Source organism: Pinus tabuliformis, chromosome 2_1 (assembly GCF_031772625.1).
Source record: "Pinus tabuliformis cultivar Carrire ecotype Pingquan chromosome 2_1, CPIR1, whole genome shotgun sequence".
In the NCBI taxonomy this organism is placed as follows: Eukaryota; Viridiplantae; Streptophyta; class Pinopsida; order Pinales; family Pinaceae; genus Pinus; species Pinus tabuliformis.
The window spans coordinates 22,614,804-22,686,892 of record NC_142299.1 but is presented as its reverse complement, the minus strand read 5'-3'; positions in this window follow the sequence as shown (position 1 = coordinate 22,686,892).

The window sequence follows — 72,089 nt, the reverse complement described above, 5'->3', positions numbered from 1 at the left end:
AGCATATCTAAAGAATCTGGTGTGGTTGAGAATCAGTTGTCTAGAGATGTAGAATGTTATGATGATCATAGACATAACCATGTATTCTTTGACCCTATAAGTGAATATATGGACAAGCTTTGTACTCCGGTCTTTCATTTTCATTTGCATTATGAAGATCAAGTATATTATGAGTTGATGTGGTCATCTCACTACCATGGTTATTTTGAGGTTGAATGCAGTCAAGAGCCTCCAATATCAGAGAAAACAATTGATTGGATTTATTGGAAATATCATGTTGCTTGAGCTACAAGTGGAGCTTGCAGCTGATAGGGTAGGTAGGTAGGAAAGTGCAAATAAGCTCAAGTTGACTGAGCATCTGTTTCAGTAGGTGCAGTTGGAATTCTTCATTCAGAAATAATTAAAGGCTTGAGGAGCAAATTGGGCAAATTTTTCTTCTAAAGGATGGATAGCGGCACTGGAGCTACAAGTTCTTAATGTACCACAAGGGCACACTATCCCTAGTGGAGCCACTGTTATCACTGTAAAAATTCCTTAAAAAGTTTGGACAACTTACATGGTTTCTCAATTCTTGTAACAGTCATGGTCAAGTCTTGGTCAAGTCATTTTTATGTTTTAAAGTCTAATTCATAGGGTTAGAGTCTCATGTCCATCTTCAAATAAAGTTTGATAGCCTCATTCCATGTCCTAGAAGCCTCACCATGTGTTTAGAAGACATATCTCACATAATTTCGGAGAAATTTTGAAACTAGCTACGAATCCACGTTTTCGTAGCGCAGACAGTGTAAAAATCCTGTTTTGCGCTACGAAATCAGTGTTTTCGCAGCGCGCTGCGAAACCCCTGTAGCAGCCTGTTTCAGCAGAAAAAAATGTTTTACTAGGTAACTTCCGGAAGCTTTCCAGAGCAGCTGAGAACTCAATTTTGCAAACTGAAAGAGGATTTTCTTCCTAACATGTTGAATTACAAAAACCTCTTTCAGTTTCTTCAATTCCATTCTGAGGTGGGAGAAATGTGTGGTCAAAGTTGCGCTACGAAACTGCTGTAGGTGCAGTTTTTCATCTCCTGTTTTACACCTGTTTTTCAAAGACTTATTCTGGGCAGCTGGAGAAGTGTTTCAAAAAACCAAAAGATTTTTTTTTTCAGCATGGATTGTTTCACAAAAACCTCCTTCATTTTTTCCAAATACAGTTTGTACGAGAAGTTATGACCTCTGTCCCAAGACCTATTTTTCAGCCAGAACAGAGCAAGGGACAGTTTCCTGTTTGACACGTGTTTTTCAAGGACAGATTATGAACAGCTGGAGGAATTTAAAAAAAAAACAGGAGAGGATTTTGTTCTAGACAACATGGGCTACAAAAACCTCCTTCAGTTTCGTAAAATGTGTCATGGATGAAGAGATAAAGGCTCTGCAATTTTCAAGGATCTAAACCTAAAAACAGGGAAACATGTTCCCTAATTTCTAGGGTTTGTCATCAGCAGTTGGGTGACCACGTGGGAGGCTTCATCAAATTCGACTTCATGGAGTCTTAGGTGTCAAATAATTCTTTAAATGTTTAGATAATATTGTTGAATCATGATAAGGAGTTACACTCCTAGTTGTATTAGGTCTCTAGGACTGCTAGTTAGGTGTCATTTGCATTTAATAGTTAGTTTTGAGTGTCATTAGGTGTCACTGATGGCAAATTCGAATTCTCTTGATGAGGGATGATGGAATCCTAATTGTAAATGCTTTATATAGAGCAAGAGGTCGAACTAGCAAAGGGGTTGGAGACTTTTTGGCTCAACTGCTGCTCTATGTGCAGACTGTGTATATTTTCAACCTAATGCAGAATTTCTACTTAGACAACTCAAGATTCATGAAGAGTTCTTGTATGTTCTTGTTTTGATTGCATCTTCCAATACTTACATTGCAGTGAGGTTTACTTATGATACTCAGAATTCATCAATGATGCTCTGACTTCCTTCATAGATAAACTAACTGTGTTTCACTGTTTTATATTTGCATTTCTGCACTTGAACTCTATAATGCCTTGACTTCCATGCTAGGTAGAATGTTTTGGCTTCACTACTCAGGATTCAAAGAGGGTTTTTAATGTACTATTGTCTCATGGCTTTCCTCTTTCACTTACTTGCAGTGGTATGAATACATGTTACTTAGAACTCATCAATGATGCTCTAACTTCCTTCATGTATTTATAAACTGTGTTTCCTTGCATTGTATCTTTGTTTTGTTGATGTATAAAACTCTCTATGCCCTGACTTCATGTTAAGCTGATCTTGCTGTGGTACTGAACATACTTTGACTCCATAGCCCAATGGTAGCCAACCTTCATCTTTCAACCTATAAACATATACAACCACAAACCATAGAGTTAGCCATCTATCTTATTCTTTAATCAAAATCTTTAACCCTTTGAGAGAGCCTTCTCAGGCTGAGGAGGCTAAGCCTCAGCCAAAAGTTTGGTTTGAAATAGTTACTCAAAGTCTTCCTGATCAGCAGCCTATCAGGGGCATGATTTTGTGATAACACCCCCATTGCAATGTCTCGTGCTATTGGAGGAACGAACGAATGTTGGAAATAATACTGAGAGGGGGGGGGGTGAATCAGTATTATCAGATCAATAAAATTTTTTCTCTTTCCATATTAAGATTCATATGTGATGCAACAAGTATATATCCATTAAACATATGATTCAATTAGTTGATCTATAATGAGTGCATCAGAACATTATTAACCATATGAGCAGTAAACCAGAGCAGTAAAATAGAACAGATCATCACACACAAGAAGCACACATGAACACCATGATGTAAGGTGGAAACCCAATGTGGGTGAAAACCACCTGCTGCAAGTCGTCTCAATCTTCTTTAATAAGAAATACCTTTTACAATAGTTCTGTATTGGTGCAGACTTATACCAGTACAGAGGATTCTACCTGCAGAAGGCTACAACCTTCTGTTTTTCTCCAGACTCTCCTGGAAGGGAGCTACAACCCCCTTTACGCAGGCTGCTACCTGCTGAGATGCTCCAACCTTTACTTGTTTTCCAGCTGCTACTAGAAGGGAGCTGCCACCCCCTTGGCTCTTGTACTAGCTGATGTACTAGTACGTAGGTGCGGACCTACCGAAGGCTACAACCTTCTCTTTCTTCCTCCAGGTACCACGTTTCATCAATTTTCAGACTGAATACACTGAAGCACAACATCATAATCTGAAAGGCCACGTTTCATCCAATTTTCATACTGGAACCATAAATATCATTGAAGCACATAATCAATCAATCTTCTGATTCACCCAATCACGAGATCAATACATATACAAGGATAATATGAGTGTTAGCAACCCGATCTAGTCCATTAGATCCATTACTAGATCTCATCCATCAACACAATCAATCAAACTGAATATGTAGAATACTGACACCATTAAACAATCATCAGAACACATCAACAACCTGAACCACCTGTAACTTTAAACATCATAGCTCAAATGGTATACGCTACTACAATGAACCAAACCTGTGTACATACGTGCTTTCACCAAAGCCAACCCGCGTACAGTTCTATAAATATTCAATCATGACTTGCAGCGATTTCAAACTTAAGTTATACCCAGTTCAGATCATTACAAGCATCAGTATATAGATCTAGAATAAGCATAATCAACTATATAGAGATAGTTCATTTCAAACCATTTGATCCCGATCTATCCTTAGATCTTGTTCTCCATCAACCAGTGAGATCCCTCTTTAGCTCAGATCCAGATCTGCACCATAAGCCAATCACAGTATTCCAGATCTAGCACTTTATGAGATATTCAATAATTCAGATGATCCTTTGCCAAATGATCTCCTTCCTCTTTTATAGCCTTAGTCCTTTCTCAATACCACGGTCCAAAACCATAGGATCAAAAAATTGTTGGATTAATACCATGAACCAACCATGAAAGTGCGTGAGATCAACACTTCTGGATGCAATACCATGGGCCAAAACCATAGGATAAAAAACTGTCGAACTAATACCATGAACCAACCATGAAAGTGCGTGAGATCAACACTTTTGGATGCAATACCACGGGCCAAAACCATAGGATCAAAAACTGTCGAACTAATAACATGAACCAATACTTGGGATCAACACTTCTGACGAGGTACCATGGTCCAAAACCATAGGTTCAAATACCAAGGACTAACTACCATGGACCAAAGGTAAGTTCTCCAACATATACATGCTTTTCCTTGCATGAAAGTGCGTGAACTTTACCCAATACTTGGGATCAACACTTCTGACGAGGTACCATGGTCCAAAACCATAGGTTCAAATACCAAGGACTAACTACCATGGACCAAAGGTAAGTTCTCCAACATATACGCGCTTTTCCTTGCATGAAAGTGCGTGAAATTTTTCTCTACATGAAATAAACTTTTCTCTGCATAAAAGTGCGTGAACTTTTCTCTACATGAAATAAACTTTTCTCTGCGTGAACTTTTCTCTACATGAAATAAACTTTTCTCTGCATAAAAGTGCGTGAACGTTTCTCTACATGAAATAAACTTTTCTCTGCATATAAGTGCGTGAACGTTTCTCTACATGGAGGAAACTTTGTTGCACTATAATTTATCAAATAAATTTGCTGCACTATAATTTATCATTTGTGTGATTTTCCATCAAGGACAACACTTGTCTCATAATGCCAACAATCTCCCCCTTTGGACTTGTCATACTGAGAATTTTCATCTGATATCTCTTCCGTAGATTCATCTAGATATATATAAGTGAGTTGATCTTCTATGAGTTGTTTTCCATCAAGTACAACACATGCATCATAATGCCAACAACGAAGTCGTAAACCAGTCGGTAAGAAGTTGGTCGGGAATCCAAAAATTGATTATACGTAGACACCGTCTCCATTCATGGATATGATCAGAGATATGCGTAGCCGTTGTCTGTCTTAAGGATGTCAGGAGGTGTGTACCCATTTCATATCGAATGGGCAACTGAAAATGAGTTAAAATGCCATAGCCAACGAGTTAAAATCCTGAAAGGATCCGCGAGTGAGCTCAATATACCACTTAGTAGTAGAGCCAGTGAGAGTCCTTTGAAAAAGGTGAAGCCGAATCGAGTCATCAAGCCACGAATTCGATGAACACCACAGGTGATAGGTCATGACATGAGCTTGAGGATCTTCATTAGCTTTACCATCAAATTTGGGACAATCACCGGGAATCTTCGTTGGAACCAAAGGCCAATACGGATTATGGAGAATGGGATCATTGGTCAGTTTGGACACATCTGGTAATTCTAAGGTTGCTAAGAAGGGTAATTGAGGGTTGAAGGACATCTATGGCTGCGGGTAGGATGGAGCACCAGGGTTCCAACCAATTGGCGGCTGCCCCCATGGGCTTTGTCCGGACGGACTGGGCCCCATAGGGTTTTGCTGTAGGGAATTTGTCCGTAGGGATTTTGGTTCTGCCCCCCAGCGTTCCATTGATTACCAAACTGTCCTGCAGGAGCACCATACGGTTGCGGATAATTCTGATAAGAATTTTCTTGCAGTTGTTGATAATTTTGATATGGGGCAAACGAAGGTTGCCCTCGGGGTTGCTGGTAACCATAAGGTGGCTAGACTCCAAACCGAGTTTGAGAAACAGGCTGAGTTTGATAGACTGGTTGAGATTGAATTCCAACTTGCATTTGAAGACCGGATGGGGCCTGGGGTCCAGCCTGGGGCATAAAACCGAGTTGAGCTTGTGAGACAACAACCATTTGAGTGCCCGGTTGAGCAGCGCTGGCAAGATGTCCTGTAGGTTGGGCTATCTGGCCGGAAGGGTGACTTAGTTGATATTGAGGTTGGCCCACCTGCCCAGAAGGTTGTACTTGCTGGGGGTGGAGTTGTTGTTGCACAACTGAGGGTTGTCCTGACGGACCAGATGGCCCAGTGGGCTGGGCAGTTGGTTGGCCTGATTGGATTTGAGGCTGGCCGACTTGCCCAGGTGCTTGACTATGCTGGACGGTGGGTTGACCATATAGTTGACCAACTTGTCTAGATGTTGGACCATACTGGACATTAGGTTGGTTTGGGTGAACATACGATTGACCAATTTGTCTAGTAGGGTAACCTTGTTGGATACCAGGCTGGCCTTGTTGAACAAAAGATTGACCTGGGTTACCAAAAGATTGATCATAAGAGGTGAAAGACGGACCACCAGAGGCCAAAGGTTGTCCCTGGAAGGGTTGTCCTTGTTGGCTCCCAGGTTGCCCTGTGTAAGACTGTTGGTCTTGATTAGGTGGCCCTTGGGGTTGCCCAGACGATACTTGGCCACCATGATAATAGGTGGGGCCCCAATCAATTGACAACAGGACCAAAATCCCAACAGTCGGTTGAGACAATGAAGGCCTACCAAGATGTCGTAAATACTGGTCGTATGGTCGTATGGTCAACGACTCCGAATATAGAGGCCGAAGGACCACTGAAAATGGGGGTCGAAGAAGCTACACATACCGTTGGAATAGTTGGGATTGAGGTAACAGACGTACTGCGACTTTGTGGAGTAAAAGGCTCCGTGGTGGGAAAGGCGAGTTGTGACCAAATAGAACTCGTGGAGGGAGTCCTAGAAGACATGACATCGTTTAATGCTTTGTAGCCTGGAGGTAGTCTCCCAGTAGTAGGGGTGCTACTAGAAGGTATAGGTTCCGTTGCGGTGGGAATTTCACTGCTCGTCGCAACAAATTCTTCAGTCGAGGTAGGAGATACTTCCTCCATATCGGAAGAAAATAGTGGGGCCAAAACACGTGGGGAAGTGTATTCCCAAAAAGGGATATCGTCTTCAGAAGGTTCCCAAACAGGGTTGCAATGAAATTCATAAGTTTCGTCGCCTGGAGCACGAGAATTAATGGGTTGGATACTCGGAATAACAGGAAGAGTATCACTCACAACCGGTATCTCGGGAGCAGCAAAGGATGAAGACCCTTGGTCACTTGGAATAGGGGATGAAATTGGTAATTCCGCCAGGATGAAAACTTCACAAAATCCTAGGGAAGCTAATGAGAAAGGACCCTACTCAAACTAACGCAAACAAGATCTAACCGGGTAAATTTGAATCGCAGCCGAATAAATTTTAAGACAAAGGAACTGAACTTGACCTTTTCATGTTTTAAGAGTCAAGAAAAGGACAAAAATATGACTCTAGTCTCCTTCGAATGTTTAGTGAGCCCGAAGTGACAAATGCTCAGGTGAGCCTTTTCTTTTAGGGAGTCCGAAAAGGATCAAAAGCGACTACTCTAGAGAAACTAGGCAAAGGGTTTACCAAATAATTCGTAAAACTGCATATACACCTTGGCAATCATATGAAAACCAAGGACTTCCCGTACGACAGTCAATCTTCCCGAATGCTGTGTTCAGTGCATTATGGCTTGTAAGGCGGCAAACATGGCTTCCTGTGGATAAAGGATGATAACCTAGTGGGGTCTCCACATATACTCGACGGTACGTGGGAGCACAAATCTGTGCTAGAACACTATCAAGTCACAAAAGGAGGAATCACCCAACCATGATGTGAAACAATAGTGACTAGGTTTAACGACGCTGGAACACGTCTCTAGCCTAGACCTCTAGATGTATGCATTAAGTTCCAATGCGTTTTTAGATTCATTCGGTTCATTTTACAGTTGATCTTTGATTAGGTTTCAGTATCCAGGTCCTACTGTATGTAATCTCTCACAATTTCCTAAATGCAAGCTATATGCAAAAATATATCATTTCATTCGATGAATGCTAACTACGGGAGAGTTGAGATCTTTCAATCAAACAAAATGATCATAAAACAATCAACAATGACTCTAATGCAGCTAATGGCAATAAACGATTTTTTTTTTTAAAGTCACTAATCGTTTAATAACAATGAAAAGCTCTAATTTCCATTAACTAATGCATTGCAAAAGAGATTGTTCGTTTTCTTTTCGTTGACAAAATGCACTAAACAAATTTTGAGAGATAATAACAAAGAGTAAAAAGACAAATTTCACTCAATGAAAACACAATCAAGTCTGAAACATCAAGACAATCTTTCAAACCAAGAAAATCACAAAGACCTCAATGAGCTATGTAATCTAAGCCCAAACGAAGCCAAGCGAAATCCAAACGAAAAAGAGGTAAATTGCTAAAAAGTTTTGACAACCACTAGTCAAGTGCAAAAGTAGCCAAGAAGTCGACTGGACAATCAAAGAACCAAAAACTCCTACGGAAGGCTCGATGCACAAAGCCACTAGATGCCCTAGGGTTGGAATGTGAAATCGATGGAAAGAGGCAAACACCCGAAGGATGAAGGTCAAAAACCAGTCAAACAAAGCTCTGACACACTCCAGTAGTTGAAAAAGATGTGACAAGACAGAAATCTAAGCTCAGAAGGCTTCCAAACAAGCAAACTAGAAAAGCTCACAGGCCTGGCACGACTGTCAGGCTGTAACTCGCGCTTTTAAGGGATTAGCGCGAGTTGCTTTTGTGCAACATGCACCCACTCGCGCGACTGTCATGGGAAAAATCGCGCTAATCAAGTTTGCTAGCTTAAAAATAAAAACAAGTAGTTCATGACTTGATCAACAGTATCCAGACAGACCAGGTAGCAAGAGACAACTTAAAAATTTAACCGAGAAAGCTTATCTAAGCAAGCAAAACAAGAGAAAACCAAAGTGCAAGACAAACTCCAAGATGTTCGGTTCGTAAACCAAACCGGAGATTGACTGAAGTGGCGTTGATCTACTTCGCTATTGCAAAGCAATAGCATTTCTAAGGCTACCTGGCCGTTGGTGGGCTCCAGTATTGTAGCAATAATGCTACAACTCCTGGGGTTTCCTATCTCTAATTTTATCAACCCGGTAGTTCGTACAAACTTGGAAGCGACGGTGCTGTATGCACAAGTACTAGCTCTTGTCGCAGCTGTCACTTGGTCAGCTGGCACAAGTCCGCTAGGGCTCAAGCCAACTTCTATATGCTCTCAGAAGAAGCTTTCTAAATGATGGACGAAGGCTATCTCAAGGAAATTAATCTATTTTGCAAAAATGAACTGAAAGCCAACCAAAGCATGGAAACCCTAGTAATCCCTAATCTGACTAGTTTAACCTCTATGATGCAATAGTGAGAGTGCAAATGTCTAAAAATGATGCCATTACTCCTAGTGATGTGAAATGCATGAACTCAAACTACTTCTATTGAAAAGAACATTGTTTTTGTATTTTTGCTTAAGTGGATGGAGTGATTATGATTTTGTTTCTTATTAGGGTTTGGCTGTGCAGAGGTGGTGTGAAGGGAGAGAAAGCTTGGGAAAGGCCAGGAGGGCTAGGAGAGGTCCCAGAGGGTCCCTAGCATTAGTCCACAAAAGTCTACAATGTTCAGGTGCTCGGCAACCAAGTTTGAAGGCTTCTACAGGATGTCTGCAGGGGATCCTACAGGAAACTAAGGAATTCTACAGGAAGTCTGCTACCTTCTACAGGATGTTCTAGCGTGGGAGTTTTGGGTGATGGTGAAGTGATAGAGTGGTATGGGTGGATGGGTAAGGTGGAGATGGAGCTTGTGATGGCTCAGGGATAGAGGAATAAGATGAAGAGAGAGTGCACGGAGTTGGTTGGTGAATAGAGGGATGGAAACAACGAAAGGTCAAGAAAATGAAGCTACGTGGCAATGGAAGAGTTGGAAGGTGAACGAGATGAACAAAGGTCGAGTAGGTGGCTTGAGGCGAGGTTAAGAAGAAGAAGAAGGAAGTGGAATGATACTGAGCAGTGTAAACAAAAAAAATTGCTTATGTCTTGCACCAAAAACGAGAATCCATTAACCTGTGCTACCTGTGCGATTAAACCAATGAACAACAATGTAAATCATGAAGAAAAGTCGTGCATGGAGGTAGAATGAAGAAGTATGGCTCTAGAGTAAAGTGCATGGAAGGATCCACGATTAAAACGACTGTGTTGCAGCTTGCATAAAAGTAGAAAAAGACTGCGTTTTTTGGTGGTTGGTATAGACTGCACCCCAATCTCTAAACAGAGATGGCAGTGAAGGCACTAACAACCTTTTCTTGGAGCTCCAGTGGATTACAAACCTCCTATTCTGATCTAAGCAACTGAAAGTGATTTAACCATAAGCTAATCCTACTCAATCTCATTAAAGAAATCAAATCAGCAGACTATGTTCTTGAAATGCACATCAAAACAAGGAAACAAAGTGCTGGAAAGAAAGGCAAATAACACTACAAGAAGAGGAGGTCTATTGCTCTCAGGTTGGGCCCTAACCTGAGAGCTATAGCTCCCTTAAGAACTTAGAATTGAATCCAAAGCTGCCTGCCTTTATTAAAAGATCATAATCATGAGTCTAGCATCATGCCAAAACTGGCTTACACTTGCTAACCCAAATTGACTAACTGAAATGAGGTCTTAAGCCCTCTTATTTATACAATTTGAGGACCCAACAGTCCTCCTAGAATTTAGGGACTCGGCTGCCCAAAACTTGGAGTTAACAGCAGTCCTACTTGACTTGCTTGGCTGCCCTTGTGTTGATTGATTCGGTGGCCCTTGAACTCCGAGCTGATGGTGGATAATTCGAGGTAAGGGCCCATAAATGAAGGGGACACCTTCCTAGAAATCCTCTAGCTTGTTCTCCCACGAATTTGGCTGCCAAGTTCTCATTAAGACCTTCAATTTTGTCTCCAAGTTGACCAAAAAGGCTACACAAAGCACCCATTAGACTTGTTGGCATAATGACTAACCAAATTCACTCTATTAACATAAATATAATCAAAAACATGCAATAAACTAATGAGAATGGTGGATTAAGTCAAATTAGGAGGTTTAATGAGCCCAAATAATTGTCCATTTTTGGGGCTCATCATCACCCCCCTACTGAAAATGTTGCTCATCCTCTGAGCAACCAATCTCTCTCCTCATCTTTGATGGCCCTGGTGGCTTCTTTGGCTAACATCTCAGCTGTTTTCTCCTTTGGCTTCCCTCTTTTCAAACTTCCTGTAGAAACAGTTCGCTGTCTTCCTGTAGAAACAGTCTGCTAACAGTTCTCTGTCTTCCTGTAGAAACAGTCTGCTAACAGTTCTCTGTCTTCCTGTAGAAACAGTCGGCACTGTCTTAGCCTGCTTGGCTGAGGGTGCTTTTCCTTTCAGCTTGGCTGTGGCATCCTTCGTCTTCTCGCCCTTCTGCTCTTCTTCCTCACTGTCTGCTGCTTTTCTTAGTGAATCCTTAGCCTTGTTATGAGTGCACAAGTATATGCGATCATATGGAAGAAATGGTGCCCTCTTCTCTGTCAAAGAAAATTCACCAGCATTTTGTGTGAAACCAAATATACCATCAAACTATCACCTCTCAGCTCCAAAGTAAGATTTTCACAGAAATCATCAAAGATGAACATCTTGCCAACAATTCCTCAAATGCTAAGTTGGACCAGTTAGCAGAATGAAGCCATCACCAAATCACCCCACTTTTCAAAGGCTTTGGTAAGCAGGTTATTGTGCTTAAGCATATTAGTAAATGGAATAAGTAGCAATATATGAACACACCCAAGTCCCAAGTTGAAAACACCTTCCTCTTTTATAAATTTCACAAACATTAGTGAAACAAGGAGACACAAGACAATCAATCAGAACCAAGCCAAAATAGTGTTTTCAGGACTTCCTATAGAAAGTCCTGTAGCTGATTTTTGGCTTCCTGTAGAAGTCATTTTTACACTTCCTGATTTGTCTTGCATGGCTGGGGGTGTCTTCTTCTTCAATTTTGCTGTGGTTGCCTTGGTTTTGTCTTCACTTGTTTGGACTTTTTCAGTCCTCTCTGCCCTGCTTTGCAATTGTTTCTTCCGGGGTGTTTGTGTCTTTATTTCTCCCGCAGCTTTGGTCTCAACAGCTGGTCCTTTTTCTTGCTTTTTCTGTGGCTTCTCCTGTGATTTTTCATGTGATGGTCTGCCCTGGGTTTTCTTACCCTTAATTTCCTTACCCTTAGTTATCTTCTCTGCCTCAATATGCTCCTTTTCCTTACTACTGGATGAAGTGTAAGTTCACATGACAACCATGGATAATGCTGAATCATGAATCCCCCTGGCATGGTAAGAGTGCTCCCTTTTTCTTATTCTTTTTTCAGAAATAGAAATGTTGTTTATAGTTTCCCCCTGGACTCAAGGAAGAATTCCTCAGCTGTTTGATATCAATGAACAACAATTCCCTCGTTTCAAGACTTTTGCTGCCCAAATACTCGACTGTTAGAAGGGAATTAGGCTCCCACAGACAAAGTGTAGGGCTTAATTTTCATCCCCAGCATGCATACAACCACATAAATTTCACATTCTTCATGCACATGTTAGTCCTCACAGTGCTTTAACTTTTGTACAGGAGAAATTTTTTAATAGGAACCATGGAGGGGAATGTGATGCAGAACCAACTGAAAAATTTCGTGTATCACACAGGAAAACTACCATTCTTGACCCACAGGCAGATTTGTTTCATACTTTCTTATTCAAAAACAGTTTTAATTTGCCACCTTTCAGATGTATCATGCATGGAAGAGTGTTTTTTCATGCCTACCGCTTTCGGGACTCCCAATTTGTCGAAGAAAAATCCAGGCTTTTCTGCTCTGGAAGGCTCTGTTGTACTTTCCTGTAGAAGACCCCACCCGTTTCCTGTAGAGTGTGATTCTGCCTTTGAGTGAGCCCGATGCACGAATGAAATTCGAGAACAGGTAGGAAACTCAGCGGAGGACGATAGGTTAAGCCGATTGTGGAAGCAGAGGATGTATACTTCGAGTTGAACAGGATGCCAGTGCGAGTTAACAACAGTCTATGAGTTTCAGCTGAGCGCTCAGATTTCTGCGTGATTCACGTGAGAGAGTGAAGTGGCCAAGTGTACGTGGCCACATGCAACTGGAAGTGTTGTTCCCGAACTGCATGTTTTACCCCTGTAATCACTGCCGTGAATTGAACTGAAGTTTAAATGGCCAACGCTCCTTGTTGCTTTAATTTTCACGTAAGTCAGCTGTCCATGCGTACTGCGTGACTTCCAACTGAGTGCTAGAGAAGGAAATTGAATTAACCTTGCTATATTCGTGGCTTAATTCCACCATTCCATCAATTCATGCAGTTTTCAAATTAAATCTATGCAATAGAAGAATGAGATCAGTCACATACCTCGAAATTGAATGGCTGCTGTGAGCTGCTGTGGCCTGTCATTGCTGCATGCATTGGTTTTTCTGATTGCATGTGGCTTAGCTGCTAATCTTTGATTGCTTTTCCTTGTGCAGGTGTCCTCTGGCTGGATCTGAGCTGCATGCCATTGTTTCCACGTTCAGATCTGCACCTTCAAGCTGCTGCTGCTGCATGGTCACAAAACCAGAACTTGTTTTCGCCATTTCTCCCAAACGGAAAAGCGGATCGATCTGAAACTTGCTGAGCATGTTTCTATCATCATTATGCATCTCCCATAGCAAAATCGTGATCAATGGATGCACGGATTTCGAGAAAAATGGAAAATGGCTGAAGATTTCAGAGCTCGATTTCTCGGAAACCGTGCATCGGAATCGGCTGAAACTTCTTGGGTAGGTTACCATTACTCACATGCATATCCCCATGAAACAGGTTTTGAAATGGATGCACGGATATGGAGAAAATGCAAAAATGGTTGATGGTGATGGAGGCTGATTTCTTGGAAACCGTGCACTGGAATTAGCTGAAACTGCTCAAGCATGTTGCCATCACCCTTGTACAATTCCCCATAAAACGGTTTGTCAAATGGATGCATGGTTTTCAAGTTATGGCAAAAACAAATTTTGCTCCATGTGTTTTTGCTTCAAGGCACTTTGCATGTGTTTGCATGGAAGGGAAAATTGAGCTTGGGCTGTGATGCAGGTATGGAGATGATGGAGGAGGAGTTGGAAGATTGCATGAGGGCTTCTGAACCCTTGAGGAAGCTACAATGTTCGCCAAACCACTTTTTGGAATCCATGTCTAGTTTCCCACAATTTCTACATGAAGTTCCTGTAGAAGCACAATGAGGTGGAAAAAATGATGGAGAAAGGCAAGGGATGGACACACAAATGCTTGCAGGTCTAATCAATAGATTCCCACCATTAGATTCACTTTTGAAATTGGATTTGGCTCGTCCAAAGGTTCAATAGGATGTTTCCTGTAGAAATACAGAGCTTCTTGTAGAAGGCACAAAAAAAGATTCCTTTAACCTTGATTTGAGTGCTCCTCCTGTCATGAAACGTCCTTCTTGCAACCTGAAATGTCATTTCTGCAACATGAAATTATTCAATGGAGATTAGCTTTATTTTTCTTTTTCTTTTTCTCTTTTTTTTTTTTTGAAAAACAACTAGGGCGCCTCATGGAGGTTTTCACCCTAATTGCCTGCCTTGGGCGCCTCCAAGGGAGGTTTTCACCCAAAGATCTTATTCTCTTTTCTCTTTTTTCCCAACCCATTGACCACCTCATGGAGGTTTTCAATCAATGAGCCAATCTAAGGCGCCTCCGAGGAGGTTTTCACCTTAGATTTCTATTTTCCTTTTTTTCATTTTTTTTTCTTTTTTTTTTTCTCTTTTTTTTTTTCTACCCTACCCTACTTGAAAAACAAAATCATTTTCAAGTATAAGAATACTTCCAATGGAGCCATGTGCACATCGAGATTAGAGAAAAAATGATGTGAAGGCTCGCAATGCATGCTTTGATAGGTATCCAGATATCAGAGACCAAACAATTTGACTTTGAAGGGATCAAACATAGCTGAGGAAGAGAGTACCGCTGCAACTTAGTGACGATCTGAAACCATATCTCAATATAGCTCTGATATCCTTGGTCCGTTTGCTGATCTGGATCATTCTTCATGTCACCTTCTATCATGACTTTCTCATCTTCCTCTTTTTGCTGATATTTCTCTTGAATACATGGAGGATTTGATGGTGACCATGAAGGAACTCTCTCGATCTCTGATTCTGATCTCTTCCCTTCATCAAGTGCAGCCCATGGTTCTTTGATCTCCTCTTTGGAATCTTCTTTTTCCTTTGGTCCTTCAAGGTTGTCAATATAATCTCTGTTTTGTAACACTCTTCCTGAGCTTTGGTGAACATCATTGAGCTCAACAGGAGTCATTTGCACATGTTGTGCCTCAGCTTTGCAATTGGGTTGAGCTACTCCATGGTATGGCTTTGGAAATGGTACGGGTAGTTGAGTGGAGGTGTGAAATTGAGATGGAGATGGATGGCATTATGGTTGGGTAGGCATTTGGGGTTGCCTTGGTGGAGGAGGAGGCAATGGTTGTGGATGAGCAGGTGGTGGAGGACAATGAGAGGGATGAGAGTTGTACTGGGGCCTCCACTCCTGATAAGGTGCATTCCACTGAGGTTGTGGCTGAGCATAAGAGTGAAATGAATGAGCAACTGGTTGGGCATAATATGGATCTGTGAAGAAACAAGGAGAATATTACCAAGGAGGAGGTGTAGACCAGGAAGGATGAGCAAGGGGACCCCAAGAAGGCATGAAAGTGGCTTGATAGGGGTCATAATAGGTCTCAGATGTCCCTTGCAGTTCCTGCTGGTAAGATCTAGGTCCATGCGGCCTCCTTTGGTTCATATAATGGAGTGGTTCAGTGGCTCCTTTGGCTCTCTGATATGCAACTTTAAGTCCAGGCAAGGAAGGGCACTGATTTGTAGGATGGTATTCTTCACAGATGAAACACACTTCTAGGGAGTGCATTGGACATTCGTTCCTAGGATGCTTTCTAGTGCACCTAGGACAAAATATTACCAAAGCGCTCTTGGCTCCCTCTTGCTTCTTTTGGATCCACAGGGTATCCAATTGCATGGCAAGAAACTGCCTCATATCACTCTTGAAATCTTCTATCTGATCTTCAAATTCGTCTTTGGACAAGGGACTGCTCCCAACATTTCTGCTTGTAGCCATTTGCTCCAAAGGAATGGTTTCTTCTTCTTCTCCCCTAGAGGTTCTTTAAATATGTCTTGATGTCCACCCAGGGGTTCTTCAATCACAGCCATCGAAGAAGAGAGAACGTTGGCTGTGTGAAGCAGTGGGGGTGTTGTGCAATCATTTTTTTTAACTTATCTCTACTCCTACAAGACATGAAATGAAATCTTTTTGGTTGATTTTTTTCTTTTTTCTACTTCTACATGCAAAACTGAAATAGATTGAACTACAACTAACTATCTTGCTAAAATGAAAATGCGGAATTGAAATGAAAGCATGAAATGACTAATCTATTTTGCTCAAATGAAATTGCAGGAATGAAATGAAATAAACTACTTAGAAGAAGATTGTAGTGGAAAATAGAAGAAAAGCGGCAATCACCAATACTCTGACGCTTCCCCGTCAACGGCACCAAAAAGATGGTGGGCTCCAGTATTGTAGCAATAATGCTACAACTCCTGGGGCTTCCTATCTCTAATTTTATCAACCCGGTAGTTCGTACAAACTTGGAAGCGACGGTGCTGTATGCACAAGTACTAGCTCTTGTCGCAGCTGTCACTTGGTCAGCTGGCACAAGTCCGCTAGGGCTCAAGCCAACTTCTATATGCTCTCAGAAGAAGCTTTCTAAATGATGGACGAAGGCTATCTCAAGGAAATTAATCTATTTTGCAAAAATGAACTGAAAGCCAACCAAAGCATGGAAACCCTAGTAAACCCTAATCTGACTAGTTTAACCTCTATGATGCAATAGTGAGAGTGCAAATGTCTAAAAATGATGCCATTACTTCTAGTGATGTGAAATGCATGAACTCAAACTACTTTCATTGAAAAGAACATTGTTTTTGTATTTTTGCTTAAGTGGATGGAGTGATTATGATTTTGTTTCTTATTAGGGTTTGGCTGTGCAGAGGTGGTGTGAAGGGAGAGAAAGCTTGGGAAAGGTCAGGAGGGCTAGGAGAGGTCCCAGAGGGTCCCTAGCATCAATCCACAGAAGTCTACAACGTTCAGGTGCTCGGAAACCAAGTTTGCAGGCTTCTACAGGATGTCTGCAGGGGATCCTACAGGAAACTAAGGAATTCTACAGGAAGTCTGCTACCTTCTACAGGATGTTCTAGCGTGGGATTTTTGGGTGATGGTGAAGTGATAGAGCGGTATGGGTGGATGGGTAAGGTGGAGATGGAGCTTGTGATGGCTCAAGGACAGAGGAATAAGATGAAGAGAGAGTGCACGGAGTTGGTTGGTGAATAGAGGGATGGAAACAACGAAATGTCAAGAAAATGAAGCTACGTGGCAATGGAAGAGTTGGAAGGTGAACGAGATGAACAGAGGTCGAGTAGGTGGCTTGAGGCGAGGTTAAGAAGAAGAAGAAGGAAGTGGAATGATACTGAGCAGTGTAAATAAAACAAATTGCTTATGTCTTGCACCAAAAACGAGAATCCATTAACCTGTGCTACCTGTGCGATTAAACCAATGAACAGCAATGTAAATCATGAAGAAAAGTCGTGCATGGAGGTAGAATGAAGAAGTATGGATCTAGAGTAAAGTGCATGGAAGGATCCATGATTAAAACGACTGTGTTGCAGCTTGCATAAAAGTAGAAAAAGACTGCGTTTTTTGGTGGTTGGTATAGACTGCACCCCAATCTCTAAACAGAGATGGCAGTGAAGGCACTAACAACCTTTTCTTGGAGCTCCAGTGGATTACAAACCTCCTATTCTGATCTAAGCAACTGAAAGTGATTTAACCATAAGCTAATCCTACTCAATCTCATTAAAGAAATCAAATCAGCAGACTATGTTCTTGAAATGCACATCAAAACAAGGAAACAAAGTGCTGGAAAGAAAGGCAAATAACACTACAAGAAGAGGAGGTCTATTGCTCTCAGGTTGGGCCCTAACCTGAGATCTATATCTCCCTTAAGAACTCAGAATTGAATCCAAAGCTGCCTGCCTTTATTAAAAGATCATAATCATGAGTCTAACATCATGCCAAAACTGGCTTACACTTGCTAACCCAAATTGACTAACTGAAATGAGGTCTTAAGCCCTCTTATTTATACAATTTGAGGACCCAACAGTCCTCCTAGAATTTAGGGACTCGGCTGCCCAAAACTTGGAGTTAACAGCAGTCCTACTTGACTTGCTTGGCTGCCCTTGTGTTGATTGATTCGGTGGCCCTTGAACTCCGAGCTGATGGTGGAGAATTCGAGGTAAGGGCCCATAAATGAAGGGGACACCTTCCTACAAATCCTCTAGCTTGTTCTCCCACGAATTTGGCTGCCAAGTGCTCATTAAGACCTTCAATTTTGTCTCCAAGTTGACCAAAAAGGCTACACAAAGCACCCATTAGACTTGTTGGCATAATGACTAACCAAATTCACTCTATTAACATAAATATAATAAAAAACATGCAATAAAATAATGAGAATGGTGGATTAAGTCAAATTAGGAGGTTGAATGAGCCCAAATAATTGTCCATTTTTGGGGCTCATCAGCCGTACTTTAGGCTCCATCTAAAGTTTACGAATCAAACAACAAATAGCTTCCCTAGTGGAGTCACCAAATTGTTGGAGAGGTAAATCCCCTCTGCGGACAGAGGCAATCCCCACTAGCCCAAAATGGGTCTAGCAACAATCAAACAATGCTATCACGCAAGTTCCTAATTGCAAATTAAAGGTGGATTATGAGAGCCTACTTGGATTCCAACACTAATGTTGTAGAAGAGTTGACACTCCCGTTCCTTTGCTCCGACCGGTCACGATCCTCACGATCTCCGTGAATGGACACTTGCACATGCAAAGAACGACACGAATACAAGAATAAAATCCAATAGATGCAATTATATATCGGTCAGAAAAGATATAACTCAAACATCATCACAATGAACAACAAGAATGGAACCATAATGATAGTCATCTATTATTGATAATCAACAAAGGAGAATACAACCATAGTTATGACATCAAATCCTCCTTTGGCTGGGTGATCAGCTACATATGTCTTGTAAATCTTTTCGGGATTGGGAACAAGCCTCTCTCTCTTTGATTATGAATGCAAAGAAGACTCTTACAACAATCTCTCAGACTTCTGACAGTATAATTCTCCCTATGCTCAAAAACTAGCTTGTCAAATGCAACAGAACAAGCTTTTATAGATGGAGGAGGAGGAAGAGATACAATGAATCAAGACATCCATGGGATTGGCATTATCCTCAAAAAGCTATTATGGATAGAGGAAAGGGAGATACGATGAATCTCGACATCCATGAGATTGGCATTATCCTTAAAAAGCTTCATGAGTCGAAAGGAAAAAACCTTCGGGCGTGCGTTTGTTAAAAAGCTTTCCAAAACTCGGTTGGCGTGGGTATAACTCTGAGACAGAGCGCCAACTGGCGCGCCCTCTTTGGAGGATTTCCCCCATTGGCACGGGTAATACAATGTGAATCTATGCTAATGGAAAAAGGGGACTTTTTAAGGATATTCTGCAGGAAATTTATTCAGGGCATATGAAGTCCATACTTAGGGGAACATAATGCAAGTGTTTTCAAGTTATGTCACTTCTCACAGGTCCCGAAATTAGTCCTCAAAAGTGCAGGAAAGGGGTAACAGGGACGGTGACAAATTACTGTGTAACACTCCTGAAGAAGTATGACCACCGGGGCAGAAAGAGAGGTGAGGAATACTGTGTCAACTCCATAAACAAGCTCAAACGGTGACATACCAATAGACTTTTTCTGACTGATCCGATCTGCCCAAAGCGCATGGACCAACCTCTTGTTCCGACTCTTCTTATTTATTTCCAACAGCTTCTTGATGATGTTGACCAAAGATTTATTCGAAGATTTTGCCAATCCATTGCCTTGCGGATGATAGGCAGTTGAATGACCCAAAATTATGTGATATTTATGACAAAATTCTATTATCCTTTTCAATTTGAAAGCTGCTACATTATCAGTGATTAGTTTGTTTGGACAACCAAAGCGAGACAAGATGTTATTTTCGAGAAATGAAATGATTACTGTGTTCGTCGCTTGTCTGGTAGGGGCTGCCTCAATCCATCTTGTGAAATAGTCCGTCGCTATAAGGATCCACCTATGTTGTCCAGAAGAGGCGGGATGAATTTCTCCAATGAAATCCAACCCCCACTGCTGGAAGGGAGCGCTCACTTCGCTTAAGTGGCAAAGGCTGTAATTTCTGTTTTCCTTCAAAAATCTGACACTTATGACAACGCTTGACCATCTTATGCACATCAACAAACAAAGTAGGCCAGTAGTACCCTGCTCTCAAAATTTTGTTCGCTGTTGATTTCCAAAAAAGATGACCACCACACTCTCCTCCATGGAAATCCTCCATGACTTTCTTTGCCTCCTCTTCCACCAGACAATTTAACAAAATTCCACCGGGATCTTTCCAATACAGTGCAGAATTCAAAATACAAAACTTGGCAGCCTTCAATTTGAGTGTTCTCGCTTTGTTTGTAGTCATGCCGAGCGATGGTGATAGATTTTTCAGCACATATATTATATCAAAATACCATGGGGACAAAGCAAACATTTTGGATACCTGAATTGACATTCCTTCCTCATTCTCATCGGGCATGGCAGCGATCAAATTTATGTCCAATGCATGCAAGGTCGATTCAGCCATCAGCTTCGCCAACCCCTGCCTTTTGACCAGCTTTGTAGGCTTTATCTTCACATCATATTACAGCAAGGCTGCAATCCATTTGCCTCTTATCCCTTCCGGATCGGTCTGCACTAAAACATCTTTTACAACAGTATTAGGAACATAGGCCAGAATGTGAGAATGTAGGATATACACCCGGAAATCCTTCAATCCCTTCACCAATGACAGGGCTTGCTTTTCAATGATGTTATACTTTAAAGCTGCATCCCTTATAGCCCTGCTGAAGAATGCAATGGGTCTTTCATGATCATCTCTCTTCTGCAACAATACCGCTGCCATAGTGTGCTCCGAAGCAAATGAAAACAATATGAAATCTTGAGTGTAGTCCGGGCTCACTAGAACTGGAGCTGAAGAAAGGGCCAATTTGACCAAGTTGAAAGATTTTACAGCCTCCTCTATCCATCTCACCTGGTTGTCCTTCTTAAGCATGTTGGTCATTTCTTTCAAGTATTCTGCAAGATTAGGCACAAAACGACGCAAAAAATTCATCTTACCATTGAATGATTGTATTTCCTTTTTGTTCCTGGGCAGATCGATTTGCTGAATTGCTTGCACACGTGCTGGGTCTATACGAATGCCATCCTTTGAAATGATGTGCCCAAGTAATTTGCCTTCCTCCATGGCGAACAAGCTCTTCTTAGGATTCAGCGATAGACCATATTTCCTGCATTTTTGAAAGACAATTTTTAGGTGATGCATGTGCTCTTCATCAGATTTGGAAAATACCGTCAAATCATCCAAGTACACCACCAAAAACACATCCTTCTCATTTGCAAACGCCAAGTCCATTGCCCACTGAAATGTGGCACCTGCATTCTTTAAACCGAATGGCATTTTGGCATAGTGAAAGGTTCCCCATGGAGTGGTGAATGCTGTCTTGTCTCTATCATCTTCATGGATGGAAATTTGGTTATATCCGGAATAACCATCAAGCAGTGACATACGAGATGCCCCCACTACTCGCTGAAGTATATGGTCCATCTTGGGTAGTGGATATTTGTCCTTCAATGAGACCTTATTTAGATTTCTGAAATCGATGCATAGGTGGATCTCACCGGTCTTCTTGCGTATAGGCACTAAGTTAGATATCCAATCTGAAAATCTGATGGGCACAATGATACCTGACTTGTACAACCTATTTACCTCTTTTTTGATAGATGGTAGCAACTTTGGATTTATCCTTCTCAGCTTTTGTCTAAATGGTTTTTGGTTGGGCTTGATGGGTATTGTGTGCTGAATAATGTTTGTATCATAGGTCTTTAAATCAAAATAATCCCAAGCAAACACATTTGCAAATGAAGCCATCAAACTGATGTATTTGTCCTTGATCTTTGGCGGTAATGATTTGGACAATTTTACCAACTTTGGATTGGTAGCTGTACCGATGTTGACTTCTTCTACACCCTTCTCTGTCAGCTGCAATGTTGGCTTGCGGGCTACATCATCCTGATTAAAAAGTTCCTCTAGAGGTATCAAGCCTTTAGGGATGATGTTATTCTTCAGCTGTAACACGTCCATTTGATTGATCTGCACTTCATCTATACCATTCCATTTGCTTTCATCGTTCTCTACATCAATTGAGGTTTCTTTGAACTTGCCTTTGTTGAGCACAAAATCCTTAATCTCCTCATCATATTGGAACACTTGCCAATGTCGCTCATTGTCTAGAATGGTTGGATGATGCTTGACATGGATTTCAAATTTATTGTTGGTGTTCATGGGGATTTCAAGCTGCTTGCTACCTTGGCAAGAGCATCAACAATACTATTTTATATATGTGGCACAGATGTCAAGATGTATTCTGAAAATAGCTTCAAGATGTCTAAAACTGCATTACGATAGGCCCGCATCCTAGGATGTTTTGCTTGATACTCACCTTTGACTTGTTTTATTACCAACTCGGAGTCGCCATATACCGAAATCCTCTTTGCATTCAGCTTTCTAAGAATCTTCAGGTCAGAAATTGGAGCTTCATACTCAGCTTCATTATTTGAACACTCAAAGGCCATCTTGTAAGAGAAAACTCTCATGTTTCTAGGCACTTTGTTTGGGGTGGAGAAAGGACTGCGTACCCAAATTCCAATACCAGCGCCATCATTCCCTACTGCTCCATCAAAATCCATGGTCCACAAGCCTTCTTCCTCCTCTTGTAAGTGCTGGAAATCTGCTTGTTGTACCTTGACTGTTTGCTATCCATTGCTTTCAGCTGATTGCCCAATCTTTTGCTGCTTTTCTTGTCTTTCTTTCTTCAAAATTTCTCTGAAATTTTCTGTTATTTCCGGAATGTCATCTTCTTCTACTATCTGACTATCTATCTCATTTAAACTATCTGAAAACAAAACAAAAGAACCTAAATCTGTATGTAAGTAGTTAATAGGATGATTTATTGGTTTCTCCTTGCTTTTGGTCATATATTTCATCTTTTGTTCCCGATATAATTTCCTCATTTGTCCAAACACTGGGATTGTTGCATAGGAGAAATCCAGCTGTAGTGTCCCTTTCAATTTCGCTACCCAAGACCTGGAAAGAAGCATGCCAAATCTTGGAGGAATATCTGCTACCACCACATCCATCAGAACATTTTTCATAGGAAGCTGATCCAAACTCACAACTAAGTCTTTGATGAGCCCTATACATCTTACTCTGCTGGAATCGAATGAATAGAGATCATGATATTGCCGGGTGATGTCCAGACCAAGCTTATCCATGATAGCCTTGGGCATGAGATTGTGAGAAGCTCCGGAATCGAACATGGCATTGTGTAACACAAAATCAATCGTAAACTGATATAGAAGGGTGGCACATCGCTATCGGGAGACTCACCATTCGTTTCTAGTACAAAAATCATTTCAGGCTGATCATCTTCTACATTTACCATGTTGGACATTGGGTTCAAATTAAACATTTTAGAAATCTGTCCTCTATAACTGTTGTTCTTCATTATTTCAGTCAAAGGGATGGATACCTTTAACTTAGAAATCTCATTATCTAGGCTAAAAGTGGGAGTCTTTTCTACCTCTTTGACTGGGATCTCTTTCCTTTCCTTTTCTTTTGATGTGGCTGGTTGTTGTGATTGTTCTGCTGATTTTGATTTGCTGCTCTCCGGAACAACCATCTCCTTTCCCTTTCTTTATGTAGCTGATGAATCATTTTTTGTTGTCTCACCCTCCTTTTTCTTCTAAATTGCTTTGGCCGACACATCTCTGTTTCTAAGAGGATATCGCTGCTGTTTTGCGGAAAAAGCATTCATATGCAACCCTTTGATATTCTTCTGATTCTTCCTCCAACACGGTGTCGCTAGCTAGGATAAAATCAGTGTCTTGGTGTGTAGCTGAATTTACTGCACACTCTTCCTCTTCGGTGATGTAAGTAGGCAGCTCATCTAGAGTAAAGAGATGGTTTTCCTTGCCTATTACATTCCCATCCTCATTTGACTCCGGTCCATGCACAAAATTCTGCTGCAAAGGTGTTTGTACCGACTGTTGTGCTGTCTGCTCTTGAGTTCGCTGATCTCTCTGTCTTAGCCTATATTGTGGCTGCTGCTGACCACGAAAGTTAGGATTCCTAACTTGTCGCTCTGGCTTGTCAAGTTTTACCCTTTCAAGCATCTGCTCTACCTTTTTGAGAAGCTGATCCATTGAAGAAGATTCTTCTTCCACAATGGTTTTCTTCTTTGCTTTCACTCTAGCTCTTTTGGACAGCAGATTTGCCTCAACACTGACCGCAATTTTCTGCATGTCTTCCATTGTAGCCGGTTCTCTCTCTCTTAATTGGTACACCATGTCAGAATCAAAACCATCTGGAAACTTCATCATTGATAGTCCCACAGGTGGCTTTAGATGATCTGGAATTTCGTTGTAGACGACATTAAATCTGACACAATAATCTTGGACTGATTCACTGGCATTCCGTTTGATTTGTTCATACTCGGCCAGAATTTGAAGGGGATTCTTTTTCACTTCCCACTGGTTCAAAAGTTGTCTTTGTAGCTCAACCAAGGTAGTGATACTTGCAGCCGTCAAACCTCTGAACCACTTCCTCACATCACCTGCAAATGTTTTTACAAAGAACCTCATTGCCACGTTCTCCGCATCGATCTCATGAAGTTCATAAAATTCTGCCATTTTGTCTACATGTTGCTGAGCAGTAATTCTGTTAGGAGTGCCATAAAAAAACGGGATTTTTCTTCGATAATTCGTTGGCATGTCATCTAGAACTTGGGGCAGAACAAGAGGAGAAAAATGGACAGCCATCATTCTTGGTGGATTTGGCCTTGGAGGTGTTGGAGGAGTGTGCGCAATTTGCAAGGGGCTTGTACTTGGGGTTTGGGGCTATGTTACAATGTAATTATCAATTAATCTATTAGCTCTTTCTGTTTCAAGGTCTATAAGAAATTGCGGATTGGGGACGGTATAATCAAAAACCCTTTCGGATTTAGACTCAAACAGTGATATTTCAAATCGTTCGTTAAACTCAAGCTCTTCAAGATACTCAAAAATGTCGGGACATGAATGGGATTTGAACACGGGAGTTATGGTGCTTTCTTGACGAAGGAGTCTTGGGATCAAATTGGGGTTTTTGTAAATATGAGGAGGATCTGGGTCTGGATTGGCTCTGGTATATCGCCTTGAAGCCAACGTGCTATTGAGAGGAATTACGGGACACAACCAACTTACTCAGCCTTTCCAATCCTAAGCTCATCATCTGGAAGCCTAGAATTACTATGAAACAAGGGGATTTGATTTCCAACTTGTCCCCAGTGGAGTCACCACTATGTTAGCACCTAAATCTGCCTCAGGTTGAAGGAAGGCAAAAATTAGGGTAACCACAAACCACGCTCAGTCTGGTAGCTAGCCCTACCAGAGCAGGAGAGGGCTCTCTCCAAGTCACGCTCAGTGAATGGATAAGCAAAAAGGGTCTGAGATGACTTACAATGAAATATTTACCTTAGGATAGTAAGTGAAAGTGGATACAAGAAACGATTTTTATAAATGACCGAGCTTCTGGGATGGTATGGGAGTGGTGCTTAACAATGAATAGAGAATTTAATATGAAGGCACATATTATTCCGTGAGGCAAGGTAGGCGGAAAGTGCAGCAATTTCGGTTTAAGGTAATGCGGAATGGAAATATTGCTGGAGAGAGTGAAAAGGGCATAGTCGCATGAATCCTTTTCAACAGAAGAATAACATTGTACATGAAATTTTCCCATAGGCAGAGAAATATAAATTGAATTCTACCTAATCTCACTTAGAAAATTTCACTGAAATGAAACATGAATTGAATTATGAAACATAACAAGATACATATGGAACATAAGAACACATTTTCTACACTCACAACCACAAGAATCTCATGAAACAGAGCTGCTGCCTTTCATTAATTCTCTGTGAAATTTACACAGTGAAGAAACGAAGTTTCTTTCCCACAGTCTCCCAGAAGTTACAAGCCAACCAACCCTTTGCAAATAACTTGCATACAATATATAGAATGTGTGAGGAAGAGATAGAACGCCCAGGGGTTGGGAAGTTACTCGAATCATTACAAAATGGAGATGGAGAGCCAACCATCAGCTACAGGTGCAGTGCTGCAAACATGACTTTTGGCATTGGGGTGACCATTTTCCTTCCTTCGCCACTTGGATATAAGACAATCTGGAGAAAAAACTCTTTAAATTCCGTCTTTGGTGCCAAAAAACGAAAGTGTAGATGACCGGGCCCACTTGGAGAAGTCGCGAACCGAAATTTCGCGAAACGAAAGAAAATTGGCAATTTTTCCTTTGTGCACCGCACCATTTTCTCTGTGCATCACGCTACTTTGGGGCTTGTTTTGGGGCACTTGTAGGTGTCCAAAATGTGCCCAAGTGGGCTTGTTGGAAATCCTGTCTTGTCTACTTTCTAACCCCACTGCAATTTCCAAATTTGATGCTCATTTACCCCTCCAAATCTTCATTCTCCCAAGACTGATTTCTGTGTGTCAAAAAAGTGGTAGAGAGGCCATTTTTGGGTGTTTTTTGACCTTTAGGAGACCCAGATCTTGTCAAAATTTCTTGCCCAGACACCAGTAGTCATGATTTTCCATGCTGAATCTGAAAATGTAAACCATTCCTCGATTGGAGCCCTATAATTTTAGCAAGGGAGGAATTTCCTGTTTTTTGTCCAAAAATTTGCCAAGTGACCAAAATTTGCCCATTTTTTTTGAAATTTGGGCTGGAAGTTCTCTATCGGGTGCCATGCTGAGCTAAGGAAGCCTCAGCCAAGATTCTAAGCCTATCTTGCTCTTTTTTCCGTTTTTCCCTTCTTGTGGCTTTCCTCAATTTTTCTTTTAAACTCCTTATTTGGGCCTGTGCACTCATGTTTCGCATCCTGTAGCGGAAAGCCATATGTCTTAATAGAGAAAGGTCCCTATTGGCTTTGTCCAGCAACCTCTCCAAATGCATGTTGACCCTCTCAAATTTTGGCCTCTTGGTCTTCATTGATTGCTTGCTCCAAAGATGTGAGAGGAACCCTTCTTCTTTGAGCAGCTTGGCGATGCTCGCGAATGTTCTGCAGCTCCATGATCGTCTGTTGATCCTCAAGCTGTTTGTTTCTCCGCTCCAGGTAGTTCATGTTCCACTTGTCCCTTTCTAAATCAATGGACAAGTCTTCAATCTCTGATTGCTGCTCCCAGATGATCTCTATAAGCTCTGCATTTGTTGGTTCTGCATCTGCCTCATCATCCTGGAGGAGAACAAACTCGGTCTCTCGCTCACTTGATGGCACTTCCTCCTGCACTGGCTCCTTACCCTTGCCCTGCTCCTGTGATGCTAATGTCAGAAGCGAGGCCCCTTCCACCCCGGGTGGAGATACATCTCGCTTTGCTGCTGCAAGCAACGATCTACTGCCCTTCTGGTATGTGATGTATACTAGCATGGTGGCAATCTCATGGTGCTCAAACTGATGTGAAGGACCCCCCACCTCATGCTCTACCTCTGATACCACCGGTGGAGCGCTGAAGAAATCACGGGAGATGAAGTCGTCCCAAGCAATACCCAGCAATCCCAACTGATGGTCCACCAAAATCCGGATGAGAGCAAAATGATAGACACTGTTTAGCTGCTGTCGAGGGGTCTTGTGCTACATGAAATTCTTCATCCTCTCTATGTTCCCACAGATGAAAAATGGGAGGCTCATCATCCGCACCCTGGTGAAGTGCATGAGCAACTTGATGTAATAGGCATAGAGGTGGGAAAACCTTCCCTCAAAACTGAAATACTTCATGATCAACCTCATGAGTGGGGCGTACTCATCCCTCAAAAATCTGAATGGAAAAACTCTGGTGAGCTGGCTCAAGCAGCTGTTCTTGATGTAAGGCTCTAATGATGCCTCTCCACCTTCTTTTTCTTATGCCACTATTCCCCAATGTTCGGTATTCATGTTGCCACTGATATGGTTTCTGGTGTCAATGTGAAAGTGACCCCAGCCAGGACAAATTGACCTCCCTGTAGATGAAGTGCAAAAAGACGGGCCAACTCATGATGGACTCTAACATTTGCCACCCTTTAACAAAATTCATAGCATGCCAAGTGCTGGAAACAAGACATGGCAAGAGGGCATGCCTGCATCTCAGTGAGGGTGCTCGGCTCATCTCTAAGATGTCTGCCACTCCGGTGATGTCTCCTATGTGCCCTCTCTCCTGAAGATGTGTCACTGTGGGTCCCCTCCTCATACTCTGATGAAATTTCTGATGCCATTACTGCTGTTTTTACCCTGAGTTTTATGCTGCCCTCTGAATCCAATGGAACTGGTAGAAGCTCTAAAAACCTGTCACCAAGGGGACAATAAAACAGGGAGTATTAGGAGAGGAATGATGAAATGGGAATATGGGCTAAAGGGAGAGAATTATCAGGGATTTGGGAGTGCTTTGGGTATAGTATTGATAGGGTAGGGTTTGAACTTATTTTGGTAGGGTTTGGTTTTTTTTTAGTCATAGGAGGAGGGGGAAAAAGGAATATGATTACAATGGTGTTAGGGTGATGATAAGAGGAAAATGATGGAGGGAAAATGGTGATAGGGGCAGGGTAGGAGAACACTTTGACAACCCTATTACTGTAGAAAAACCCTAGGACCATGTTTTCTTTATGTCTTCTTTTGTTGGCTTTATCAAAACTTTTGCATTTGATTCATACTCCTAAACCATCCTACTCTTTCCAAGTTTAATGCAAGAGTATATGTAGGTTGCCTATCTTTTCAAATTTGATGAGCATCCAAAGTTTTTAGGCAAATTTATTGTTTTTTGGGCTTCAGATCTCTGTGCACCGCGCGCATTGCCCAGTGCACCATGCCAGTGGAATTTTTACACTGCGTCTGGATTCCCAGTGCACTGCGCGCTCTGAGTGCGCCGCACCTCCTCTTGTGTGCGCCGCGTGCTGCCAAAGTTTCCTTGACTTGCTAGGAAGAATAGGGGGAGGGTTTTAGTGGTGGATTTAGGGTGGGTTTCTTAGGAAAAATGTTGAATGGGAGATGAGAAAGATGAGGGGTGAGGGGCCAAATGGAGTGAAGTGAAACCTTAGTGGCATCGTCACAATCTTGCAACCCCATCTATTATTTTTCTTGATGATTTTTTCATGGTCGACCTTGTGCTTTTGGGGTACCATTTAAACGTCTTATGCACACCAAATCATTGACAAATTTGAGACAGAAGAGGTGTCAACAGGGCCTACCTCTTGATTTGCTAGCCTTCACCGAGATTTAAAATGATTTGCAATGTTTTTTATGCCCCTGGCTGTGTGTGTCACGTGCCAAGCCCAGTGCATCGCGCACTGGGTGTGCATCGTCCCCTTGAGAAAACTGAATGGCGGGCAGGCTGCGTGTGCGCCGTGCCCTCTGTGTGCGTCGCGTTCCTTGGTGTATGTGCTGCGCTCCTTGAAAACCAGCTCTCCTTCACTCAAACTCTCACGATTTCACTCTCTCACCTTTGGAATGTCTCTCCAAGTCTTGCAAGAGCACAATGGCTTTGATTTGGGAAAAAACAAGTATATATAGGCTTGGGAGAGATGGGTTTGATTTTTGCCTCTTTGAAAACCCCCTTTTCTAATTTTGAGTTTTTCACTTTCTCATTGATTTCAAAACACACTGATTTTCACTTTTCCTTTGTCATTTTGGCTCAAATAATGAAATTTTCAGCATTTCTTTGCGGGGACTGTGTGACTGGGAATTTGGCCATGGAAACCATGACTGCATGTGAAAATGTCAACTGGCGATTTTTGGAAAATTTTGTCATAATTGACCTTGTTTGACTTTTCTTCAAAACAGAGTTTTGAAGAAGAGTCGAAGTCTCGTCAGGTGATGATGAAGCTTTCTAAACCATAGCTATATAAGGTCTCCCTCTGGCCTGCATGGCTTGTTCTCGACATGTTTTCAAAGACCAAATTGATGATTTCCTAGACCCAATCATAAAAAATGACTTTTTCCTGTAAAGGACCAGACCTTGACTGTCATGAGCTTCAGTGATTATGGACCAAGACCTGAACCAGCAGGGGCCAGACATGAGGGAAAATAACTAGCATGACTTTCTTTGTCAGATCATGGCATGTCCCTAGCGAAATGCAGCTAAGTGAATGGAGCAGGACACCTAAAATTGAAATGCACAAAGAGTTTTTATCTCTGACGGAGGGCTGACCAGACCGACTCTAACACATTCTACATACCAACATAGTTATGGAATAATCCATTTTTATATAAATATGAACAAAGGATACATATTGAGGCTTCTCGGTCTCGCACATGCCTGTTCTTCTTCTATCAGTGGGCTCTCTTCTTTGACTCTACACGTAGGCTTACATATATGTCAGGGAGTTCTGTTGAACTCGTCCTGGTTTGACCCCTAGATATATTGAACTGACTCCTAAATCCTCTATGTCCTCTATGTCAACTTCTAGGTTCAATTAATTCCTAAAGGCTCTCCTTAGTTCCTCAAATCATGGAATTGTTTGAGTTATATTTGATTTTGAACTCTTTTGTCATTACTCCCACTCATGTCCTCCTTATTTGAGAGCATTTACAAGATATCTCACACTATCTAATTTATTACTATTCTATGCACTTAAAAGCCTAAATTACATCAATTTATCACTTAGGAATCCAACTTCCTAAAAATACATGACCCTCTATGTCTACTTAATTACAATGGTTTTTTCTCTTGGGTGAATGCTCCTGCATCACTTTTTCTCTTTTTTCTTCCAATTGTTGTGGTTTCAACCTTGTATTTGTGGAAGGCTAGGGGCAAGAACACTTCTATATTTATAGTTGTGAGTGGTAGGCTCCCTGGTTGCCATAATTTTTCTTTCCACCCTGAATGCCTTCTCCAATGAATCAGGTTCCCAAAGGCAAACCTCATGTTGGATGTTATCCTTTAAAGTCCCTATGAACACATCAATCCTATGCCCCTCTAGAATATTTTTTACCCTTATATTCAAATTTTGGAAGTCCTCAATGTGCTCCATCATTGAACCCTTTTGTTTGAGATTTATCAATTGGCTAAAAAAGGTGTTGCTTTTTGTATCCTCATAATGTGCTATCATTTCTTCTATAAAAATTGACCAAGTGACAATTTGCTTACGAGAACAAAGCCATTGATACCATACAAACTTATTTGGTTCCAAATATAAAGTTGCATTATGTACCTTTTGTGTGTTTTGCACATTATGGATATCGAAATATTTCTCCATCTGTAGTATTCATGTTAAAGGATCCTTTCCATCAAACTTCCTCATATCGAACTTTGGAACGTGGTGGGTCTTCAATCCAACATTAGAGTCTATGAAACCATGATTAACATTTATTTTGTTCTCATCATGAGTTTCCTTTACTACCCTTTCACCATTAGTAAACATTTCTTGTAGCAACTTTGTCAAATTTGTCTTTAAATCTTCCATTTTTCCTTCCATCTTACTTCCACATCATTTATCTTAGCTTCCACGCCTTTCTTTAAACCATCCATCTTAGCTTCCATGCCATTCATATTAGCTTCCATGTCTTTCTTAAAACCATACATCTTAGCTTCCACGCCTTTCTTTAAACCATCCATATTAGCTTCTGTTACTTTTTGTGAAAGTGGATTTTGTTGCACTTGGTCTCATAATTTTGATATATTATGTTGCATTTCTTCCTATTCTTAATGATTCATGCTAAATCTCTCAGGTTACTTACTAGGTGTTTCCATTTTCTTTCTTCGAGGCATCAATTAATGATAACTATGCTTCACTATGCCCTTTGAATTCCTTCAAACTAATTTTTCAAACCAAACTTATGCAAAACTTAAACAAAAACTACACACATTTTTCACTTTGTAGGAGTTCGATATCGAATTTGATGTATCTCTGAAATTTCGGATCTCCAAGGTCTGAAATTGTGTACTATGGTAGCCCTTTGAGTCATCTTTTCAATGCCACTAGTCTAATCAAAATTGGATTCTCCAAGAAAGAGTTATGCCCAATCTCCCAAGATGGCATGATTATACACTTTTTTAGTAGAGCGAACTTGTATGATGTTCCATGTATCGTTGTTTCAACCTTCAGACTTGAAAAATGATACATAGAAAACTCAAGTCCGTCCTATTTCTGTAACTTCTTTCGAAAGTTCAATCTGATACTCAGAGAGAATGTTATGACGATTTTTCCAAGGTCACCTGTTTGGGATGTAATTCAGGAGCTTGCAAAAACCCTAATTTCCTTAGATCATATTGCTGAAACTATAGTGAGACAAGGTATGAAATTCAGACCTGAGGATCATCGAGATTTCGGCTCAAATGGGTTTTTTTAGCTTTTGGAATGACATAGAAAAAAATTTATATAGAAAATTCCATGATGAACTATTTGGAGCAGTGAAACCCTAGAATCCAGAGCTCTGATATCTAATGTTATGAACCATCTCACAAAAAGATAGAAAAGATTGATCAACGACTTCAAAATTAGCCTCTTCGAGGCTCCTTTACATTACACAAATGAACAATTCTTGGATGATACAAATGACTAAACCCCCTTTCTATATATAGGAGTCTAAGGGGTCATAATATAATCAAAGACAACATAACAATAATAATATAAGGGCACGACAATAGCAACAATGGGCTTCTATGGGGCACACTAATAACAATATGGGGACAATAGAGGCACAATAATAACAATAAGGGGTACAATGACAATAGTAATGGGGGAATCACTAGCATTATAGGGACCTAACAGAATGTTATAACCACTAGTTCTAGAGGGAAACCAAGGGATCTAGTAGTAGGATGGAACTCTATGTGTTGAGTTAGGAATCTTGTTATCTTGGGCTTATTTTCACTATTCTCTCCAACTCTTAATTCAAGGCCTAAACAATGAAGTTAATTTTGTTAAAACCCTATCATTTTTAGATGGATCAAAGGCTAAAGTTATTGCATGAAGAATATTTCTCATACTATAATGAAGTGTATGTTGGGGATTTGAATCTAGTTTTGAAGAATTGTGAAATTTGGGAAGAGAAAGGGAGAAGGGATGTGTTGATGTGGTTTTGAGCTCAAATTTTGAGGAAAATGGTTTCGTCAATGTGGAACTAGTAGATTTGAAGCCCACTTGGAAACATAGTAAAACAATAGCAACAACATTGGCTAAGACATTGTATATGTTTATTATATATGACGGGATTTATGTTGATCCAGGTTAGGCCATTATATAATTTTTCATCCATCTCAATACTTTCAAAGTTGAAAAATTTAAGGAATTAATTTACAAGAGTAGTTTTATCGATGGAACCTGAATTGGAGATCTAGGGTCTTAAAACACCCAGGGCTAGTTTGAGACCTTAAATGACATTTTTGGGGGTAAAATTTCTCTCTTAAGTTTGGGACCCTATAACGTTATTCTAGACTAAAATAACTTTCATATGGTGCAAGAATGTTGTCAATTAGAGTTTGGATGCAAAATTTATGCCTCCTTAAAGTTGACTTATTGTGATTGACCACCATAATTTGAGAGGATGCCACACCGACCCCCATTAGTCATGGAAAAGGGGTTAGCCGTGTGAATATTATGAGGAAGACTTTAGAACGGTCAAATTTGTAATTCTAGGTGAGAGTTGGAGGAGTCAAACTTAACCCCTATTTTGCTATCGGATTGTGTTATAATCAGGCCACTAGGAGGAAAATGGGTTCCATTTTATTCGCTAAAAATTTGTTTTATAATAAAGCAGAGTAACTGAGTGTGGATATGGAGAGATGATATGAGGGGGATTATGTTTTTTAGAAATACACGGGCCATGAGTATCAAGTAACTCCATAAAGAGTGCCTTCTCCTTTGTATTTTCTTTATTTTAAATCTAGATAAAAGAAAGCATAACAACCTCCTTTTAGGTTGGTTTTCTCCTAAAAGAGTTTCCCAGAGCATATCTTGGTGTTCATTATAGATTGTGAGTGCTTCTATTTACATGTTATCTATTTTTTGCATATGATCTATTACATATATAAATAGAAAAACAATAATAACAAGTATGGAATATAAAATGAATTAATCCTTCATACTACATATTTTGGTTTATTTTCATAGATATGTTGTGCCAAACTATCTAGTGGAATATCCATGACAATTTACAGATCATATTGGTGCCATAGTAGGTTTCTTTGAGTATTTTTTAGGAATTTGTGGGGTATATATTATTTTAAATGGAAAGTCATTAAACCCTACCATAGCCAATGAATCGGTTTGTGATAACCTTAGAGATCTGGTAGAGCAAAGGTTTGTGTGATTGGATCCACAAGTCACAACTATAAGCCATAATGTGAGCCTCCTCATGGTGGCCCTAACCAATAAGATCAAGCTATTCAAAGAATATGGAGGCTCAAACTCATAGGTCAAATTGGAGAGGAAATCAAGGGATCAAGAAGAACCAAAGGAGGATTCTAGGAAACTTGAAAAAAAGAAATCGAGTTCAAGCATTATGAACCATTCACAGTCTCTCTTCAAGATGGAAGAAAAGGTGGGTATGAATATATATAAAAGGTGAGATAAATGATTTGAAAATAAATCATTCTCACAGTTAGAGGTTTATTTTAGTGTTCACCATATATAATAGGGACATATAATTTTATTTTCTCATTTGAATTAAAGGGTTAAGCCTTTACCTAGTGGAAAACCACATGGAAACCCTTAGGATAGAGGGGGATCCTCCCATAAATAAATGGGAGGATTTTAAAAACCTTATGAAGTCTTATTCTACCCTAGCAGGTGTTAGTGCCTAGACTTACCTCAGGCTAAAAAGGTAGGATCCAGGGCCAACATCAAACCACGCTTAGCCTGGTAGCTAGCCCTACTAGGTCTGGAAAGGGCTCTCTCTGAGTCTATCTCAGAAAATTATATGCACTAAAGGCTTGAGATGAATGATTTAACTACTGATCTTAGGATAGGTATACGTGTACAAGAGGTTGTTTGAATGAATTGATGAGTTGTTGGTTCAAATGAGAAGGCAGATTTTTGGGTGCGGGGAATGAGGCACAGTCTTGCAGGGGTCTCAATGGGGCAAGGTAGGCAACTGAATTTGGCACTCTAGATCAAGTGATATGGATGGATTCAGATAGAGGAGGGGTTGAAGAGGGCAAGAGAAACCATGGATCCTCTCCAAACAGTGGGAAACATCAAGAAACTAAAGCAAACTTCAAATAGAGCATTGTAATTTCAATGTATTCTACTTACACTCTTGTTTGATTTAGCTGAGAAGAAATAAGAGAGAAAATGATATACATAATACATGAATAAATTCACGAATACATAAGAAATAACTGTACCAAAACAAAAGCCATAGGGATCCCAAAGAGTACTGCAAATCCTGGTCTCAATTCCTTAGCCAAAACACTGAGATGAATGTACAATAAAGCTCCTTACTTTCTCAAGAGTCTAATCCTGATAATGACTAAAAAAACACACAATATAGACAAATCATAGCTCATCCTTGCCTCTAGGGGTCAAGCTCACATGTTTAGGAGCTGATCCAATTGTTTCTAAACTAGGAACTGGAAATCAGGCAATGAAACAGCATGCCTCTAGAAACAAGGGAACTGATTCATTCAGTTTTAAACAACTTTTTAACTGATGAATCTACCTAACCAAGTGAAAAATTTGACATATTACATTATGATCCATCAATGTACATGAAATTACATCACAATTTGACATTAAGAAAGGGAAAAAGTCAAACTAGCCAAAACTGGGCGAAAAACAGAGCAATACTTGGTCAAACTGACAATTTTTCCTCTATGCTCCGCGCCTATTTGGACCCACTTTTGGAGGCCTTCCTGGTGTCAAATTAGCTCCAAGTGTTCTTTTTGGAAATGTATTCCTATCTAAGTTCCAACCCAAGTGGAATTTTTCAATTTGGCCTTCATTTTCCCTGTCAAAAATCAAATCTCCCAAGACTGCTTCCTGTGTGTCAAAATAGGGGCAGTGAGGTCATTTTTTGAGTATTTTTGACCTTTCTGAGGGCTCAAACCCTGCCCAAATTTCTTGGCCATAGGTAGGCAAGCATAAATTTTCATGAAAAATCCAAAAATTCTTAGTTTTTGGGATTTTTAGCCCCCTAAAAAAAGCGAGCACCACGTGGCGCGATGCATAGGACATAATTTCCTGTTTTTGTGCCAAAAAATTTGAAAAATGCAAAAAGTGCTCCAATTTTTTTGAAATTTGGGATGAGTCTTCTCTATCGAGAGCTATGTTGGGCCAAGGAAGCCTTAGCCAATATCCAAATTTGATCATGCTCCTTTTTCCTCTTTGAAGCCTTCTTCAATTTTGCCTTTAAATTCCTTATTCGTGCCTTGCAAACCTTGTTCCTCGCCATGTAATGAAAAGCCATGTGTCTCAACAAGTTTTTCTCCTTGTTGGCCTTCTCCAACAACCTCTCTAAGTGGATTTTGACTCTCTCGAGCCAAGACTCTCAATCGGCGTTGATCTCTTGCTCAAGTGAAGTGAACTCCACCCTCCTTCTTTGGGCAGCTTGGCGATTCTCCCGAATGTTTTGTAACTCCATGATCACCTGCTGATCTTCAAGCTGCTTATTCCTTTGCTCCAAGTATTTTATAATCCACTTAGCCATCTCCAAGTTGGGGGACAGGGCCTTGATGTTTGTTTGCTGCTCTTGGATGATTTCTTTATGATTTGTGCTTTGCGGGCCCATGTCTGTATCATCATCCTCAATAAGACTAAAGTCCCACTCACTTGAAGGCCCCTCATCCTGCATTGGCCTCTTGCCTTTGTCCTGAACCTGTTGTGTTGATGACGGAAGCGAGACCCCTTCCACCCCAGCTGGAGATAATACTCGCTTTGCTGCAGCGAACAACTGCCTAGTGCCCTTCTGATAAGTGATAAACACTGGCACACTGGCGACCTGTGTCTCATGACCCTCATGCTGATAAGAAGGTCCACCTGTCTCATGCAAAACCTTTGAAGGTCCCTGAGGAGCTGTGAAAAACTCACGAGAGATGAAATCCTCCCAGGTGATACCCTGCAAGCCAAGTTGATGGATGTCCATAATTTTGATGAGGGAAAAATGGTAAATACTATTGAACTACTACTGAGGAGTTTTGTGCTGCACTAGAGTGGTCATCCTTTCTATATTTTGGCACATGAAATAAGGGATGTTCATCATCCGTACCTGGGTAAAATGCATTAGCAGCCTAATTGTTACAGGGAAAAGTGTCTATTTAGAACTGCTCTATCCCACTAAGGTGTGACAACTGCCTTAGAAACAAACAGAGAAAAACTACTTTTGTATTTCCTTTATGAATTATAGATAGAGAGGAATAGAAAGAACCAACCTGTGTCTTGCGCTAATCCTTTGATCCAATCCCTCTCTTCTTTGATAGTCTTTAGCTATCTGCTCCCTTGCATGCCCAGCTTCACAAAGTACCTGTAAGATCACAGAAGAAGAGAACTATACAAAGACATGGATCTATATTCATAAACAACTTAGGATCAGATTTAAGTTAACCATACAAATGTAACAAGCATCAATGATACAAAAGCATGGAGGAGAACTCAAATAGTTTTTATTGATAAAAAAGAAAAGATCCAGGAGGAGTTACAACTAGTGGTTCCGACCCAGCATCAACCTCCTAGCAAAGAAGCCCCTCTTCACCTCAAACAAAGCATAAATCACCCAACAATCTGATGTTTGTCTCTAGAAACCAACAACAATTCCTTACAATATGCAAAATTCCAGCCTCTGGATCTCTGGGATGAGGGATCCATATATAGATATCTGTAAGGAGGATGAGTCAGCTTGTGATTTGATTAGTGTCTTCTCTCTGTCAGTTCTTGCTTCCACTTGGAGACTGAGGGCCTCTTACTCATCCTTGGTCGAATTTAGTGAGGCAAGTGTCACAGGAGAAGATTCTGGAAGCTTCCTTTGCCTCTCCACCTCATGGAATGACACTGCCATTTGTCATTTCTCGCCCATCGCACCCTATAGAAGGGAGTTTTGAAATGCAACGCACCCTCACAGTGTATTTAGGTGCAATGCAATGCACTTAGCCAGTGGAGCAGCTGAAATGATCCTGTTTTGACCAATTCTGAGCAGTTTCTGGTGGAGAACTTCTGGGAGAAGCTGTAATCTGTTGACCTTGTTCCTTTACGGGTTAGAAAAACACTTTTAGGGACTTAGGAGCCCTTGGTTTATGGACATTTCATTCTTGGAGTTGTAGGGCACAAAAATGTCTATAACAGTTTCCCCCTAAAGTATGAGGCCGTTAACCTTTTGGTGTTGGGTGAAATGCTTTATTATGAGGATCCGAAGTTCTTTCAATGCTGGGAGGAGACTTGTAATAAGATACAATACAATACATTATCTTCATACTGTTTTCATGATCTAGCTGAGGCAGGAATTCCCATGCTCAGCTTTATAAATTCATTTTCATGTACATAGGACAGACAATCTTCTGAGTGTAGACTAATGATTCTGATAGAGCCATCATCCTTTTGGTAGGATGATTATCTGTGCTGCAATGTTGTACATTAAATGTCTTTATTTTCCCTGAATATATATCGCATCCCGGATGGATGAAACTAGATCCGGGGTCTTCAATCTCGTCCGATCTTCACTCGAATTACAAGTCGATCCATGTGAGAAATGTTTTGAAGTCGAACATGGAAAGACATCGCTTGATTACCAGTCAATGATGTAAACTGTTAACAAGCGCGAGAGGAATCGCCGATAATGATAATGATCCTCAAGGTACTGCAGTACAATTCACGTGGTGTGAATAAAGGACTTGGCATTGAACACCACGCAAAATCTTTTGGTCGAAGGCCATTGATGTAAACCTGTCGCCGGAAGTGAGAAACTTGCCATTGAGGCATGCAAGCTTCAAAGTACTGAATGGGGTGTTCCTAGATCAACTTCTTGGATAATGAGCTGATGTCGACAAGAAGTGATCCATCACAAGAGGGCCTTAATGAATCCCACATCAATGACATGGAACAGAGCAAATGATTTTGATGGAGGTGAAAACGATCTGATGATATAAGGTTCAGGGTGGCGGTCATGAAAGAATGGAGTATAATGTATGGTAGTGGGTGAGAAATAGGTGACTTCTCTGGATGACTTCTCTTGAACATATTGGCGACACTGATGTGATGGATTGGTAGCATTAACCCCAAATGTGGATGGTATAGCGTGACCATGGTGATGTGACCGGTGAATGAAACAACCCAACCCGACTCGGACACAGAGTGGAAGTGTCATGTTCAAGAGCGATTTGCTACCAACAAAGTTTCTTTGAGTTTTCTTCCCAATTTTTCCCCAGTCATTGCTAACCAGTACCTCTTTATTTTGGTCAAGCTTGAGGAGGATAACATACGCTTTTTCTATAATTTTCCCTTCAGGCAAACCCATCGCTATGTTTTAACGAGCCTAGTGATAGTGAAACTTGTTCTCGTCTAAAGACAAGTTTGTCGCTATTAATCTTTTTAACGAGTTTAATGACAAAGATAACTCGGTCCTTTTCAAATTTAGAGAGTCTGAAAAGGAACGTAAAGGTAACTCCAAAATTCCTTTTTCGTCATCTAATCCCTTAAGTCTGAAAAAGTATAAAACAATACAGAAGGGATGAATTTTCGATAGTTTTAACGAGCCGAACAAAACAAGCGCTCAATATTTTTGTGTAATAATCCCTCAGGTCCAAAAAGATTAAAATCTAGAGGAGGGATAGCACTTCCTGTCCCTTTAATGAGCTAGAGAGGCCAATGGCTCATTAATCTTTTCATATTTTACGATTCAGTTGAAAAGAGCTTAAAGGAGACTCGTCTTTTGAGGAACGAGTGATAAAACGAGTAGCAGCTGATTCCAGGTAAGGTTTGGAATTTTCCAATCATGGCAGTGTCACAAGGATGCCTAGTGAAATCACTCTTCGTAGCTGTTCCTCAAAATGGGTAAACAATCAAATGGAGGTGAATGATCGGCCAATGAAAAGTGGGGGTGACGGTGCAAACACGACCAAGGCTTTAACGGCTGAAGTACTACATTCACGATTGTTATTTACCGGGGAATAGTTCATTTTTTAATGAGCTTAAATGCGGGTGGAAACATTTGCTCATGTCTTATGTTTATTCTTTAATGAGCTTGAACTATGTGCTAAAACTGCTCGATTAGATGGTCTTGTTTTGATTTTACCATAAATAGCTTTGTCCTTTGAAAGATCGTACTGTATTTTCAACTGCTTCATCAAACTAGTCAGAAATGAATAATATTTGCTTGAAAACGAGTTAGAACACTAATATTTTACTTTGAACTACGTAAAAGTAATGAAAAAGTGTTTTTTACCTCTCATTTTACCATTTCATTTGAACTTGGTTTGTTGGAGCTTTGGAGGTGCTTTTCCCCCTCGATTTTCATCAGCTGATTTGAGGAGATTCTGTGGACGATTCTCGGCACTGTCTGGACCAGGTAGGAGCTAAACCTGAGCTCTTTCATTTCATGGTTTCCATTTTGCATTTTGAGCTTGATTCCTAGCTTTTGTGAGTCCCCGGGGTTTAAAGAACTCGTTCTGCCATTAGCGCACCCTCAGTGTATCGAAAAATGCGTTGAATGTTGGCCTGTCTAAAGGCTATCTGACATTTAACGCACCTAGAACACTGCTGCAGGTGCGTTGGGCGCAAAAAGGGAACTTGATGCACAATTTTTGATGGAATTTTTGCCTATTTCTCATCAAAATCAGGACCTAACTCCTCTCTTGTTTGTTTTTCAGATATCTTTGGAGTAAGATGACCATTACATGGTGAGAACGTGAGCATGAAGAAGAGGACATGCTTGCCCTACATGATCCAGTTACAGTGAACGCGCTACGGAACTGTGGCTTGCTGAAGTTCTTCCGCATTTCTAGCATGAGATAGCAGATCAACTTACTGCAGTATTTGCTCGATGCTTGGGATCCTACCAATCAGGTTTTCTAGATCAGGGGCAAATTTATCCCCTTGACTATAGTAGACATCTATTTCTTGACTGGCTTGTCGAGGCGGGGTGCCCCCATCTCTTTGTCAGGTTCGGCTCGAGGAGGCGATTCTGTGAGAGATTATGTCCGCCGATACTGCAGAGAAGGATCTCAGCTGAGTAAAGATGGCAAGATCATCATTCGTGATGTCACTGACAGGTCCCTCAGGACTATTCTGTTTACTTTTCGTAGGATGGCCGGTGGTGCGGCTCTTCATGTAGCCAACTGATCTTACATGCAGCATGCCTTGGAATGCCTCCAACCGAAGGTGTTCAACTGGTGCGACGCAGTACTTCTTGTGATGAAAGAACAATTGACCAAGATAAAGAGCGGGAGGTTAAAGAACTTTGGGTATGGTTCTATTTTGACCGCCTTTGCCTTGGAGAAGATACCACTGATGCAGCCATAGTACATTGCACTCGATTTACCTTCTCCTACTGAACCACGTATGCAGAGATGGGTTGACCATATGTCTAGGCATGCTGGTCAGTCTCAGATTTCATTTTTTGATACCTTCTTCAGGTGGTTTGATCGTCAGGAGATGGTTTATTCTGAGTATCCATACGCTGGCATGGACTTCCGGGGTGATCCAGATTTAGTACTGCCAGATGGCGAGCAGTGGGGCGCCATTGGTAAAATCTTTGACCATATTCCTGTTTATCGTTTTTTGTTTATAATGTCCTTGTGCTTTATTCTATCAAGACTTTAATCAAACTCATGTGTACATGCAGATGTTGGTCCTGTTCGTCCAGTAGTTCGCCTGAGAGTACCAGCTGCTGCCCCAGCAGGAGAGGCCATCGGAAGGGCTATTCTTCGTGACCTCGATGTGGCCGAGACTCTCACAGCATTACAGGAGCAGGTTAAGGGCCTCACTCTTGGTATTCCAGATGTGAGGACCAACGAGCTACCTTTGCGGTTACAACGGCATACTACTGGTGTGCCCAGACGATGGACTCGTCTCTTATGCATGATTGCACAGGCTGTGACTTGCTATCACGAGCATCATTAGGCTAGGGTGCCCCCTAGCATTTTGAGTTTTTGGGTCATTTGACCAATTTTTTCTTGGTTACAAAACATTATGTGTAAACCATAAACAGTTATATATATTTTTGATTTTCGGAGTTTTATTTTGGTTGAGCTACATGATCCACATGCAAAACTTTGATGGTGTGTTTCTTTTTACAAATGTTGCAAATGTCTATCTAACACATAGTTTGATAATGAGTCAGTTAATGTGTTTAAGTTTCTGGAAATATGTTGATATTGAATAAGATCAAATTGTCTTTCCAAAATCTTAACCCTTAGGAACATGCGATAAATAGTTGGGTTTTGGATGGAATATATACCATTGAGTTGTAGTATTACGAGTTGTGAGTCTAGCCTGACAATTAGTCGGCGTATACCATGTGTGATGGCATCAGAGAGAAGTTCTATCAACGCGCTATATTCAACGATGTTATTCGTTGATCGACCAATACATACACCTCTGAAACTTACTAACTCGCCGCTTGGATCAAAAATGGCCCAGGCTACAGAGGATAGGTTCCGCGAACTACGACTCACTCCGTCGGCATATCCAACACATGACTCCAATAGGTTTGACATCTGCAACAAATGTAAAAAGTGGATTACTTGACCAACATAAACACTTTAGCGAAAACAAAAATATAGCAAAAGAACATAGGTTACCATTACGCATAGTAATGCTTGAGGTACAACCCATTACGAGGTTGTGCCAGTGGAATTCCATCATAATCCATTAACTCGTAGGCTCCTTTTGCTAACACTCGTTTAACAATATAGGGGCCCATCCATAGAGACTTAAATTTACCTGCTCCCAATTTATCGGATGCTTGGTCGTAAAGCAAGACTAAGTCACCTTCTGAGAAGACACAGGGTTTGACATTTTTGTCGAACTGCGCCTTGACTCATTTCTTATGGGCTTCGTTAGCCAAAGCGGCATCACGACGGGTTTCATCCAATTGGATTAATTCCAAGAAACGAGCTTCTTCTTCTGAAGTTCCGGGGAGGAGATCAATTGTGAGTTTGAGAGACGAGGCTTCACACTGGATTGGTAAAACTGCTTCCAGGACATATACCAGTTGGAAAGGTGTGAACCCGGTTGCATTCCTTACCGATGTTCGGTAAGCCCACAAAGCTGAGTACAGGATTAGGTGCCATCTTCTTTTGTGAACTCCAATCATCTTTTGCAGCATGCATTTGAGGACCTTGTTGATTGATTCAACTTGTCCGTTGGCTTGCGGATAATATGGAGTAGAGCTGTCATGAGACAACCCTAGTTTGGCAGCTAATTTGACCATCATGTGATTGCGAAAATGCAATCCATGATCTGTGACTATAGCCTGCGGCACGCCGAATCTGGCGACTACATGATTAAAAAAGAAGAGGGCAACTGTTTCACCAGTATTATCTAATGTAGGCATCGCCTCGGCCCATTTGGTAAAATAGTCAACTGCGACTATGATGTACCCATGCCCCCTGGTCGAGGTGGGGTTACATGTCATGAAATCGATGCCCCATTTGGTGAATGGCCCAACAACAACTATTGGTTGCAGAGGTTCGGGTGGTCTTCTTGTTTTTCTATCGAAAATTTGACAAGCATGGCAACTTCTGACTGTGGTTATGCAATCTTTGAACATTGTTGGCCAGAAGTATCCTGCTCGTAAGATTTTTTGTGCCGTAGCATATCCAGATTGATGTCCCCTACACACGCCTGAATGAAAATAATTCAGGACTTTTTCGGCCTCCTCATGGGTGAGGCACCTTCTCAGAACTGTATCGATACCACGACGGTAGAGTGTATCACCGACGATCATGTAGTCTTTTTCTTGGTATCGAATACGTTTTTGTTCGGAGTGAGAGGTGTTTGGCCTGTATTTTTGAGTTTGGAGATAAATGATTATATCTCCATACCAATCATTGCTTGCAGATATCAGAAACAAACTTTCATCCACGATTGTTTCTTCTGATGTGTCATCGTTGGACGACGATTGGAGATCGCACAATAATTCTGCGAAAACTAGAGCTTTCTTTGACTTGGATTTTACAAATTCCAGATCAAACTCTTGTAGGATTGCTATCCATTTTGAATATTTGCCCCCCAGCTACTATCGCGACATTATATAAGTCATGGGGTTACAATCTGACAGAATGATAGTTTTCCGAAAGAGGATATAGTGTCGAAATCTCTGTATCACTTGAACAGCTGCGAGTGCTAGCTTTTCAACGTAAGAATATTTGCTTTCTGTATCATTTAAGTTTTTACTTAAATAATATATAGAATGTTCAATTCCATTGACTTCTTGAACTAAAACCATTGCGATGGTCGTATCCACTGCAGCCAGATTCAGGTTAAAATATTTTTGATAATCAGGGGCGTACATTAATGATGCTTTCATTAGGGAATCTTTTAAAGCATCAAAGGAAGCTTGCGCAACCTGATCCCAAACAAAGGGTACCTCCTTTTTCAAAAGACGTGTATAACCTTTAGCAAGTTCGGCATAATTTGGAATGAACCTCCTCAGAAAGTTCGCTTTCCCTTGGAGTTTCTGAATCTGAAGCAAATTCGAAGGTGGAGGCAAATTTATGATTGCCTGGACCTTACATGGGTTGAGATGAATCCCGTCCTTCGAGACTACAAAACCAAGTAAACGGCCAGAACTGATGCAAAATACACATTTGTGTGGATTGAGTCGTATCTTGTAGTGTCGGCAATGTAGAGATATCGCTCTCAAATGCTGCGGGTGATCAGTCCGCTTTCGCGAATGAGCCGGAAGGTCGTCGAGTTATGGTTGAATGATGTTTTTGATGTCATAGAAGGCATAATTCATTGCCCTCTAAAAAGTCGCCCCTGTGTTCTTTAAACCAAAGGGTAATTTTTGATATGCGAATGTGACCCACAGACAAATAAATGCAGTCTTTGACTGGTCCTGTGGACGGATATTTATTTGATTATACCCGGAGAATCCATCCATGAATGAAAGGATTTCACATCCACCGCATTCATCAATTATCTGGTCAATGAAGGGTGTAGGGTAGTTGTCCTTTGGACAAGCTTGATTTACATCCCTATAATCGACGCACACTCTAATTGTTCCTTGTTTTTTCATAACAAGGACAATATTCGATACCGAATCGGTTAGAGGAACCGGGTAGATGAAACCAACATGGAGAAGTTTTTCAACTTCTGCCTTAATGGCAGCGACTTTCTTGGGGTGCACCTGCCGTAGCCGTTGTCGTACTGGTTTGACATCTAGATACATCTTAATTTCGTGTTCAACGATACTCGAGTCAATGCTTGGCATTTCATCATATGACCAAGCAAAGACATCTCTGAATTTGCGAAAAAGAGTGTTATATATCTCTAGTTCTGAAGGAGAACAACATTTTCCGACATGAATATTCTCTACACTATCTGTTTTAGTCGAGATATTTATGGCGATAGTCTCTTCAATATTGGACAAGTTTCGCTCGGAATCCACCGTGTTTACAGTATTTGATAGGAATTCAAAAAATGAAGGATGACACAGGTCATCTTGATTATCTTCTCCACAATCCGGAAGAAGGGAACGATGGTGGGAATCATTCCATGGTGTCCCTTCAATTACCATATATTAGACAATTCCTTCGTCGGTGACATGCACTCGCGACCAAGGATCTGAAGGGGTACCATATTCTATAGACTTATCTATCCAAATGCTTGATGAGCGTTGATTTGGGTTTGCCTCCCATGCTAGGAACATTGATTGCTATAATATTTCCATTGGGCTTGGGGGCAAAACCACTGCATGATCCATGTCGATATCGTTTTCTGAGATCTTTTTAGAAGATATCACGTTGTAGGTTCCTATCGATGCTACTTCCGCCAGATTGATTGGAGGTGGAAGAGTGAAAGTTCCCATTAGTATAGGATCTTTTAGTAGGCCTACTCCGATATTCTGAAGCGAATGGGGGCTTCCATGGATCATGGGAATGCTTCCAGTAACTTGAGAACCATTGGAGAGGAAGTTTTGTTGATCGACGATTGTAATCCCTCCTTGAAAGGGAAATGCAATCTTTCTAAAATAGGTCGACACAACAGCTGCCATGGCATATATCCATGGTCTTCCTAGTAGGATGTTGTAATCAAGATTCCCATCGATGACTTCAACATCTATTTCTACCGTTTTCCCTCCTAGTTCAACTTTTAAGTTACTTAGGATACCATATGGGGTATATGTCCTTCCGTCGAATGCTTTTAATGTCGTCGAAGATCGCAACAAGGTTGGAGATCCTAAAGTTTTCCAGCAACTCATTGACATAATGCATGTAGATGTCCCCTCATCAATAATCGTTCGATGAACAGTTTTGTTGAGGGATTTCACTTGAACAAGGAAAGCTAGTTGAGCTGGTAATTGAGGATCGTATCCTTTATGATTGAAGGATACAAGATTGGAATCCTTTGGGTCAATCCCACCAATGGCCGATAATAAAACCTACCTTTGGGATGGGAAATTTTGTAGTACTTCAAGAGTCGACATAGCGGATGGCGATTGGGCCAAATCTTCCACTATGTTATAATGTCGTGCCGCTCTAGCGCGGGGATTAAATGTCGACTTGTGTACTACCTTTGGCAGTTTTATCGTCAATTCAGGAATGGTGGGTGGCCAACTTCTGTCGAAGTCGTTGTCGAACTACTTGGTTGATCTTTATCCTTGTTGTTCGACAGCTATGGATTCCCATAATCCTTGTTCCTTGTCGATATCAAAGCATCATTTTGCTGTTTTGAAATCGATAACATTAGCACTTGAGACGGGGAAGCATTTTCCCTTTCAACCATATTTGCTCCTGGATTTGGAAACGGATCAGTTAACACTGCGGAGGTTTTCGAATTCTTGAAGAATTTCTTAAGCTCAGCCTTGTGTGGACAATCACGCGGTCCAATGATCCTCATTGCATATAAAGCATGGATTTTTTGGTTTCCTATCTCTTGGAGGGTTTGAAGAATATTTTTCAGGTGATGATTCCTCCTGTTTCTTCTTCTTCCCTTTGCCTTTTTTCTTGCTTCCTGGTTGTTTGGTTTCTTTGCCTTTATCTGTCGATACGACATTTACTTCCGAAGCAAGAAGTTCGTCTTTTGCATTTTGACCTGAAATCTTACGGGCCTTTTTGGATGCAGCCTTTGTCGATTTCGTGTCTGTCGTGCTAATCATGCCATCGCCGGCATGAGAGTCATTGTTTGATTTAGGAGGAGGAGGAATTGAGAATTCCGGTCTAGGGGCGTCAGGTATTTTATCGTAGAGCATGCCGGACTGAGTGTAAATCAAGTCCAGATATTGCGCATGAGCGATAACTTGCTCTTCTATTACGACTCCCCCCTTTGCCACATCTTCCGTGATGGAAGGCAGTAATGACTTGATAAACCATTCAACTAACAGTTGATCGGGGACATATGTTTTTACCATTCTACGAAGATGTCGCCACTCATGTATATGATCAGATATGTGAGTGGCCGTTGTCTGTTTGAAATTGGTAAGAAGTTCTGTTCCCATTTCGTACCTTATTGGTAATTGAAAATGGGTTAAAAAGGTTGTGGCTAAGGTACTGAAGTTGTCGAATGAAGCTCTAGGCAATTCGATGTACCATTTTGCCGTCGGACCCATTAATGTCCTCTGAAAGAGGCGAAGTCTTATCGAATCATCATTTAGGGTGTTTGATGAACACCATAGATGAAAGTTCATCACATGATTCGATGGATCCTCACCCAGATTTCCATTAAATTTAGGAATATCTGATGGAAGTTTATGCGGAATCACTGGCCACCAAGGGGCGTAAGCAATTGGATCATTTGTTAACCAATTTAAATCAGTTAACTCTAAAGTTGCCACAAAGGGTAACTGTTGGTTCAGGTTAGGTGAAGCATACCCAGGGTAAGATGGGATTTCCTGAGCAATTGGTCTTTGCATACCGGCATAATGCATTTGCTGCTGGTATGTTTGGTAAGGTTGGTGGACATGACCATTGTAAAATGGTTGATTTTGACCATTTTGAATGTACGGCTGTCCACTGTTAGCAAATATTTACTGCTCAAAACCTTGGTATACTTGTTGGAATTGCGGTTGTTGGTATTGCACCAGCCATGGTTGTGAAGCCATGTGCTGTTGCCCGATACTAACCGTTTGACCAAGATGAGGGGTAATTTTACCCGTCTGAACTTGTGTCGCTCCACTAGTTGGCGATTGTGATTGAGTCACAGGGTCAAGGGGCTGTTGCATTACAACCTGAGAAACCTGAGGTTGGCATACAACAGGCAGCGCTTGAACTTGCGACACCGTCACAATAGCTGGCGTAGTCGGGATATTCGACATAGGTGTGCATTGTTGCATTGAGTACACAACTCTTGGTTGTTGAGGTAGTATAGGTACCCAACCACTTGAGGTAATTCCAGTATAACCTGAATGTTGTTGTGAACTCCCGTATGGATATCCTCTTGGAGGGGATAATGAAAGGGTATACTGCCCCCCATACGGTGGTAATCCAGAACTCAAGGGAATTCTTTGCCCTTGGGGGCCGGACTGGCCAAATTTACCTCCAAATGGATCAATTTGTTGAGACTCAACATAAGAGTTTCCAGATATTATTCCAGATGAACAAACAAGAACGGACCATGCTGTCGAAATAGCCCCTGAGTGGGCTCCTTCTAGCGGCTGAGAGCTAGTCGGGACAGATGGTATACCAGTGAACATTATCGGAGTGATAGCAAGGAGTTCTGCCATCGCTGTGTTAGACGACACAGTCCTAGATGTTGACGGTTGTTCAGACATTTGTAGTCTATCCAAAAGATTACCTAGCGATTCTACAGGAGCTTCTGCTGGTGGTAGACTAACTTATGATGAAGAAGGATATAGAGTGATCCCAACTCCAAAGTGCGTTGGAGTACTTGTTTGAGGATCTTCTACAATTTCTTCTATGGCAATCAGACCAGGTGCAAGGGGAAGACCTTCAGGTCCGTAAAATATTTCTGGTGCCGAAGAAGGTGTGAAATCGGCAGCAACAGATGTTTGAAGAGTAAGACTCTCCGAACCGGTTGTAGATGGAACTGGTTTGGTAACACAAGTGTTTACTCTCAGACTAGGATCAGTATCACTGTCCTTCTGTGGCTAATGAACTTCTTCTATAGAGGCAGGGATTCTAGAAATGTTTGGAGTAACCGGAGTCTTTGATGTCGTTGGAACACTTGTTCTAACTTTAATAGGAGATTTGGAACCGATTAAACGAGTTCGCTTTGTCCGTACTGGTTTCAATTTCGGAGACAAAGACGGTTGACTCGTAAGCCTCCGCGAACGACGGGGTTTCAATTGACTTTCTTCCACGATTGTGGATTACTCGATCAACTAAAATAAAGGGGAAGTATGTTTCCGAATTAAATGAATTTTAGACGCTTTGACACAACTTGTTTTTTCAGTTTTTAAGAGTCGAGAAAAAACAAAAGATGACTCTAGTCGCCTTCGATTTTTAATGAGCCTAAAGTGACAAGTGCTCAGATGGACCTTTTCCGTTAAGGAGTCTGAAAAGGAACGAAAGGGACTACTCTGGAGATCTAGGTAGAGGGAGTACCAAACCAATCGCAAAACTGCAGAATACTTTTTACGGTACGACAGTCAATCTTCCCGAATGCCGTGTTTAGTGCATTGTGATCGATAGGGCGGCAGACATGGCTTCCTAAGGATAAATGATTTAATCCTATAGGGGTATCCCAAAATATACTCGACGGTACGTGGGAGCACAAGTCCGTACTGGCACTTATCGTCTCAAAGTGGAGGAATCACCCAACCATCAGTGAGGACAACAGTTACCAGGCTTTACGACGCCGGAATACGTCTCTAGCCTAGACCTCTAAATGTTGTGCGTTAAGTTCCAAAGCGTTGTTAGATTCATTGAATTTATTTTAATTTGATCTTGTTTATGAAGTTTTCCTTTCGGGTTCACCATGAGATGTAGATGTAATTCCTAAAATGCAATCTAAAGATGATAAACAAACTTTTTATCTCTTTTGTGCAATGAAAATCCTAGCTACTAGGGGAAAATAAAGACAGAATCTTTTCACAAAGAGCAAAGAGCACACTGTAAATGCACTTTCCTAAATCAAGCCAAATAGACTGTCGATATGCAAATGCACATGCATGTATTTGTTTTCGACTTTCTTAGTATTGATGCTAAAAAGAAAGTTTGATGTACAAATCTGAATTTCTTTTCAAGCGACAAATATAAACAAGCTATTTTTCGAAATAAAAAACAGAGATGATTACGACACCTTACGATTTTGAAATGAACACTTGTTCTTGACACTAGAAAATCACAAATTCAGACCAAAGGCAATAGTAACAATATAATCGACCATCAATAGAAATCAAACTTTCTCCTATGATCGAAATCGACACTTGCGACATATTCAAATCAAAGGACGACAGTACGACTATTCTACTTTTGCAAATGAAAACTGTAAACAAATCAACAAACACACAAAAACATCTACAGTTCTTTTGTACAAAGGAGGCAGAATAATAGCAAGGAAAAGAGGTTTCAAACAAACATATACTGATCACAGGCAGCAAAATTCAGGGATAGAATTGGAAAGAATGAAGCACAGTAACCACAACTGCACAGAGGCCATGAGTGCAGCATCACAAACCATAAGAGTGGGATTTGGAGCTATAACAGATGCCCCCTAATGTATGAGGTCAGAAGGGGAACATGATGGCCGAAATATATTATGTAAGTACATGGAAAGGAACTCTGTCGAAAAACCGAGGAGGACTGCACCAGAATTCAGCCTGCCAAGCCACCAAAAGGAGATCAGAAAGAAACACTGTCTGAGGCGGGCATACCAATGCTCAGGAAAAGTAAAGCATGTCCGCATATCAAGTACAAGCGGATCCACTAAGTATACAAGTATAAAATGACTGGAAGATACAGAATGGATCATCTGATCATAATGAGTAAGTACATGTCTGAATATCACATATAAAACTGTCAATGATGCTGAAAGATGCAACGGATCACTGAGATCAAAGACTGATCCCAAAAGGTACCAACTGAACATGATGGAATAGGATGGTACTACACTGCAAACTCAGGTGTCAGCATATAGAATGTCGCCATGACTAACTGCAACATATAAGGTGGAGTGGTATCAACTAGCAGCAACAGGAGCAACTGTCAAGTGAACCAATGAATGCTGATACAACCTGAGGTCTTCACCGACCGCTGTGGTACATTTCTACACTATGGGAATAAATGATCTGAAGTCGACCATGTGAGAAATCGTTTGATTACCGGTCATTGATGTATACCGTTAACAAACGCGAGACTACTCACCGATAATGATAATGAGCGTCAAGGTACCCCGTACAATCTAACAAGTGTGAATAGATGAGCTGAAGTCGAACACCTGTAAGAATCTATTGATCAGGAGACAATGATGGTTTCCCACTGTCGATAGCGAAGGATCTGCCACTAATGACTGCAATCCCCAAGGTACTGCCAAATGGACTCTAGATCTTTGCCCCAGAGCAATGAGTCGGAGTCGATAGGGAAAGATCCGCTAGAAGGAAGGCATTAAGGCATCATTCATCAATCTAGCGCGAGTGTAACCCGTAGGCCAATAATGTGGAAGGAATCAGATGAAAAAGATGTAGTAACCCAACCGAAGTACGTTTCTGGCGTACACAAGATGTAGCTAGCGCACGGCAGAAACCCTCTAAACCAACCAATAATGAAAGCTGACACAGAGGCGAGGTATCCACCAATAGGGTCAAATGGAAACCAAGGTACTGCACGAATCCCAATGTGTGATAATGTATGCTGACGTCGAACACAAGGGGAACCACTCAGTCAAAGACCCATGATATTGATCGATGCTGAGCACAAGGTGACCTATCAATAATGAAAATAGGGCCAGGGTGCGGCTTCTAGGCCTGTCCTCAGAGCAAGGTGTCGTCGTCGATAAGGAAAAGACCCGCCAGCAAGAAGTCAATGGGGACCTTCTCAAACCGGCACGAGTAAAGGACCAATATAACTGATGTGATGATAGACATGACACTGACAACCAGGGATGGCCGACTGAAAAATGAGTCAAGGGACACCGCAGAAAGGCCAACTCAGGCTAACTTCCCTTGAACAAAAGCATGACTCAATGTGACTATGTGGCAGCATATGATGAATCTGTATAAGTTCGTCATGCAGGAGGCACGAACGAACCCTCCATATGATTGGAAGAGATAACCAATCGGGGGAGAACTGACTCGATAACAAGGTTATGGCATACCTAAGTCAAACTAAATCCCACCCATGCGGAGGAGACTTTGCTTTGAGTGCTTTGTTCAAGGGCGACATGACTGACTCTAGCTGCCAACAATAAATGGAAATAATGTCCCTGTTCCAGCACTTTTTGGGAATATTTAATTTTTTTGTCTTTTTCTGATAAGCCGGAAAAAGAATAAAAGAATGCTATGGTACAGTGGAAAGAACGAGTGTCGGTGAAACAGATGATCTAGTTCCTGGGAAAGGAACGTTCCTATGCTCAATGCAGGGAGGTGAAAACTGGTCAGTGACACTTAGAGGTATGTTCCTTCCACGGATCTGGGTATGTCAAGCTGCAGAAGTCAAAGGTATGCAAGGTTGATTTTGTAGACGTCATGGTCAAAAGTTGGCTTAAACACGAGTCCAAGTGAAGCCGGCTCTAGGCCAAAAGGTGCAAATGGTCAACATGCAATGCAAAAGTACAACTCGACACTCATAGGAGCCTCTAGGGTATAAGGCCAGAACGAAGCGAAGAAGCAAAGAGGAATGAGTCTTCAACGCATAAGTCAGGGCGGGACTACAGAGGACTCCTGAGCCTACTCAAAACGAAGCAGCATGGGCAACAAATGTCAGTGAGGTGCTAACTAGGATGCCCATGTAAAGGATGGCTCTACCATCGTGTCATGATTTAAAGATTCGGCGAGTGAAAATGGCTAACGAACCATAACACGATGGGGTCGACCCTATGGCAGATGTATCGGTCAAATGGAGGCTAGTATGCATAATGCAACGGAAAAATGATGTCCCTAACCTATATGCCAGTGAGAACACAATACCTGCCATGACGGGTCAGCAGTCATGGAACCGTCTCGAACCGTCGAAAAATGTCCAAAATGTCCTGAAAAACAACCCAATCTCGACATTCCAAGCTCCCAAGTTAAAAGTGACATGAAACCAAACAAAATAAAATTTTGAAAAAATTTTGCATTTTCAAAACTTATAAAAAGAAATTTTGGACTTACCATTTTCACCGTTTGACTTGGAGAGCAAAAATTGTGGAGCAAAAGGAGCAAAATTCCCTGTGACTTATTCAACCATTCAAACTTGCCGAAAACTTCCAGGTAAGCACTAAACTTGTCTTGCAATTAATTGTGATAGTTTTTAGGAATTTTAATTGATGTTTCACCGTTAGATTTTTGCAAAAAATTGCTCTGCGGCGTACACACGGGTTGGCTGTATAGAACTCGCGTATACGACGACCCTACACGCGATTGTATACAAGGGAACCCACGTGTGCGCAACAAACTAATTTTATATACAAAACTAATGGATGAAAATGATTTTTTTTTTCCAGGATGACTCTCACATGGCGTGAAAGAGAGCACTCAGCTGTGGATAATGAAGTTATGAACAATGATGAGGCATTAGATGCCTTACGGGGATGCAGGTTGCTAAAGTTCTTCAAATTGCCAAACATGAAAGCCAACACGCGTTTGCTCGAGAGACTCATTGATTATTGGGATGCCGATGAGGAAGCATTCATCATTGATCAGATGCCACTCAGGGTAGAAGTGGAAGATATATATTTTATCATGGGCCTTTCCCGAAGGGGAGAGGTAGTGCATTCCCGGGGCAGGACACGGAATAGCCTCAGTGTGGATGACTATGTACAGATTTACTGCCCGAGTCATCGGAAGGTCGGGAGTCAGATTTCTATTCCACATGTGGTGAGTTTGTCACTCAGGATAATCTTGTTCACCATAGGTCGAGTGAACGGATCATCCTCACTACATCAGGCGTCACGGGTAAACATGAGCGTGGCAGTGGACTGTCTCACTACAGTGTTTGACTGGTGCACTCCTCTTCTTGCCAACATGAAGGAACAACTCACTTCTATCAGGAGGGGACAGACCAAGAACTTTGGGTTCGGAACCATCTTATGTACATTCTTCTTCGAGAAGGTTCCCGCACTCCGCCCCAGGGTAGCAGTTTCCATCAGTAGTCCACGTGATCCACGCACGGGCCGGTGGGCTGACTTGATGAAACGTCTGGGGGGTGGGGAAGTGCCTAGGAATGCATTTGACGATGATTTCTTTACCTGGTGGGAGCAGCAAATCATCGCCATAGATGATTACCCCTATGCCAGACTGGATTTCCGAGGAGATCCTGATCTAGTGTTACCACCAGATGCAGCATGGGGCGAGATTGGTAAGATTTTTGATTTTTATGATTTTTTGGATTTTTCAAATATAATGATAAATTTTGAAAAATATTTTTTGATGAGATTCAAATGACTAATATGATGATCATGTTCCAGACATTGGGCCCGTGTGACCAGATGGATTCCTGCGGCATGGACAGCGTGGCCGAGGAGCCGAAGAGGCAGCTGCGGATGCGGAAAGGACCCTCAACAACGTCCAGCGACACTTGGCAAGACTGAGCTGCCAAGTACCGATGGCCGAGATAGAGGATCTTCCTCTAGATATGCAGTGTCATGTGGTTGGGATGCCACGTGACTGGGTTCGCGTCTTTCGACGCGTGGCCAATGCTACAATTACATATTTAGCTGCTCATCCAGAGCCGAGGCGTTAGATATGCCTGACATGATTATGGGCATTTGAGTCCCAATTTTGTATATTTTTGGACACACATATGTACACTCGAGACGCTTTGCGAGATATATATATATATACAGTTTGACTTTTTGATGCATGATTTTATGATGATGAATGATTGATATGCCAATCTAATGCTTGATTAGCGATAGAATCAGCTAACCAATTTTGAGATCTTGGAATGTGCAAATAATTAATGTAAATAAATGATCTTCGCAACAACCTCACCCTTAAATATTGGCGATATAATAATGGATCTCTAACCCGATAAACGTTGTTTAACTGAGACACTATCAATTGAGAATCAAGATATACTACCAACGAGTCAATCCCATAAGAGATTGCCTCGGATAATAAATTGATAACAGCTGTATACTCGGCCATATTGTTTGAAGCAGGACCGATACACACGCCTCTTGATATCATCAACTGACCAGTTGGGTAATAAAGTACCCAAGCTGCGGAAGCAAGATTCCGAGTGTGCCGACTAGCACCATCGGCGAATCCAAAATAAACCAAATCATCCATCAACACCTGCCAAAGCAGACAAAAAAGTGCTGATATCAGAAAACGCTCGATAATATATGTACAAATATACATAAAATACAAAGAAGCCATTTCCTGGTAAAACTAAGCAAAATACTTCTTTAAATAGAGCCCATTTCGGGGCTCCGCCAGCTTGTTTCCTTCGAAATCAATTAACTCATATGATCCTTTTTCTAAGACTCGTTTGATAATGAAAGGACCGTACCACATAGGCTTGAATTTGCCTGCCCCCAAGGCGTCCTTATCTTGGTCATAGACCAAGACAAGGTCACCTTCAGTAAAGACACGAGGACGGACAGACTTATCATACTGAGTTTTGACCCTTTTCTTATGGGCCTCATTCATCGTGGCGGCATCTCGACGCTGCTCATCGAGATGTTCCAGGTGAACTAGGCGCTCCTCGAGGCTCGAAGTCTCAGGAAGAAGCTCAACAACCAATTTCAGAGATGGAATTTCACATTTGACTGGAAAGATAGATTCCATCCCGTAAACTAACTGAAAAGGAGTAAAACCAGTAGCCGTTTTGACGGAGGTTCGGTATGCCCAAAGAGCCGGATACAACATAATGTGCCAATTGGACTGATTTTTATTGATTGTCCGTTGGAGTATCGTCTTAAGAGTTTTATTGACCGCCTCGACCTGTCCAATGGCCTGAGGATAGTAAGGGGACGAATGCTCCTGGCAAAATCCTAATTTAAGAGCCAATTCAGACATTAGCTGATTTTGGAAATGACTGCCATGGTCAGTGACAATCTCCCTTGGGATACAGAATCTTGAGATAACCTGATTGAAAAGAAACAAAGTTTTCGTGTCACTGTCGTTCTTATAAGTAGGCATGGCTTTAGCCCACTTCATGAAGTAGTCTACAGCCACTATAATATACTTGTGATTCGCCGCTGAAGGCGGATTACGGGTCGTAAAATCAATACCCCACTTAGTGAAGGGACCGACGGTGACAACGGGAAAAAGAGGAGCTGGATGCGCGCGCATCTTGCGAGTAAAAATTTGACACGGGTGGAAGCGTTTGACCGCTTCCACACAGTCCTTAAAGAGTGAAGGCCAAAAGTAGCCGGCACGTAAGATGCGCTGGGCTGTAGCAAGCCCTGATAGATGACCACCACAAGCTCCACTATGGCAATCATTAAGAACAAAATTTGCTTCCTCTATGGTTAAACAACGTCGAAGAATTGAATCAACCCCTCGACGGTATAATGTGTCACCAATGATAACATAGTTTTTAGCCAGGTGACGTAATTTGCGTCGTTCATCCTTGGAGAAAGTAGAGGGAAACTTCGAAGTCTGGAGATAAACAATGATATCTCCATACCAAGGGTCTTGTGAAGAGATGAGGAATATATGTTCGCCGGGTAAATTTTCCTCATAAACAATATCCTCTCCGCAAGGAAACTCAGAAATTAGCTCGGCGAAGACCATAGATTTCTTAGACTTGGCGGACAAGAATTCGAGGTCGAATTCTTGTAAAATGACTATCCATCTATTATATTTGCCCCCAATCACTCGCCTACTGAGGACAAATTGGAATGGATTAACCGCCGCTAAGACAAAAGTTTTGCGTAGCAAAATATAATGATGGAGCCTCTGGACAGCATGGACAGCCGCCAAGGCCAACTTCTCAACCGGAGAATAGTGGAGTTCAGGGCCTATTAAGCCTCGGCTCAAATAATAAATCACGTGCTCGACAAGAGCATCGTCCTCCTGAACTAGAACCATACCAATGGTAGATTCTGCTGCAGCGAGATATAAAAGGAAGTCTCTACCATAATCTGGTGGACTCAAAAGTGGGGCAGAGACTAATGCCTTTTTCAAAGCATCAAACGACCGCTGCGCAAAGTTGTCCCACACAAATGGGACTCCCTTTCGTAGCAAACGCATGAACCCTTTAGTGATATCGGCATAGTTTTCTATAAACCGTCTTAAGAAATTAGCCTTCCCTTGAAGACTTTGAAGTTGACGAATTGAGGACGGGGGAGGCAACTGAACTATTGCCTCAACCTTGAAGGGATCAACCCGAATCCCTTCATTGGACACAATAAACCCTAACAGCCGACCGGATGTAACCGCGAAAACACATTTATTGGGATTCAACCGTATTTTATAGAAACGACATCGCTCAAAGACTAATCGAAGGTGACTCGGATGATCAGTTCTCTTTCGAGAGAGAGCAGCGAGATCATCTAAGTATGCCTCGATGACATGTTTGATGTCGTGGAAAGCGTATGACATGGCCCGTTGAAAAGTGGCTCCAGCATTTTTAAGACCAAAAGGCATCTTTCGATATGCAAAGGTACCCCAGGGACATATGAAGGCTGTCTTATGTTGGTCTTCAGGACGGATAGAGATTTGATTATAACCTGAAAAACCATCCATGAAGGAAAACATTTCATTACCCGCACACTCGTCGATAATCTGATCAATAATGGCGTGGGGTAATTGTCTTTTGGACAAGACTTGTTTAAGTCCCTAAAATCAATGCATACTCGGATTGTTCCTTGCTTTTTTTCCACGGGGACTAGATTAGAAACCCAATCCGTAAGAGGAACAGGGTATATAAAACCCGCCTTTAGCAGCTTCTCAACCTCAGCTTTGATAGCCGCTGCTTTCCTAGGGTTAACCGGCCGAAGCCTTTGACGAATCGGTTTTGCGTTTTCATACGTCTTGATCTCATGTTGGACTATAGAAGGATCAATGCCAGGAATTTCCTCATAAGACCAAGCAAATACATCGCGATATTCCTTGAATAGGTCGGTGTAACTTTGAATTTCTTCAGGGGAACACTCAATTCTGATGAAGATATTCTCGATGATGTTAGGATCCTTAGAGATGTTTATAGGTATCGTTTTTGAAATTACCGACATATTACCTTCGGCACGTACGTGTGTTGGAGCCAAAGGGTTCGACACCGTACAAACATCACTACCAACGAGCTCGGAGAATCTAGATTCCACTCCCTGCAATGGAGGAAGAAAATATGAACGATGGTGTAAGTCTTCCCAAGGTCGATCTATACCCACCATTACTTCGAGGATTACTTCTTCAGAAGGTAGAACCGAATCTAAGCAGTCCAAGGCAGAGTTAGAATCAAAGCTCCAAGCGGGGGCCACATGACCATCTAACTCCTCTTCGGAAAAAGGAGTAGAATGGTTATCTGCAGAGTCTACGATAGACTGATATCTAAGCTCAACTGCATATATAGGAAATGCCATTCCATTCACTTGTCCTTCAACTAATGTGGTCGTAGGTGAAGGCAAGGTCCAAGGGTCGGAAAAATAATGAGTTCGAAAGAACTCTTCTCGAGAAGACTCCTTGGATGATGAAATAGCATTGATTCTTGCAAAAGGAGAGGGAAGATCAAACATACCCATCAATGAGGAATACATCCCTACTCCTAAATTCTCAGTCGGCGGGCGAGGGTTATCCACCAAAGGAATAGTAGAGTCGGAGCTTGCTTGAGGATCGATTGGGGAATAGTCCAATTGATCAACCTTAACGATTTTCCCCTCATGAGGAAAGCAAATGACACGAAACAGAGTCGATACGACGGCTTCCATTTCGTACACCCAGTTCCTTCCTAATAGGAGATTATAGTCTAGGTTAGCATCTACGACTTCAACTTCGATATTAACGACCTTCCCTCCAACACATATAGGAAAGGCCGGGATAATCCCATGCGGCTTGTGAGAATGGCCATCAAATGCAGTTAAGACGGTTGGTGAAGGAACAGCCGAAGGTGAACCAATAGCCTTCCAACATGACATGGACATGACACATGTGGAAGCTCCTTCATCTATAACGGTGCGAAAAATATTGATTTTCCGGTATGTAGACTTTATCTGAAAAGCCATGTGATGAGGGAGTCTCTTTTTGACATTTGACATGTCAAAAGAGAGCACTAAAGAGTTAGCTGGATCGACTGCTCCAATGGCGGAGAGTAAAGCACTTCTCTGAGACGGACACGACTGGAGAACCTCCAAAGCGGACATAGCACACGGGCTTTGAGCCAAATCCTCCACAATGGAGTAATTTTGGGCGGCCCTAGCATTAGGGTTAATCGTCGCGCGTTTGGCGGAACCTTTCGGTATCTTAGGTATAGTCTCAGTAAGAGGTCGCTCAATATGAAGGTCACTACCTCCGGGAACAGTTTTATCCTTAGATGTTTCAGCTTCACCATAATCACTTGACCGAGTAGTCACATGGACATTTGAACCCATCATAAAAACATTTGATGCTTTTTCCCCTTCCTGGTTGCCCCCTGAGGAGGTTCCAGGATTCGAATTCGCGCCAGCAAGAAGTTGCTGCCCTTGGGGAAACGGGTTAGTTAACACAGCTTGCGAACTAGAAGTCCCTTGCTGTCCTAACAAGCGCTGAGCGTCTTCAATTCTAGGGCAGAGATGAGTTAGATGGTCCCCGCTGCATAACTTGCAAGGGAACTTAACTTTCTTTCTCACCTTTACCACCACCAGCGTTATTGCCAGATTTATTTGCATCGGGCTTCCCATCTGAATTCTTCTTCTTACCACGTCCTTTCTTTTTCCCATTGGAATTTTGATTTCCTTTGGGGTTATCGGATTGGACGATGTTAATGGAAGAATTTTGGGAAGCGGGAGGATTAGACAATGTGACTTGGTTGTTAGAAGCAGTTTGCAAAGACAACTACTGCAATTGATTCAACAAGTTCACTGTAGATGTGTCTACAGACCCAACGATACCGTCTGCGTGCGGACCTGGCTTTGGCTTAGCTAAATCAACCTTAGATCCAGGAGCATCTGGCAAGTACTTTTGGAGGATCCCAGACTGAGAGTAAATCAATTCTAACTGCTAGGCCCTGAAAATGGCTTGCTCCTCAGAATAGACCCTAGACATGGAGACATCCTTGGAGATCTCAGGTTGCAAAGACTTCAAAAACCACTCTAGACGGTACTCCGGAGGGATTTCAGATTTGATGAGCCTCTTTCTCCGTCTCCATTCCTGAATGTGATCAGAAATGTGGGTTGCCTTATCCTGACGAAAGGTGGCCAGAAGTTCAGTTCCGGCATCATAGCGGACAGGCAACTGGAAGTGGTTTAAGAAGATATTGGCTAAGTCAGCGAACGATGTAAAGCTGCCCCCTGGCAACTCTATGTACCATTTAGCCACATTACCAGTCAAGGTGCGCTGAAACGGTCTCAACCTAATCGAATCCTCGATGAGGGAGTTGGATGAGCACCACAAATGGAATGTGGTTACTTGATCGCCCAGATCTTCACCACTCTTCCCTTCGAATTTTGGAATGTCCGAAGGGAGTTTGGTTGGGACCGGAGGCCAGGTCGGATTATATCTGATTGGGTCATTTGTTAGCTTAGTAAGATCTGGCAAGTTTAACGTTGCCAGAAATGGAAGCCTCGGAGGACCTAGGGGATTCCACCTAGACTGGGCAGAACTCCCAAAGTTCTTAAAAGATTGTCCTGGGATTTGAGAGGCACCAGGCTGCCTGAAGTGACCAGTAGAACCGGCTGAACCAAAAGGCAAGCCTTGTGGTCCAGCAAAATTCGGAGTTTGACCAACTCCTGCCGTATAACCTCCATAGCCTGCAAAGTTTCCTCCTAAAGAATGGTAAGGAGTTGATAACCCCTGATATGGGTTCCAAGCTGAAGCGATGGGAGGAATAATTTGAAACATGTTAACCGTGGAATACAGCCTACTTCCTTGTTGGCCGATAAATGGATTCGCAGTTCCTGCGCTACTAACCCCAGGGTTATTCCAACCTTGGAAAGGATTGCTGCTTTGTCCTATTGAAGAAAAAGGCATGGATCCTACCGTCGGGTTGGAATGTGGTATATGACCACTTCCAAAAGGAAAACCCTGGAATGAAGCCGATCCGCCCATCATGGACGTAGCGGCACTAAGCGGAACCGATGGAATACCCTGTGATTGGGTGCCAAAAAGGAAGGAACCAGTACTAAAAGCATTGGTTTGGGCATTTCCACTCGTGGACGGAATGGAGGTAGACCCAATTAAAGACGTGCTAGCAAAAGATCCGAACAAGGAAGCGGAGGGGATGGAAATGGTTCCTCCCCCTTGCACCGATGTTGGGGTTTGCATAGTCGCAGCACTTGTAGAAGCCATGCTTCCAGTAGTGATCATAAATGGTAAGCGCGTAGCGTAACCTGGACTCGATGGTCTATGTGACGGAGTCCCAACGTATTGCAATACGTCTGGATAACTAGATGGTAGTGGAGAATTTGGAATCGCTAATGATTCTGAAAGTTCTTCTACCTCTACGTTATTCTCTGCTTGAAAGCGAACTCGAGAAAGGACTGGAGTGTCCCTCTCTTGCTCAGAAGTGCCAGGCCTTGCTTGGCTGCTAATATCCCCGAGAGGAGGATCAATCCCCGATGCGTCAACCGGCGTGGGACGGACCCCACCGGTAGTATCCCCTCTGCGCCTTCTAGGAGAAGGCTCTAAACTAGGTGGCAAGAGACCACGAAGTCTTCGAGACCGGTCAGCCACTTTGAATTTCTTGTTATAATCTAACTAAAGACTCAAAAAATTAAAAGCTAAGCCGACTAGGAGCACATAGCACACACTATAAAGTTCCTAAAGATACAGCCAGTCAAACAACTTCCAAGTATTTCCGCTCCGGGTGATTAGGACCGGACACCAAAATACGAGAAAGTGAATCAAAGGGCCTTCCGAAGATAGTCTAGGATGATGAGGGCCCAGTCCTATCAGCGAAGGTATCAGAGGAAGTTACGCTGACCTCCTAACAACAGCCTGCGCTGGTGCAAGCCCCCAGCTTCGCAAGGGTGCCCTCCAGTAGTACTGTCGAGAGTGATGCAACGTCGACCTCAGGTGCCACAGGATTCCCCTCCGCATCCACCTATGCAGATCCCTAGGAGAGGCAACTATGGGTACCAACTCGTCGCAGAAGCCAGGCGGAACAGTCGTGAGGTAAGTTCGGACAAGTAGGAGAGGGGGTATCTCTCTTCCCTGTCTTCACAGACCCTCGTGCTTAACTCCCAGATCCGGAGCTTTCCTGGTCTTCCTAACGCTATTGGATTTACTCTCGTTAATCAGACTCTTATGTTTGACGTTTTTTGTGGCCTTGGAGAGTTAACTCTCCACTCGCCTAATCCAAGGCCCTAAAATCCTAAACTTGTTGGTGTAATAACTAAAACAAAAAGTTCTAGTGGATTTTAATTAAGCGCTTGATTTTATTAGGTTGTTCTTTAAGTCACAAGGTAACGGAGATGAAACTTGTGGTGTTTTTATGGACGCAAAAGAAATTAATAAAACTTAGCTACATGCACATGCACTTTTTGTTTTCGATGAAGAGCAATTTCTATGAGGTTCAGAGGTACTTGTAATATAAGAAAATTTTCTTTTTCTTTTCAGACTCCACACTCACAAAAACTAACAAAACTAAATATGCCTAAAAAGAGATGCAAATCTATCCTAATGCAAGAACTATATGTGGATGCAAGATTTAAAGACTACTTCTAAAAACAAAGAAGGAAAGTTGCTGCTTTACCAAATTTTCTCTTGCCACTAAAATGCTTAGATAGAAGATGATGTGTTACCAATCATTTCATCCAAACAATAAAAACAAGTTCTAAGATAAAAAACAAAGCACTTTCACTTCGCAAAAAGGAAATCAAATGAAAAGCAAGTTTAAGAAAGAGAAACTCAAAACTTTCAAAAGATTTTCTTTCAATCAAACCAAAAAGTCTTTTTCAAAGGAAAGCTCTCAAAAATACTGACACCAATGATTGATAAATAGGCAACCAAACACTTTTGTGAATTGACACCTTTCAAATGATGAAAACTCAACAAAAATAAAATGTGTTTGAAATCGCTTTTGACAATCAAAAGCAGCAATGAAAGTCCAAAAGATCAAAAGACAAGTTTCAAGAAAATGGTAACAAACAAATTTCCCGAAACGAAGGAGCAAATGGTCACGAAAATGATTTCGTTAAGCAAACAAAAGTGTCATGAAAACAAAATGGACACAAAGATTGAACCCAATCTTCCTACTCTGCCGAAACAGAGCAATAAAGATTCTTAAACAGAAATCTTGTGTGTCAAAAATCAATGACGCTTGCAATCAACGAAAACAAGACTAATACTCCTTATGAATAGAGAGAGTTCAGAACAAGATGCCCCCTGTTAAACAGAGGACTGTTACTGGAAAATGACTGCTTGAAACTGACCCAAACCACCAGACAAACATTCAGCAAAAAGAAAATTTATAAATCTTGAAAATTATGTAATATACGCGCCTACAATTATGTGCAGAATGCGTGTACACGCGACTGTAACTAAGGAAACCTGCGTATACGTGGGTTCACTTAGTGCAACTTGCGTATATACGCTTCTGTAATCCAAAAAAAGAGCGTATCTGAAGTCTTTCAAGAAAAATAAAAAACACAGACTAAAAAACTGGAAAAGCTTGGAGTTCAAGAACAGATCAGACATTCAGAGCCAACAAACAGAGGGGCTGAGCCTTGATTGGCTTGAAGACTACCCAAACTAGGAACAACAAGAGTGTTGTCCCCAGTGGAGTCGCCAATTCTGGTTGAAGGGAAAGTACCCCTAGGGTCCTTTGGGCTAAGACTCTACTAGACTGAAAATTGCTTATTCAAAGAAACACACACACACAGCCATCCTTTTTACTTTTAAGCAAATTCTAATGTTAAGGGTACGTACCTAAGGTCCTACGTTCGAGAAGGCCTTTAGGGTCCAAACCCTTCTTGGAGTTCCCTTCTTCTTTCTTTGACCTGCAAGACAAACAAATCAAAGAACACAACAGTACATGTACGAATACTTATGTATAAACCATCTTTATGCTATAAAGTTAGTTATAAAAATCTTTAAGTAACTACTTGCATAAGAATTCAAAACAAGAATCTCATAAGCATAAAGAAAGATTGTTTCGGGAACAAAGACGTGTTTCTTTATATATAAAGGCAAATAAAGTACATATAACGGAAAGATATCACCTGAGCACCTTCAACAGGCTCCAAGCAAAGCTTCCTCCTAGATTCGTTCCAGCCTCAAGCCTCCAACAAGAGCTCCTTCCAAGTCTTACTCAATGATGATATCAAGGATGAATGATCACCAATACACATGGAAACAAGGGTTTCCTATGCAAAATGGGGGAAGTGCAGAAAGCACCAAGGACTTCAGACCTGGTCTAAGGGGAAAATCTCAGCATAATAATCTTTCTCTCCTTTCTCTCTCCCTTTGGCCTTCCCTTTGATGTCTTTTTATACCATCTCCAAAGTAGTTTTTTAGTTAGGAGTTGGTTGGGAACAGTTGGGCCACGGGCACTAACAGGTGATCCAGCAGGCAAAACCCGCAATCTCCGCCCGAAAATAAGGAATTATATATATTTTTAAGTGTTTTAATACATACACGCGGGTTGGGTATACACAGACCCGCGTGTACACGCGTTTAACTCAGGGCAATGTCGCGTATAGGGAATAAAACACTGTTTTTTAAATTTTTGGACCAGGTCTGGAAGGAGGGGTTGCCCTAGGCCATGAGTGCAGCATCACAAACCATAAGAGTGGGATTTGGAGCTATAACAGTTGCCCCTTCGGGAAGTGCGCTGAAATTCAGGATCTCTGAACAGTACCTGTGCTGGGCCAGAAACGAGACTCTGTCCGGGTTCTTGGTCACAGTTTGCAGTTCAGTCCTTGGTTTTTGGCCGAGTAAAAAGCAATCAGTAATGCAACAATCAGGGGTAGATATAAGGAGGATCTAAGAGCTATCACAAGGGCAATCAGATAGTTTGTGAATCAGCTGTTTAAATCATAAATAGATCCAGTGAATGGATTGAAGTAGCAGTTATCTATTTTGCATTTGTTATGGAAAATGCAGTTCGAAAGCTACTTATAAGTTTATGAAACAAACAACAAAGAATGATACACAAACAAACTAATTAGACATTCCCTAGTATGGTCGCCATTTTGTTACAGGGAAAAGTGTCTATTTAGAACTACTCTATCCCACTAAGGTGTGACAGCTGCGTTACAAACAAACAGAGAAAAACTACTTTTGTATTTCCTTTATGAATTATAGATAGAGAGGAATAGAAAGAACCAACCTGTGTCTTGCGCTAATCCTTTGATCCAATCCCTCTCTTCTTTGATAGTCTCCAGCTACCTACTCCCTTGCATGCCCAGCTTCACAAAGTACCTGTAAGATCACAGAAGAAGAGCACTATACAAAGACATGGATCTATATTCATAAACAACTTAGGATCAGATTTAAGTTAACCATACAAATGTAACAAGCATCAATAATACAAAAGCATGGAGGAGAACTCAAATAGTTTTTATTGATAAACAAGAAAAGATCCAGGAGGAGTTACAACCAGTGGTTTCGACCCAGCATCAACCTCCCAGCAAAGAAGCCCCTCTTCACCTCAAACAAAGCATAAATCACCCAACAATCTGATGTTTGTCTCTAGAAACCAACAACAATTCCTTAGAATATGCAAAATTCCAGCCTCTAGATCTCTGGGATGAGGGATCCATATATATATATATCTGTAAGGAGGATGAGTCAGCTTGTGATTTGATTAGTGTCTTCTCTTTGTCATTTCTTGCTTCCACTTGGAGATTGAGGGCCTCTTACTCATCCTTGGTCGAATTCAGTGAGTCAAGTGTCACAGGAGAAGATTCTGGATGCTTCCTTTGCCTCTCCACCTCACGGAATGACACTGCCATTTGTCATTTCTCACCCATCGCACCCTACGGAAGGGAGTTTTGAAATGCAACACACCCTCACAGTGTATTTAGGTGCAATGCAACGCACTTAGCCATTGGAGTAGCAGAAATGATCCTGGTTTGACCAATTCTGAGCAGTTTCTGGTGGAGAACTTCTGGGAGAAGCTATAATCTGTTGACCTTGTTCCTTTAGGGGTTAGAAAAACACTTTTAGGGACTTAGGAGCCCTTGGTTTATGGACATTTCATGCTTGGAGTTGTAGGGCACAAAAATATCTATAACACTGATATGATAAGCATACAAACGGGAGAACCGGCCCTCACAGCTGAAATACTTCATGATCAGTTTCATTAAAGGAGCATATTCATCTCTAAGTACCGAAAAGGAAACACTCTCTTGAGATGTCTCAAAAAGCTGGGCTTGATGTATGGTTCATAATGCTGCCAATCAATTTGATGCCTCTTGTTCCATGGCTCTCCAATGTTGGGAATACTGGTTGCTAGTGAAATGGATTCTGGTGTTAATGTGAAAGTGGCACCAGCTAGTGTGGCCTGACCATCATGTAAATGCAACACAAATAAGCGAGCCAACTCATGGTGAAACTGAATTCTAGTAACCTTCTCACAAAACTCATAGCAGGACTGGTGTTGAAAACAAGATATGGCAAGTGGGCAGGCCTGTAACTCAGCAAGGGAGGTGGGTTCCTCTCGAATATGTTTGCCACCTTTATGAGGCCTCTTGGGAGCATGTACCTCTATTGGTGAGTCACTAAGGGTTTCCTCTTCATAATCATATGAAGGATCAGATGCCATGTCTACTAGTAAATAAACTATCTTGGAGAAGTAGGTGCTGATGTGTTAAACTGTCTTGAACTGTCTTTGATGATGTGTTTGACTTCTGCCACCAAGGGAAAACAGTGAAATGAGGGACTGTGGAGGGGTAATTTAGGGAAATAGGGAATTAGGGAATGATTTAGGAGGCGCTAGGGTTTGGGAATTTGCTTTTGGGATTTTGAGGAAAGAGAACTTGGGAGATGGGATTAGTGAATTTAGGGGGTAGGAGAACTTTAGGGAATAAGGAAATCAATGGAAAAATTGGGTAAGGGATGATGGAGGAATTTAAAGGATGGAATTGGTAGCAAAACAGTCAACCAAAACCCTAGCACAGTTTGCTTTGGAATTTTTTGAAGAGGTAGGGTTTGATTTCTTTGCACAATCACCATTCATCAACCACCATGAAACAAGCACCAAACATGGATAAAAAACAAAGATGGAAGCTCAACCTACTTGTACCAAGACAAATCCACGCGTTTTGGGCGGTTTGGAGCAATCTTTGGCAGTTTTCTGGCTTGCTAGCTATGTGCGCTGCACATCCAACCCAATGCACTGTGCCCAGTATATGCGCCGCACCTGTACAATTTTGAACTAGAGTCTGAGGCCCAGTGTACCATGCCGGCTATATGTGCTGTGCCTCCTGCCCAGTGCGCCGCGCCCAGCGACTAGGAGCAATTTTCACCCAAATTTCTCACTTGCTTACCACAACCACTTTGCTTTGCTTTCTCTTTTCTCTTGGAGTGAAAATGAGCTTTAAACATTTGGACACATGATTTATACATGAAGATTTTAAATTCTAATTTTGCAAAACCCACTTTCATAATGTTTTTAAAATGACCTTATTTTCAAACTTTGTTTTTTGAACTTTTTCACTTCATTTGAGCTTTGTGATGAACTAAATGACCTGAGCTTTGCTTGTTTTGCAGGTGTGGGAGCTACTGGGGCTAAGTAAAGAAACCAGGATTATAGATGAAAGGATTTACAATCAGGAAAAAAAAATCTCATGATTTTTGTACAATAAAAGCAAAATACTCTGTTTTTTCCTCAAAACAGAGTTTTCAGGAAAAACACATTTTTGAACACTTGATGATCAATTTTATTGATGATGGAACCTCCTCATGGCCTCCTGGTTGTTATTATACACTTTGAAACATTTTTTGACGAAACCCTAATGAAACCCTAGACCTAATTGATAATAAAACCCTAAAAAGACATTTGCAACCTTTAAGACAAAAAGAAGATTGTATACTCTTTTTTATGAGCAAACATGAACCAACAGGTAAATGACATGAGGGAAATTGTAGGAAAGCCACTCCCGTCAGATGATCCATGCGCCTAATGGAATGCAGATGACTGAGTGGGACACCTAATATGAAATGAAACAAGAGGATTTGATCTCTGATGGAGGGATGAAGATATCGACACTAACATTGGCTCCAATGGGGATGGTAGCTTCTTGGAGGTGCCAAGAACTACAGATATCTGGGAAAGCTAATAGTGCCTTCATCCATTGGGTTATGGAGTTAATAACTTCAATGAAACAAAACTGAACTCTTGACTTAAAGACTCAATTTCAAGACTGAATGTGACTCAACACTGACCCATTTTCAAGGCTGAAATTGACTCGAAGACCTGAATCTAACGAACCAAACTCAATACTGAAATCAAACTTCAGCTTTATAGCCTTCACCTCGGGCCCCAAGATGAAGAATGAAAAAAGTACACACTTGCAATGGAATTTAAACAAACCGGTATATACAATGATGAATGGAACAACAGAAAACATTTCACAAATAATACCGCTTGAGGAGCCGACCATTGACCGCTCCACCTGGATAATCTTCGCCATTCGGCTCTTGCAACAGGAAAGCATTCTGACCCTGATATGCAGCAATCTTCTATGGTCCTTTCCAAAGATTTTCAAATTTGCCATGTTTACCTTTCTCCTCATTCCTTGCATCCCATTTCAACACTATGTTTCCTATCTCAAACCTGTCTGCCTTTGCTTTTCGGTCATATATTCTCTTTATTGTTTCCTGCAGCTTAAAAGTATTCTGAAATACATCCTCCCTAGTTTGCTGCAAATGAATCATTTGACTGATCCTCCGTTGCAAACCGTCATCTTCGTTGCTCACCTCTTGCAGAAGTTTGACCACCGGGACTGCCAAAGAGGTTGGGAAAACTGTGTCCACACCGTATACAAGCTCAAAATGAGACATGCATATCGATTTCTTGTGACTTACCCTGTTTGCCCAGAGTGCATTGACCAACTTTTTGTGCCAACCTTTCTTGTTAATTTCTAGCAGTTTTTTGATAATGTTGACAAGAGATTTATTTGAGGATTCAGCCAATCCATTGCCTTGCAAATAATATGCAGTCGAATGCCCCAAAATGATTTGATATTTATGACAAAAATCAATCATTATTTTCGATTTGAAGGCTGCTGCAATGTTAGTGATCAACTTATTGGGACAGCCAAAACGAGACAAAATGTTGTTTTCAAGAAAGGAGATAATTACCGAATCGGTGGCCTGCCTTGAAGGAATCGCCTCAATCCATTTGGTGAAATAATCTGTCGCCGTGAGGATCCACTTATGCTATGCTGAAGAAGAAGGATGAATTTCACCGATGAAATCCAAATCCCACTGCTGAAATGGAGAACTTACTTCAATGGGCTTAAGTGGTAAAGGCTGCAACTTCCTCTTACCTTGGAAAATCTGACACTCATGGCAGCTGGCCACTGTTTTATACACATCAGCAAAAAGAGTTGGCCAATAATACTCGGCTCTCAAGATTTTATTAGCTGTTGTCTTCCAGAAAAGATGGCCTCCGCAATCTCCTTTGTGAAACTCCTCCATTACTTGTTTCACTTCTTCCTCCACTAAATAATTTAGCAAGACACCACCGGGGTCTTTCCAGTACAGTGCACCGTTCATGATACAAAATTTTGCAGCTTTCAATTTCAGTGTCCTACTCTTGTTTTTAGCCATTCCTGGTGGTGATGACAGATTTTGGAGTACATAAATAATGTCCGAATACCAAGGAGAAAGGAGGAACATTTCTGATACCTGTACGAGCAGATTCTCTTCATTTTCCTCGGACATAACAACAATTAGATTAATGTCTAGGACGTGCAGATTTGACTCAACCATTAGTTTGGCCAACCCTTATCCTTTAATGAGCTTTGTCGGTTTAATTCCACATCATGCTCCAACAAGGCAGCAATCCATTTTCCCCTTCTCCCCTCCGGATCTGTTTTCACTAGGACATCCTTAACAACAGCGTTAGGGACATAAGCAAGGATGTGAGAATGCAAAATATAAACCCGAAAGTCTTTCAATTCCTTTACCAAAGCAAGGGCTTGTTTTTCAATAATATTTTACTTCAATGCCGCATCCCTTATGGTTATGCTGAAAGAAGTGATTGGATTCTCGAGCTGGTCTCTTTTTTGCATCAAGACCACTGCCATAATATGATCCGAGGCAAATGGAAACAAAATAAAATCCTGAGTATAGTCCGGGCTGATCAAAACTAGAGCTGAAGAAAGTGCTAATTTCACTAAATTGAAAGATTTAACCGCTTCCTCCGTCCACCTTACTGCACTATCCTTTTTGAGCATATTTGTGATCTCCCTTAAGTGTTCTACAAGATTGGGCACAAAGCAACGTAAAAAACTTATCTTACCATTGAAGGATTGGATTTATTTCTTAGTTTGTGGAAAATCAATCTTTTGAATGGCCTCCACCTGAGCTGGATCAATGCAGATGTCCTCCTTTGAGATGATGTGCCTAAGAAGCTTGCCTTCATCTATGGTGAACAAACTCTTCTTTGGATTGAGGGAGATGCCATACTTCCTACACAGCTGAAACACAATCTTTAAATGATATAGGTGATCTTCATTTGAATTAGAGAAAACAATTAAGTCATCAAGATAAATAACTAGGAAAACATATTTTTCATTGAAAAATGCAATATCCGTCGCCCGTTGAAAGGCTGCACCAGCATTTTTCAATCCAAAAGGCATCTTTGCATAGTGAAAGGTTCCCCACGGAGTGGTGAATGCTGTTTTGTCTCGATCATCCTCATGGACCAGAATTGGTTATAACCTGAATAACCATTGAGTAGAGATATCCTGGATGCTCCAACTACTCACTAAAGTATGTGATCCATCTTGGGCAATGGATAGTTGTCCTTCAAAGCAACTTTGTTCAGATTTCTGAAATCAATACATAGTCGAATCTCACTTGTTTTCTTGTGCACGGGCACCAAGTTTGAAATCCAATCTGAAAACCTTATGGGGACTATGATACCGGCTTTATACAATTGGTTCAGTTCCTTCTCAATTGAGGGCAACAACTTTGGATTTATTCGCCTTAGCTTTTGATGAAATGCCTTTTGATTAGGCTTGAGCGGGATGACATGCTGAATGATACTTGTATCATATGACTTCAAATCTGAATAATCCCAAGCAAAAACATCGGTGAAAGAGGATAACAAAAATCAGTGATGCTCTTACCGGTGGAGGCAATGCCTTCGATAATTTTACCATCTTGGGATTTTCAGCTGATCCGATGTTCACGTCCTCAACACCTTTTTCGGTTGGCTGCAAGCTTGGTTTTCGAGCTACATCGTCATGATCGAACAACTCCTCTAAAGGGATTAGACCTTTAGGAATGATGTTGTCTTTGAGCTGCAAAACTTCCATCTGATTGACTTCTATATCCGCATCACCATCATCATACTCCACATCAATAGAAGTGTCCTTGAATTTACCTTTGTTCTGTAGAAATTCATCGATCTCATCATCATCTTGGAACACTTGCCAATACCTTTGATTGTCAGGGACAACTGGGTGATGTTTCACATGAATCTCAAACTTGTTGTTTGAGTTCATTGGAACTTTCAGATTACTTGCTGCAATTGCAAGTGAATCAGCAAT